The sequence below is a fragment of the Gymnodraco acuticeps genome, unplaced genomic scaffold, assembly GCF_902827175.1.
Source record: "Gymnodraco acuticeps unplaced genomic scaffold, fGymAcu1.1, whole genome shotgun sequence".
NCBI classification, from domain to species: Eukaryota; Metazoa; Chordata; class Actinopteri; order Perciformes; family Bathydraconidae; genus Gymnodraco; species Gymnodraco acuticeps.
The window spans coordinates 616,773-672,766 of NW_022990924.1; the positions used below are offsets into that span (position 1 = coordinate 616,773).

General features: G+C 40.4%; 3 protein-coding genes and 2 long non-coding RNA genes across 8 annotated transcripts; 2 read left to right on the forward strand and 3 right to left on the reverse strand.

The window, feature by feature from the left end:
* Positions 1-250: 250 nt before the first annotated feature.
* si:ch73-217b7.1 (ensconsin) lies at positions 251-21,710 on the forward strand. Its single transcript, XM_034234049.1, is given in 21 exon segments — positions 251-1,121; positions 1,124-1,240; positions 7,284-7,463; positions 7,556-7,633; positions 8,194-8,357; positions 9,563-9,680; positions 10,051-10,152; positions 10,585-10,695; positions 11,511-11,606; positions 12,779-12,898; positions 14,231-14,403; positions 15,718-15,857; positions 17,027-17,244; positions 17,346-17,496; positions 18,042-18,213; positions 18,299-18,403; positions 18,498-18,548; positions 18,646-18,679; positions 19,334-19,442; positions 19,909-20,093; positions 20,192-21,710. Coding segments are annotated over 21 exon segments (2,472 nt in total). The 5' UTR covers positions 251-1,084; the 3' UTR covers positions 20,203-21,710.
* A 130-nt stretch (positions 21,711-21,840) lies between these two features.
* Positions 21,841-24,567, reverse strand: armc1l (armadillo repeat containing 1, like). 2 transcript variants are annotated; one of them, XM_034234089.1, is made up of 7 exons: positions 24,293-24,567; positions 23,674-23,854; positions 23,467-23,558; positions 22,987-23,170; positions 22,793-22,909; positions 22,549-22,623; positions 21,841-22,420 (listed from the first exon to the last, which is right to left on the reverse strand). In XM_034234089.1, exons 2-7 carry the CDS (start codon positions 23,824-23,826, stop codon positions 22,226-22,228), a joined length of 816 nt encoding a protein of 271 aa, XP_034089980.1. In that variant the 5' UTR covers positions 23,827-23,854; positions 24,293-24,567; the 3' UTR covers positions 21,841-22,225. The 2 variants fall into 2 exon arrangements, with proteins under 2 accessions (XP_034089980.1, XP_034089979.1); XM_034234088.1 differs by having other exon boundaries at positions 23,674-23,860; positions 24,293-24,488.
* mtfr2 (mitochondrial fission regulator 2) lies at positions 24,397-31,641 on the forward strand. The gene is made up of 8 exons (XM_034234087.1): positions 24,397-24,585; positions 25,585-25,767; positions 25,945-26,049; positions 27,986-28,110; positions 28,836-29,038; positions 30,013-30,316; positions 30,832-31,015; positions 31,098-31,641. The coding sequence occupies exons 2-8, from the start codon at positions 25,696-25,698 to the stop codon at positions 31,140-31,142; spliced, it is 1,038 nt and encodes a 345-aa protein (XP_034089978.1). The 5' UTR covers positions 24,397-24,585; positions 25,585-25,695; the 3' UTR covers positions 31,143-31,641.
* Positions 31,642-32,975: 1,334 nt separating this feature from the next.
* LOC117558077 lies at positions 32,976-35,085 on the reverse strand. 3 transcript variants are annotated; one of them, XR_004570795.1, is made up of 5 exons: positions 35,052-35,085; positions 34,885-34,925; positions 33,780-34,099; positions 33,642-33,682; positions 32,976-33,335 (listed from the first exon to the last, which is right to left on the reverse strand). It is a non-coding gene; the product is annotated as an uncharacterized LOC117558077 (long non-coding RNA). The 3 variants fall into 3 exon arrangements; XR_004570796.1 differs by lacking the exon at positions 35,052-35,085 and having other exon boundaries at positions 33,780-33,854; positions 34,018-34,099; positions 34,885-35,042; XR_004570794.1 differs by lacking the exon at positions 35,052-35,085 and having other exon boundaries at positions 34,885-35,042.
* An 18-nt stretch (positions 35,086-35,103) lies between these two features.
* LOC117558078 lies at positions 35,104-39,067 on the reverse strand. Its single transcript, XR_004570797.1, has 5 exons — positions 38,698-39,067; positions 36,337-36,423; positions 36,170-36,210; positions 35,302-35,383; positions 35,104-35,138 (listed from the first exon to the last, which is right to left on the reverse strand). It is a non-coding gene; the product is annotated as an uncharacterized LOC117558078 (long non-coding RNA).
* Positions 39,068-55,994: the final 16,927 nt, after the last annotated feature.

Consider the following 55,994-nt stretch of genomic DNA (forward strand, 5'->3'; position numbering starts at 1 on the left):
AATAACTATGGATCTGAACACTGAAGTTCTGTGTCCTGTAAAGAGCCCGCAGGACATGAATAAAGAGATGTTCCATATTTGCTGCACTTCCCCCGGTATGCCTCTTTAAGTGGAGAACGGGGCAGGGACATATACCATGTGCTCTTAGGACACACCCCTTCCACACAGGCAGATCCAGCACTGCATATTTGCTTTGGTGTGTGCACAGGCGTGCTGCCCTGCTTTTGTGTGTGTGTGTGTGTGTGTGTGTGTGTGTGTGTGTGTGTCTGTCTGTCTGTCTGTCTGTCTGTGTCTCTTGCTTCCTCTCATCATCAGCCTGTTGCTGCTGTTGTCAGGGAAACCCTTTTACCGGTACCGGCTCACCTTGCACTGCTGGATTTTCACTAAATATTTGAACGTCCCTGCTGCCCTCCTACTAACTAGTGTATGTGTGGGGCAGTGTGTGTGAGTTTACTGTACAGCCAGTGCCTGTGTGATGTGATCCTTTTGACAAGTTTACAGAACAGGCCCAGCGAGGAGGGGAGAGGAGAGGGGGGGCTGCAGTAAGAGTGGTGACAGCAGCATCTCTTGAGGAGTGCAATCTTTCCAGCTTTCTTCCCCCGGCCAGTTTTTTGGATTAAATCTTATTTTCTAAGCCAGACTACGAGAGCTCATCCTCCAGACTGTCGCACTCTGTGTCTCACTCTGTGTCTCACTCCGTTGCTCCGCCTGGCACTGCCATCGTCAGCAGGGCACAGTGGGCAGCTCTGTGTGTCTCTTTCACACTTCATCTCTCTGTACTTGTTTCTTTTCTTACCGTCTCCTTTTTCTCTACACTTTCATTTCCTACATCTTCTCTTCCTCGTTGCTCTCTTCTTCCTGCTGTCTAAGAGACAGAGCAGCAATATGCAGCGAGAGGAATTGGCTTCAAGCATTACCTCATAGCTGTCTTCGCTGAGGAGAGGGCTTTTAGGGGTGACCCCACCACCCTCTGGCGTCCACCACTTACCTGCCCCCCCGCCGTCCCCACCCACCACTGCAGGGTGGGATGGGCAGGGGCTGGGCGAGTTAGCCAGGGGACCGAGGGATAGCAACAGGGCAGGCCATGCCAGAGAGTAAAAGACAAGGTGGAGGTGGGGGCTCGCGGGCCAGTGGAAGCTGAGGAAGGGAGGCAGCCGCTCGGGCCATCCGGCACTCTTCACCATCACTGAGGAAGAGGAAGGGCTGAGACGGAGAGATGCTCGCAAGAGGAAGAAAAGAGGTATGGAGGGAGAGGATGGAGGGAGAGGATGGAGGGAGAGCACAGCGGGATTGCATGCTCTGGTACTTCATGCTGTTTGAGCATCATTTAAACTTTAGATCTTCAATCTGGGACAGAGAGGGCAGAAAGAAGGGGCAGAAAGAAGTGTGACTAAGCTCTAGAGAGTCGTGTGTGTGCGTGGTGTGTGTGTGTGTGTGTGTGTGTGTGTGTGTGTGTGTGTGTGTGTGTGGTGTGTGTGTGTGTGTGTGTGTGTGTGTGTGTGTGTGTGTGTGTGTGTGTGTGTGTGTGTGTGGTGTGTGTGTGTGTGTGTGTGTGGTGTGTGGTGTGTGTGTGTGTGTGTGTGTGGTGTGTGTGTGTGTGTGTGTGTGTGTGTGTGTGTGTGTGTGTGTGTGTGTGTGTGTGTGTGTGTGTGTGTGTGTGTGTGTGTGTGTGTGTGTGTGTGTGTGTGTGTGTGTGTGTGTGTGTGTGTGTGTGTGTGTGTGTGTGTGTGTGTGTGTGTGTGTGTGTGTGTGTGTGTGTGTGTGTGTGTGTCCCTTCAGCTCAGCCATCTGGAAACAGGTGGCTGATGAGAAAGCAGTGTGTGTGTGGAAACACGCTGACAAGGCAAGATGGGCTCAACCCAAGGTCAGCAGATGAGAGTGCAACGAGCAACTGTTTGAATTATCACCAGTTATATATATTTCATATCCAATCATACAGGGGAAAGAGGAATTTGTATAACACAATTATGTAGTTTTTATAATTTACACTTGTATTCCCCTAACTTCAGTTATACAGTCTTACATGTCTAACATGACATCCTGTAAAAAAGTAGAACTATATGATGTAAAAAGAACAAGGAAACAAGTTATTTTTTAATTAACTGCATTTCCTTTTAGTGTAAGACATTCTCATACTAAAGGTTTGCAGTTTCCTCATGGGGCGAACATGTACGACTCACTTTACCTATACATAATGGAATAGACCAAGAGAGAGAGGATGAAGAGACAATTGTGAGCTCTTGCAGCGAGGATGATCACAACCTATCATGTAACTGCTCACTTGCTCCATAGTAACCTTTATTTTAAAACTAGTGAGCCCACTCCCCTTAGAACCCAACCTTCATGTTGAAGGTACATATATATGCAATAGCTTAGCACTATTCAGGATACATTTAAATGTAGACTGTATTAATTACCCATCTCCACTTTAAAAAGTTTATAGATGTGCTTGGAAGTTTAAAAGCATGTCTTGGTCTTCAGGGTAGATACATTAAGTAAATAGTTGTTTGAATCAACTGTGACCGAGATGAGATGCTGTTTTTGACATTGGTTAAGGAAAGCTTTTCTTTAGCAATCTTTATTTGGGGAATTTGTCTTCTAATATCAATTTGCATGTCATTTCTATACATATATCGATGACACGTTGCTAAACAAAGTTTCTATGATTGGTAGTATTACTATTTATTTAAGAGCATTTGTGATAGAGATGGCAACATTTCAAAAATAGACAACAGCTGTTTTTATTATTTATTGCCCTTGTACTTTTGTCAAAAATGTTAAAGAGTTATATGTTGACGACAGACATACATTACCTGAGCTGAAACTTGTACAGGCTCCCAAATGCAGCTGTACCCTCCTCCTTATCCCGGCCTGACTGCCTGTCCTGGGGCTAGAGAGGAGGACTCCTGCCCCCTTTGCCTCTCTGCTGGCTGGAGCTTACTGTTTAGCTTAGCATTAGCAGTGGGCTAATCCTCTCAGGTTGCAGGAGCCACACAGCATGCTCGCCTGCTACCCGCTGGCCCGGACGGCACAGCATTAATCGCTAACTCTGACCATTTAATCTGATTGAGGATTGGGGGTGGGGAACACGCTCCAGCAATAAGGGAGGGAGGGGCAGATTAAACAGTCACACTCTCCCTATGTCTCACTCTCTGTTACACACACACATGAATAAAAGGATGGGGGTTGGACAGTCACCACAACCTGTCCCATAGTCGGTCGGCTCTCAAAAACATTGACACCGACCGAAGCTGACCCCTCTCTCTCTTTCCTGTCCTGCTTTCCCCTTTACTCTGAAGTAAGGGGTGCGGTTTTTCAGAATTTCTTCATGTTTTGCTTTTCCCTTCGTCTCCCTCCTACGTCATGGACTTTGGATCTTAGCTTATCTGCCGCCGTGTAGGATGTTAGCAGGAAGTAGAAACGTTGATTCTGGCCCTCCAGTCTGACTAGTCGGAGTGGGACGCTAGCAAGGTGTTCAACAGGTCCCGTCCTGGCAGTGACACCCCTGGAATCATGCTCCAGACTCCAGGTAAAGACTTGAGATTTGATTCCAGGACTGTTGCATATTTCACTGATAAATTGGCACCGGTTCAACAAGGTGTAGGGTAGGGAAAGAAAACAAGTACATTGCAGGCTGTTGGTAACAGGTTAGTTTCATTTTGCCTCTGCACATTTCGTTGAGGTTGAAAAACTGATTTGAGTTGAATTTCTACATCCACTTCAAGTGAGATGAACAGTCTTCAAGGGCCTGAAGTGGTTTTGAAATTACTTGAAAATGTATTGGCTCTTTTGAAATATAGTGTGTTAAAACAAATCCCAAAATATTACAAAGGACATCCACTCCAAACTCTCCTTCTGGCATTAGAACAACGTGCAGTACCTCCATTATTTTCACACTTAGTGTTTCGATAACATTTGGAACAAGCCAAAGGTGGGTGGGGTTTTTGTAGATGTACTGGGAGCTAGCACGATGCTACATATAAAGTTGGTCTTTGGTGTGTTGACAGATGGATGTGATGCAGTGAGAGGAAACAGCCCTGCACTAGAAACAAGTCCACCACATTACACAGTTAAACCATTGCATGTGTATTAGAAAATAATGAACTAAACGTTTTTAATAAGTCCAGTGTGACCCACTTTGCACGGCAGCAGTCAAGTGGTCATAAATAAACAATTTTGCCTGTACAAATAATTCATAACACTGACTCCTTAGGGTCAAATTATACCAAACCTTACGCTGCCCTGATGTGCACACGGCCTCGTCTGCAACCTCTTGATATGCAGGATGAAACTAGTTGAGTTGCTTTCTAGTTTATACTGTCTTACTCGCTACAGTACAGGAAACATGGACTGGCTGTAGGTATATAAACACACAATACAAATTATACTAATACGTTTAAAGATTCATACAAATAACAATAATAAAACAAAAAATACTATCGGGTAGATTAAAGATGATTACGAGACAGTAATGGCCATCTGTTTTCATTGTTAATCCTCTTTGTCAGTCATTTGTATATTTTATATGTATCATGTAACTCCTTCCTGCTGTTGAGAATCCACAAGTATATATTATACATCCTTTTTTCTGTAGGAATAAGATTATATTGATCAATCATGAGTCATAGCAATACAAGATTCATGTTACTATTCCAATAATAGTTTGATGTGTTATTAATTGCTAATTATCTTCCATTATGTCAGCCTCTCTTGTTTGCTTCTTTCTTCCTGTCAGAAGGTTATTGTTTCCTGTTTGCGTGCTTCAGAGTGCTCCCAGCTCTTTTCAGTGAAGAGCTCCAGTCACATAGGAAAGTGGTTCTGCTCTTAGCCTGTCACCGCCGGCTTATTGTGACGTTCCCCACTCAGCTTGTCAGAAGGTCCACTCCATCAGCCACTAGACGTTAACTTCCAACAATGAAATACAGCGCCTTACAGTAAACCAGAATGTGTCCATGTGATGCAATTGTATAGTCACATGACCTATTTGCCTAAAAGCCGTTCACAAATGTGTTGTATTTGTCTGACCACATTATTCTCACCTCTGGGTGAGTTTATCATTTTTTCTAGAGGAAAATAACCTTAGGGGAAGGAAGACATTGAGCAGACATTATTGTAACCTGGCCCAGCCCTTCCTGTCACAACAAAAGCTTTTATAAAGCCAGATCCTCTGCAGGGTTACCAGAGGCAGGGTACACCTGCTGATACTTGTGTACACACCTCTGTTGATGTCCCATAGCCTGCGAAATGTAATACCTATGACCTCACGCCTTTGTCCTGCATGTCCATTGTGAAGTAACACAAAATGTCTCAATGAGTTAGGGTGGAGACAGCGTTTGCACACTAGACTTATAACATCATCTGCTACATTACAAATGAAGAAATAAGTTAAATGATTGTGGTTTTAGTGGTTTTAGTAAGTGTATCTGGGTAAATCTGTTGGATCTTTCTCTGAAGAATACTACAAATGTATGGTGTATCCAAAGCTGTCATCTATTGCTAAAGAAAAAAAGAGGTTTCTGGCATTGGAAAAGATAGTATAACTTATAACACCAGTGGCTCAGGGATGTGGTTCTCAGTCCGGTTTGCCTTTCTGCCCTTTAGCATCCTAGTTGCCACTCTTTGTAGCAAACATACTACATGGACTATTCTGATCCTACATCAAGGGTACTGAATAAGGCAAAACAAAAGAGGTAAGCAGTTGAAGTGCACTTGTTCATCTTAGCGTAGCAGCGACTATGTAACTTGTACTTTGTTCCTTTTCACCACCGGCATTACCCCACTGAGCTAACACGTCACTGAAGTGAGGCGATAAAGAAACCACGAGGAGACGAGCGGGAGAGGGAAATGTCAGATAGTGTGTGTGTGTGTGTAGTCTTAGGTAGGGTCTGTGAGTAGGAGCTTGTTTTAGTCTGGATCCTGATTTAACTTGCTTTTCAAACTTTCTGGGACAGACTAGCCTCTGTGGAGAATCTCTTCCCCACGCTTGAACACAAAGGAGGTGTTTGAACAGTTATTTTGCTCTGCCTCAGCACCTATGCATACACAGTGCATAATTATTCCAGTTAATCAGTTGCCACCGTAATACTGTTTGCCTCTTGATCCTTGACTAATTAAGCCAACGTTGTTATCACAAAGTGGTGTGCGTGTGTCGTTTGGGAACATTTGGGACAGGCTCATCTGTTTGTGCCCGAGGCCCCGATGTTAGGCTCGGTGTCTGTGTTCAGGAGGCTGACCTGAAAGTGCTGAGTCACCCCGAGCCCGATAGTACCATGAATCAATGGCCCAGCTCGGAGCTGAGAGGAAACACTGCAACACACAGGGGACGTTTGAGAACACGGAGAGCGCAGTATACGTTGTTTTACCTCAATTAGTTTCCTGTCAGGCTATACAGCAGAAACTGTAAATATATACAAAACTAGAGCTCTACTGTTTTTCTCCTTGTAGCTTGTTTTCACATAGCTATCCTAAGTTCAGACCTTACACCACTATGTGCATGATCAATGACCCATTAGAAGGCGTTACTACTGGAATCTCACCGGTCTAATTCACACAAGCCTGTATCGTAACCTCTTATAACATATGACAACCTTTTTAAAATGTGTACCTTAATGTGATATTGCATGTTATTTGTAAAGTTGATAACATGTAAATGACCAAACTCTGTATTATTCAGTATCCTTTTGGCGTCATTGTGGCAACAAGGCCGGCTTTTATCAAACAAATTTGCCCTTACTGTAATAACCAAATATAACCATATTTCTAAAATTCAGTGGCAAGCAAAAACGAAGACATGAGTTTTCAGAGGTGAATAGTATTCAATAAATACCATATTCATATTAAATAATGATGCATTAAAGTTTACTACAGGTATAAACTATTAGGCGTGTTTTTTGGTATTCCTACCATGTTGTTAAATACTTGACTGGAGAACAGTATTGACTTTGATGGTGTGGTTCTGTTGTATTGCCCTACGTGGCACTGTGTTAGTACAGAGGCTGGCTACACTTTGTGGGTGTATAGTTACCAAGTGGGGAAACTGTAGCCCCTCAGGGTTTCTACTGGAAGTGGATTTATGATGCGTTCAAGACTCTTGGCACACACTCTACCTATTCTTTATTTTACTTAGCCAGGTTGGACTATGGAGCTCCTGCTGAATAGATGCTCAATTGTAAAAACAAATCTAAAGTTACACATATCTACAGTTTTCTTTGTTCTATCTGTCTATTGTTTCTCCTTAGTGTCTATTTCTCTCCACATTTTGACACTTTTATCTTTCTTTCCAGCGTCTGACTCCCAGTATATATCGGAGGATGGCAGAAGGTCTACGTCCGCCACCCGCCCCAGCTCCTCGGGCTCGGGGCGCACCTACAGTCCCACCCTGACCCCCACCCCCAACACCACCCCTACACAGACTCACACCACCACCAGCAACAGCCCCAGTAACAATGCTGCCAACAGACCAGGTAAATAGCACTGGCAGAATGAGACGTATTACACGAATGATGTCGCTAGTACAGTAGTTAAATATAATGTTTAAAACGTGCTTTTGTTGCAGACTCATTGCTCTTCAACAAGATCGACGAAAGACAGAGGTTAGCCCGTGAGCGCCGGGATGAGTGTGAGAAACAGAACGGTGTGTATTCTATAACTGTGTGTGTGTGGACTGCATTAGTGTGCATGAGGCTGTAAATGCATCTCTTTCTTTTTTTGTTTTTCCTGCAACATATCTCTACTGAACTCGTCTGGTAGCTGTGGTGAATTGCCTGTTTCTCTGGCCGTTACATAAAGTCTAGGCTGAAGCCAGGCACCCCCCGTTGCCATGGCACCAATGTTACATAATGGGTCAGGCCATGGGACAGGGTTTAGAGAGGCCTGTGTTTGTACGAGTGTGTGAGCAGCATACCGCAACAGATTTTTAGTTTTGGGAAGTCAGTGCTTGTGTATGTATTTTTTTATTTCTTACTTAGTGTGTTTGTATTGTTGTACAGCGGTCATACCTCCGGCCCCAGCTGAGGGGCAGAGGGATTTGCTTTGTGTTTAAAGCTAAAGCCTAGTCACATGATCCACAGCTGACCCATCTCACTGCTGCTATAAGCCTGCGTGTGTCTGTACACATGTTTAATTTAGTTTGTTTTATGTAGCGTGCAAACCATAGTATATTAACTGTGTGTATATGTGTGCACTATGCCTCAGCCGTCAAGGAGACCCAGTGGCAGGCGCGTGAGGAACGAGCCCGGCAGCACTATGAGAAGCAGCTAGAGGAGAGGAAGAGGAGGCTGGAGGAGCAGAGGGTGAAGGAGGACAAGAGACGGGCTGCCGTGGAGGAGAAACGGCGGCAGAAACTGGAGGAAGACAAGGTCCGACACACAAGTGCAACACAACACTCAACGTCATCCTCCACAGGCTAATATATCAGTTTTTAGTGAACCATATACACACTCTATGCCCCTTCCCTTTTTAGTGAGTTGGAGTTTGAACTGCAAACTCACCCTAATGTTCCCTAATTCATGTCAATTTATTACTACTCACCATATCTTTCATAAACTGTTGGGAAACGTGGGTGTAGTTTGTTGCAATGCCACCCATAGATTGCTGACAGGAAGTTTTGTCTCTATATAATATAAATAAAATGTGTGGCTGTAGGTAAAGCAAGAAGAGCATGTGGAAACTGCATGGCTAAAGTTGATAAGCTCAGGCCCTCGCCATACAAACCTGTCTCACTGCTGCATTTTTTTATGTCAAAAAGTACCCTCAAAATATGGCGCCAAAGTTTAAGAAGAAAGTTATAATCTTGAAACTGTAGAGTCTAATGATATTTTAAATTTTAAATGTCAATTTTTTTTTATAAAGTTGTGCTAAGTCAGAGGTTTCAATATTGCAATCAATATCTCACATAAAACGTCTTATTAAAAGAGTTGCAGTTATTTTGTTTTGATGGTTAGTGAGTCCCTTGACATTGAGTTCAGGCTCTAATTAGTTTATTCATTTAATGAAAAGTGGGACACCTATTCTGACGCAGCACTGCTTAGCACTGCACCGTGTTATCACAATGTCTACCTCTCTCTACTGTCTGCCATTAAATTAAGTCAAGAAATTGACATAATGGACTTTTAAAACGTTTTTTTTTACAATATTCAAAACATTTAAGTATTTCTACATTGGGAAATTAAGTTTTGATATATACCTTTGCATTTCGTTTTTTTAAAGTTGTATTTCATCATGCAGTGCCCCCCCCCCCCAAACTAGTTTTAACCATTAATTCTGGGAATGCTTTAGGAAGGTAAACTGCCTATAAAATGTTGTCACTTCCTGAGTAAGGCAAGTTTAGCACAAATTCTCAGAACCAGTTTAAGACTGGTTCTGCTTTCATGTTTAGCCTGTTGCATAATTACAGTTTAGATTCTATCCAAGTACTTGAGATTCTTCGACAAACCATAACACACCGCATGTGTCCAATCAGAGCAAATCATTTATTTATCTTATCTTGCAGCAGTATTTGTATGTCAAGGCATTAACCTTTCTTAAACATACTGATAATGTATTATTGTTGCCGTGGCTGCAGATTCGTCACGAGGCGGTGATGCTTCGGACGTTGGAGAGGAGCCAGAGAGCCAGACAGAAGCCCAACCGGTGGTCTTGGGGAGGGCCGATGCACACAAACAATCCCACCACGCCAACCGGTACTTGAAAACATCACGCACCTACACACACTTCCTGCAGAAACTCACGCCATGAATGTGCTTTTTTAAAAATCTCATCTCCCTGATGTCCGCCAGTGTCTCTTGTGTAAATATGTCTGCCTGCCTCTGCGTGTCAGTATTGTTCTGCCATTTTTATGTTTGAACTTTGCAGATCCCCTGCCCTCTGTTGTTACTGCTGACTCACACCCTGCTCTGCCCCTCCCTCTCTCTCTCTCTCTCTCTTCCTCTCTTTCTCCCCCTTAATCTCAAACTCAACCTCTCTCTGGCTCACTTTCTCTCTCGTATCTCCCTCCATCTCTTCTCTCCGCTCTTTGTCTCTCCGCCATTGTCCCTTCCCCTCCTGGTCCAGGTTTTGTCGAGTCGGCTTTCCTCTATCCACTCGACCTTGCCGGACTGGAGCACATGCAGAGTGCTTTCAGTCTCTACCGCAGATACGGAGTGACCTCTCAATGTGAATATTAAATCACTGTGTCAGTGATAGACCTCTGGCTCTAGCACTGTAACCTTACAGCGACGTTATAGCACTGGCATTAGTGTCAATGTAGACCAATGTAAACGGCATGATTAGTGTTTGGTGTTTTTATTTGCATGTAGCAATCCAGTTTGTCACTTGAACTTAGTCCCAAGACACGGGATCATTCATTCAAACCATTTTAGCTCCATTTATAGATGACATGAGATCCATTTAGCACCAATTCATTTTCTCCTATTTAGAACACTTTGGTAGTCTTTTCACACGTAACGTTATTCAACCAGAATAGACTAGAGTAGAGACAAAGTGGGATTGCTGGCTCCAGCTCCTGCTCTCTTCCCCCGCTCTCTTTCTTCAAGACCAACTCTTCAGTCATCAGTAATTTTCTTTTTATCATGTTTCCTCTTCTAGATGCTGACAGGCGGTCAGTGTCCACAATGAATTTATCCAAACACACAGACCCTGTTATAACCAAGCGCCTCTCCTACTCCTCTGCCACACTCCTACACTCACCAGACCGAGGTATTATTCAATATTATTCAATACATTATCCACTAACTTTGGCTGTGTCTTGTGTCATCTGTGATGTAACTCTTGTGACCGTCTAAGTGCACATTTTTGTTGCTGATGATTAGGGAGATATTATATAGACAATTAACACAATAATACATTAAAGTTGGTTCAGCATTTTGCGATAAACACTACTAGATGAAAAAATCTGTACAGTAAATATGAAGCTACAGATAGCTTAGCATGACTAGACATAAAGACTGGAAATTAGGAAACTGCTAAAGACAGTTAGCTCTGTGCAAACACAAGAAATGCAATCTTTAAAGATTAATTAACACGTTATATCTTGTTGGTTTATCTGCACAAAAAAGTTGTTGTCATAAGGTTGCCAGGCAGCAGAGACTTTAGGAAGTCACTGCATCCAGACAAAAGAACTGGCAAATAAAACCCCATAAAACCGCTACTTTTTTTACACTTAGGCTTCTTTAAGGATGAAACAAACAAGATACTATGTTGTAATCAGTCATTTCAAAGACGGTTAAGCTTATAATATACCTCTTATTATATACCTTTGTGAAGAACCAGGCCAGCTTTTTTACACTTTCTATTTTATAGTCTTTATGCTAAGCTAACACGCTGCTACAGTAGCTGTATCCTTATATTTAAAGGGCAGCTATGGGAGAGGTATCTCCTCATCTAACTGTCAGACAGAAAGTTCTCAGAATGTCAACAGTTCTTTGAGTGTATATATATATATACATAAACTGTTAAGTTCTTGTGTAACCATTACATCATGTATTCTTTGATGTTGATATGTTTGCTGACAGGCTTACAGATGAGGACAGCTTCGTCTCCTGTCATTAGTAAAGCTCAGTCCAAATCCCGCCTTCACCAGGGAATGACAGCTCAGCACAAAAACACAGGTGTCTTCTGGGAACTTTTAACAGCTTGGTCCCCTATATTATAAGTGTAACACTGTTGCAACCAAAAAGATTATGGGCTGGAAACTGTTGAGGAACAAACAGAAAGTTGTTGTTGTTTGCTTACTCTCACAGAAGAAAATGGAAAATATTGCTTTTTTTCTTTAAATTGCATCATGGAAGCTTTTGGAAGTCCTACACTACTGTAATATATGAAATAAGAGGATCAAAACGCATTTACTATATACCTTATGTGCATGTGCTTCCACTGTTTCATCAGAATGATCAACATTTTGTGTCTCCCCCTCTGGCGTGACCCCTTTCTCTAATCCTCTGTCGGATAATCTTTTTGTTTTTGTGGGAACACTTGACATGAACGCCGATTTGATCCCAGCTGAAAAATCAACACCCACATTTCAACAATCAGACGTGCACATAATTATATACATATAATGTAATCACGTACCAAAACTAACTGCACACATTTTTTGAACTGAGTGTAACCCGACTCTGAAACCACTGTTTGAATACAAAGTGGTTTCGATTAGAGACTTAGGTTCCTTTGCACAGTTTCCAGCCCAGTTGTATCTTTGACCCTCACCTGCAACCTTATCCACTATCAGAGCGAGCAGTGCTGCATGTTTTGCCTGATAATCTGTCCTTTTGTCTTTTTTAAGTGTCAAATCAGTTCAAATGAAGATGTATGACTTATGCTTAATAAGCTACAAATGATGTACCTGCTCTGGTACTAAAGACTGCATGGCTAAATATTGAAATGTACTTGCATTAAAGCTTTCGGCACTTCTTTAACTATTTGCTAAATGAATGATGGATTTCTGTGTTTTTCCTGATCTGCACTGTTTACCTGAATGCTCTCCTCCCTGTGTTTGCTCTCGGTTTGCGCTCCACATGTTGTTTGCTTCCCTTCACATGAACAAAGTGGCGCATGCAGGTGTAGGTGTAACAGCCTGTGCATTGTTACGACTTCTCTTAAGCTCTCGCCTACACTGCAGTGTGGCGCGAGGGAAGGAATGAGTAGCAAATACAGTAATAACGCATTATTTATAATCTGCTTTGACTGACTGCTCCGGCTAATCAGTGGGCGGTAAATAGTTTGAGTTGTTAGAAAACCTTCAATGTGATAAGTGTGTGTGTGTGTGTGTGTGTACACTCAGGAATGCGCCATCTTCCCCTGACGCCATGGGAGAGCAACGTCGTCAACCGCCTGCAGCAGCCCACACACTCCTACCTGGCTCGGAGCCGCAGTGCCATGAGTCTGTCTGGAGATCAAACAGGTAACCCCCCCCCCGGCTCTTACAGGCAGTAGTGAGTGAACCATTGAAAAACAGGGGATCACTGCTCACGATGCACAAAGTATTAAGGCTGTTGATGTTTTGCCCTCTTGACCAGAACAGTTAGGGATGTTAATCAGATCTAGCCAGACTCAAAGAATTACACTGTCTGAAACCTCCCTCACCAGGCTGTATCAGGCACTCAACGCTCAAACACACGTAAACACACACGTCATCAACACACACACACAATACGATTGCTTTGGACAGTGTGTGTGTGTTTGCAATACTTCTTTTTGTAAAGCCATGTGCTATAATATGCCTGTACATTTAAGTAAATGTTTTGATCGGGGATGGAAAGATATTGGATTTTTATCGCGGATTGTGATGAAAAAACACAATGTGTTGATAGTGGCATATTCTAAATATAGTGACTGTTGTGAATATCCTCATGAGCGACTGGAAACGCTAACGTCTAGCTTTCTATTATGGTCAAATAACACCTGATGAAAAGGAATTATGACATAAGAAGGAACGGTCACGCAAAATGACGCACAATTATCCTTCATTTGGGGCGGGTTCTCTAAGTTACCTTTTTTAAATTGCCATGAATGATTGTTTTTTCTTCTTCTGACTTTTTTTTGTATTGTTGTGCATTGCTGTTTTTCCTTGTGTGTTTTTTGAAAAATCACACTTTGAACGCTTGCATACACACTTTTACAACATTCAACATTGTCTACAGTTAGTGGAGGTGCACCTCTTGTGATGTGTGTATTATTCTGCATGCTCCCTTCCTCTGTGTGGGGTCTAATGCATCAATAATAAATAGTTCATTATGACTGAATGGCTTTTCAAGTGAAAATGCTTCCAACACTGGGACTATTTATAATTTCCGATTGGTTTGACAAACCACTCATTTTAATAATTTAAAATAGCACAAAGTGAATGTGAAATTGTGGTTTGAATCAAATCTCTTTACTATCCAATCAGGCCAACTTAATCGTTCATTAAATTATAATATTAAACTATTTGAGATTCAGTTCCCAAGTGATGGTTGCATTACATTAATAGTTTTGCTTCTAGTCAGTAGCACTAACGGCTTCTTTCTCTTCTCTTTTTTCACCATACTTATATTTCTCTCAATCCTCTTCTTCTCCCCCAACCTCACTGCTTTTCCTTAATAATCATCGTACATCCTTCTCATTCCTTCCTCTCCTCCCTAATCTCTCGCTCCTTGCTCCTGTTAATCAAACTCTCGCTCCCCGACCCCCCGCCTTGCCCTGCTCCATACCCTCCTTTAAACACTCCAAACTCCCACCTCGTGCATCACCGTAGCCATACCTGTTTGTCCTCGCTCAGTGTCCTGCCACCCCATGGGCTCCATGTCCTTCAAAGCCCTGCAGGCCCAGCCGCTGCCTCACTGCCGCAGCCAGGAGAGGAGCCTCAGCCGGGGGACGGGGTCCTCTGCCCCCACCACTGCTCGCAGGAGGACCGCCGGCAGCACACAGGTGCGTCCTGTCCTCAACCTGCACCTGTGTTTGACCCAAGACATTTGCAAAATTGTATATAAACTGTGACAAATTCTGGTGCTTGTATGCTTATGTAATGGGAAGAAACCCCTCAATTCCTCCTCTTTTTAGCAGCATTGATCCCCAATGCCACGATGATGTATTCAGGTTGTCTATTCATGTCCTATTTTCTGGAACAGGTATTTCTTGAAAACATTCACTTGTACTCCATAAGGAACTGATTTGATTAGTGGTAGCAGGTCAAGGTTACTGTGACCTTACAATACATAGTATTGGCCATAAGTCAAGAAATGATGTGCTATTCATGACAATTGAATTCATTTAACATTAGGTTTAACATTGCCAGATGTGCATTTGTGGCACTGGAAACATGTACTTTAACGCCATCCTTAAGTTGGAACAACAACTTATAAACAGATTTCAGAGTGTAGCATCTTCTTTGTTAGTTGTTTTAACATTAAAGCTTAACCACACCAAAATCAAGAAAAACACTTCTATTTCGTGAAATGCAACCAGCCGACAAGCACATGAATGCACCATCTGCTTTGGCGGAGGTCTGATCTCATAGTGCCGTTCTAGTTCCGTTAAGGTTTGGTGTCTTACTATTCTCATGCACATAAATAATTCACTGCATTTTGCTCCTCTACATCTTTCATACGTTGTTATACCTATGATGCCCCAGATCAGTCGGACACAGTCCGTCAGAGTATCTGTGTGACTCTGCACGCACACACACGTGTCACTGTTCACACAGTCCATCTGTCTACTGCTGTGTCACAGCTTATACCATTAAGGTCTTAGAAGGAGGACGTCCTCTGTACTTTATATGCCACACAGACCCAGAGACACATGCATCAACCATACATGTGCACATTAATTATACAGCATAACAATGATACACCAGTCACTTTGTGTTTGGGACACAATGTCTATAAACTGTAAGTCATTGTTATTGTTCGTCTTTTGTTGTGCCTCCTCTTCAAACGTTTCAACTCACAGGGCATATTATCTGCTTATTGAGAGAAGGTGATTTTTAGTTGTGTCAATAGTTAAATTGTTTTAATCATTGGTGTCATGGCTTGATGCCAGAGGTTACACATGGCCAGTGGAAGGCTGTTTGAGTCTAATCCTGTTACTGATCATCTTTTGCTCCTGTCAGTAAGACACCACCATATTACTTTGCGTTTCTAAGGACATTTTTCTGAAGAACTATTTTCTGTGCCATGCTTCTCACTTGAAAAAGTAATAATATTTGTTCATATAATTATTTCCCTATATCTTCTGCACCAATAGCGTAAGGACCGGGACAATGTCAGGAAGTCATGGAGCAACCTGTCTCTCCCATTGGCTCCCATTCTGACTTTGCCCCCCAACAAGCGCTCCTCTTCTCCAGGCAAAAGGAACCGAAAAGTAACAGCGCCCCCTCCTGGCAGGTAGGAGAACTCACCCATGATCCTTGATCAATAGAGCCATATAAGCAGATTTGTGAGGAATGTGAGTAATGGATTATTGGGAGTTGGGTGGGCTGGGGATGGTGTAACAACTTTGAAGGTTGTGTGCAAAAATATAGCTTAAAGGTTAAAATGGTGTGACTCATTACTAGTAGAAACACATGTGTTCTCTACTTTATCAGTATGTAGTGTCTCTACTTTAAAGAGTCCTCTCCTGCTGATGTTCAGGTGTATATCAGTATGTAGTGTCTCTACTTTAAAGAGTCCTCTCTCCTGCTGATGTTCAGGTGTATATCAGTATAGAGTGTCTCTACTTTAAAGAGTCCTCTCTCCTGCTGATGTTCAGGTGTATATCAGTATAGAGTGTCTCTACTTTAAAGAGTCCTCTCCTGCTGATGTTCAGGTGTATATCAGTATGTGTCTCTACTTTAAAGAGTCCTCTCCTGCTGATGTTCAGCAGGTGTATATCAGTATGTAGTGTCTCTACTTTAAAGAGTCCTCTCCTGCTGATGTTCAGGTGTATATCAGTATGTAGTGTCTCTACTTTAAAGAGTCCTCTCCTGCTGATGTTCAGGTGTATATCAGTATGTAGTGTCTCTACTTTAAAGAGTCCTCTCCTGCTGATGTTCAGGTGTATATCAGTATGTAGTGTATCTACTTTAAAGAGTCCTCTCCTGCTGATGTTCAGGTGTATATCAGTATGTAGTGTCTCTACTTTAAAGAGTCCTCTCCTGCTGATGTTCAGGTGTATATCAGTATGTAGTGTCTCTACTTTAAAGAGTCCTCTCCTGCTGATGTTCAGGTGTATATCAGTATGTAGTGTCTCTACTTTAAAGAGTCCTCTCTCCTGCTGATGTTCAGGTGTATATCAGTATGTAGTGTATCTACTTTAAAGAGTCCTCTCCTGCTGATGTTCAGGTGTATATCAGTATGTAGTGTCTCTACTTTAAAGAGTCCTCTCCTGCTGATGTTCAGGTGTATATCAGTATGTAGTGTATCTACTTTAAAGAGTCCTCTCCTGCTGATGTTCAGGCGTATATCAGTATGTAGTGTCTCTACTTTTAAAGAGTCCTCTCCTGCTGATGTTCAGGCGTATATCAGTATGTAGTGTTAGTCAGTACTTTTTGTCAACTGCTGCTTCCTGCACACAGGCCTCCACAAAAGTCCCCAGGGCGCCCACCCACCCCAAAGCAGCTTAAGTCTCCGGGGGCAGAAGACCCTGGAAATCTTCGTCCTTTCAGGGTCCCACACGCGAGTCCCCAACCCACCAGAGCCCCAGGGGAGGAGGAGGAAGAGCAGGTCCTCAGTCCTCCTCAGCCTCGCCCCCAGCCGCTGGGTCAGAACAGGAGCGGCAGCGAGCAGACACCAGGTCAGTTACACACAGCGTCATGGAGTGTCTTTTTATTAGTGAGTTTTATAAGATACAATGGCCAATGGCCAAAATCTGAATTATGATGCCTTTTTTTTTAGAGAGTGCAAGCAGCCCTCCAGCCCACAAGACCTCAGCAGGCACGACAGATCCAGAGGAGGCGAGTCGTATCCTGGCTGAGAATCGCAGACTGGCCCGAGAGCAGAGGGAGAGAGAGGAGGAGGAGCGCAAGCAGCAGGAGGAGCAGCAGAGGTAAACTGTTGTGACCAAGAGTGGTGTCGTGGCTTCCTTCCTTATTTTTCTATCAAGCCACCAGACGCCTTAAACCGACCTTTCTGACTCGTTTGTCTTTCCTTTATATTTGTGTTACTTACAGTTGATGAGTTGCTTGGCCTCCGATGGTTTGGATGATATTATGCAATGGGTTTGCTCCAAATAAAATAACAAACTTTTACACATGCAACAAAGAAAAGAGGCCTTTACAAACAGGCAAAACTCAAATAAAATAACAAACAACTTAGGTATTCTTTCTTGCTTTCTTTCTTTGTCAAGGCTTCTATAACTTGATAACTTAAAGGGTAATTGAACGGTTAAAAACTGTTCCTCGACGGCGTCTTTCTAACAGGTTGCCCATCTCTGTCACCTTAGAGAAGGCGCCGTGGGAATTGTAGTCTTTTATACTCTGGTTGACGATAGAAGTCACGATTAGGTGGCCTTTCTTATGGAAACAAAATACTGGCTCTAACAAGGCGTGTGCCTCTGCATCCTCCACTGATTCGTTTCCCTTTTTTGTACAGGATAGCGCAGGAAGAGATGGCTCGCCGTAAGGCAGAGGAGCGAGTGAAGAGAGAGGAGGAGGCTCAGCGTCAGGGAGAGGAGACGAGGAAACAAAAGGAGGAGGAGGAGAGAAAGGGCGAGGAAGAGAGACTTCAGAAAGAGAAAGAGGAGGCGGAGAAACTCCAGAAACAGGTGAGAGGGAGTGTTCACTAGAGGCGCAACTTGGCTTGCCCTCGCACAGGAAGTGTAAACGCTTGATGTGTGTCCTGTGTGTTAGAAAGAGGAGGAAGAGTCGCGACAGAGGGAGGAGGCAGAGCGGCTGAGGAAGGAGAGAGAGAAACACTTCCAGAAAGAAGAGGCTGAACGCTTGGAAAGGAAAAAGGTGATGCACTTTCACACACACATACACACATTTAAGAATGAATGTTATTCCTCATGTGCAGTGCATGTAAAGACTCTTCTTTTGCCTTCACCAGCGTCTGGATGAGATCATGAAGAGAACAAGACGTTCAGACCCATCAGACAAGGTAAACCTGAAAGAGATATATATATATATATATAATATGAAGATTCTATGTTGTTTCTGAGTGTTCATTCTTTCTCTGTATTGTTTCCCTTCTTTAGAAAGTTGTTCCCAACAGAAACGGAGAAAATGCAGGTAACCAAATGTGTCTTCATACAATCAGACATATGGCAAGGTTATAGAATATAGAGCCATTGTAGGTGAAGAATAATAATAATACCCTGGTCATTTACATACATTATTTTACCATTTATAAAAATAGATATTGAATTCTGCAGGAATATAACTTCCCTGTGTCACCATTTGGTACAACAGGGAAGGGATTTGCTTTAGTATCTGGTGGTGCGAACATAAACAATCTAAATAAATAAGTTCTAAAGAAGGTGAGAAATAAAGAAATATATAAGGATACAAAAAACAAGTATTTTTAAGAAACAAGTATTTACACCAAATGTAAATGTAACTATACAAATAACCTTAAAATCTTAAAAAACAAAAACACTTAGGACAATGAGTATATATGGCAAACTACAGTGTTATATTTTAAAGTGGAGGATGTGCAAAAAGCAGTCTGAGAGTTGAGCATGAACATGGCTCACAGGATTAAAAAAAGACAGAAAACAACAAGATATTGTTCACATGATTAATGTGATGCATCATGTTTTTGGGTGGATCAAAAGTCAGTGTCAGTGTGGGTCCCGGGCCTTGTTGATGAGGCCGGTAGCAGAGGGGAAGCTGTCCCCCATGTAGCTGTTTCTGACTTCTGTGTGTGTTTCCTCTTACCATCAGAGACCCCTGCCACTCCCAGTCCATCTGCAGTAACCCCCTCACCGTCACTCAATAGCAACGGTGGTCAACCAGACCCTGAAACCTCAGCACTGAGCCATACTGACCAGAGGTAGAGTTATGAATTGAAAACATTTGAATTGGTATGTCTGCAAATGTTTCAGGAAACCCCAGGTCGCAGTTCATATTTACTGGAGTGTGACAACAATCTGTTTTGTACAAGAAAATAATGCTATAATAATATTGTATAGATGAATAAAACTGTAATGTTCATGTAAACAATACATCTTTTAAGAATACTATGGTTATTGAGATAAAAAAGTAATAGTTAAATAGTGAAATTGTATGTATTTTAAATTTGTTGCAACTCTGCCAGCTTTCAGTTGCGAAATCTGACTTTGAATACATTTTGTGACCAATATCTCAAATGTAATCATATTTAAATGGTAAGGGGAATTAAAAGGCCAATGTAAATTGAGGATATAAACATGTGTTTGGTATAGGCAATAGTTTCTGAGTAACTGAGTCTCACCTGTTGTCCGTCACATCAATAACCTCTCTGTCCTCTGTTCATCCAGGGAGAACGGGGAGTTTGAGGAGGTGATCGTACTGCCTTCACATTCCAGGCTGTCTCCTCCTGAGGGAGAGGAGCAGCAGCATGAGGAGGAAGAGGAGGGCAGAGTTCCTGTCATAGCCTTCAGGGAGAACGGCCTCCTAAAGCCTCTGAGCGGAGCAGAGGACATATCAGCCCAGCAGGGACCGGGTCAGTAGCCGTCCTCTTTATGAAATATGTTAGTCTATTGTTCTGCACTGAAACAATGTACCATTCCCTGTTTTCATTCTGTTGCTCTTGGTTTTTAGACGTTGCCTGATGCCCTGTTAGGCCGACGTGATTCCACACCCAGAGAGACAGGAAGTGAGACGGCCACAGAGCGGTAACATAGGGCTGTTATCAAAGCGAGACCCTTCCAGAGGACTACTTTCTCTCCCTCCCGCGACAGAAGAGAAACGCGGCCACTTCCCAAAGATGGAGTTTCCAAAGATCTGCCTAAAGCCTCTCCAGAAAGAAGTTACTCTCCCCCCGAACAAACTCTCTGAGGAACAGACACTCTCTCTGTCTCCCATCACTCTGTCATTACGTTCTGTGTACAGCCCCAAACCCCCCCGATTCTGAGGTGAATCTGAAATCACAGGAGCATCGAATGCCCCCTCGTGACTCTCTAAATGTGTGTGAATGAACGAGAGATTAATAATAATGTAAACTGAGATCAGCTGTAAAGTCTTCAGCCCTGATACTTGAAGAGATTTTTTGTTGTTGTTACTGTAGAACACACTGTGGCGTTATAACTGGAACTCGCACAACACGCTCCGAATGACACGGTTTCATTAACGCGTTTTATCTCTTTGACCCAACGTTTCTATTGAAATGTTACTGAAGAGATACAGGAAGGAAGTCGGTGCATGAAGTTGTATTATGACTACAGGAAAGTGTCATGTAATGTAATATATTTTTGCTGTGTTTAAGACTAGGAAGTTATTAATGTGGGCGTGGGAGGATCATGAAAATAATGATTTTTTTAGTTTTATTTAATTGCTGTACAGATGAAATGTGATTCTTTGTTTTGTCCTCCATACGGTTGTAAATGGAGCAGAAAAAATCTGCTTAGTCGTTAAACCCCTTTCCTTCATTTACCCTTTACATTTATCCCATCGCTGACTTTTGTTTTGGCCAAGCAAATACAAAGTGAATTAAACTAATATGGTGGTAATGTTAAAGTAATGTTTTGTTGATTGAGGAATTATAAGACGAAATGCTGCTAATTTAGTTCCTTTGCCTTACCGCATTATGGCAAGTATGATGTCACTTGTCTCTCTCAAGTGAAGATATGCATTCCCAGCGTGAGCTTTGACATTTTGGACACATGCCATAACTCTCCAGTGACTTCTGCTTGATGTATGTTAACGAATATCAAAGCCTGTGATGAAATGTCGTCATATAAAGGCTATAATGTCAAAGCTATCTGTCCTTTCTACTCTCTTAGCATTTGGTTCTCAAACCTCTGCACTTTCCTCTTAGTTATAATATTGCAGTACCACCAAAAATGGAAGGATACTCCAGAAAGATTCCTCATGTCTTGTTTATGTAGTGCTGGTTTCTGCCAGTGGTCAAAGCTTGAAAATAAACTGCTTGTAAATGACGTTATACATACATGTCCTATAAATTATGTTTAAAAGCTGATATATTTTACTAAGAACACAAGGCTTTGAAAACTGGAAAGCTTTTACTACGAAGAGGGGCTGTGGGAGATCTGTGAACCACTGTAAAACTGATCACTGTACAACTGCTGGCAAGTAAATAAAACGTTTTGAATTGACGATTCATTGGTATTGCAATGTTTTCTCTGCCGCTTTGGTCCAAAATACTGAATAATAAAAGTAGAAATGGTGCATTTAAAACATGTAGCAGATTCATTTTAGCATAAAGCAAAAATAACTAGCAACATACAGCATTTTTACAGAAAATACTTTTATTAGAGTCAAAGTAGAAAAAGTCTTTAAAGTTGTTTTTCTTACATGTAGAGACAGTTTGGAGAAAAAGAAAGATAAAGAAAATATTTACACTTAATGAAAATAGTGGATAGAAATCAGCATATACGCAGGTCCAGAGACAAAATATGCTTTCAAGTGTGTGATCCTCTATTCAACTAGTTAACCAGAAGTGCGTATGCACATCTGGGTCATTTCTAGTTATTCACAACAAATGATGACTGTTGGTGAAGTCCACACAAAGCCAGGATGTTAGCCCGAGGGGTGCTAACATCCAGTGATGTCCACTCTAGTTATATACACACAGCAGCTGTATTCCACAACTCTGGGATTTGAACTGCAGCAGTATCACCAGTAGAACGTTTTGGTGAGGAAACCGGCGGCGGCGTTGAGCCAGCTTCCACTGGAATCTTCTTTAGCTGTGGTGCGGGAAATCGCTCGGTCCACCTCCTTCTCGGGGCTCTCCTCTTCTTCTGGGAGGTAGTCTGGGATAGCTGTGTTCTTCTGGACGTCCACTCCAGATGCGTCGAGAGGGACCAAAACCTGTAGACACAAAAATGATTGAGATAAGTTAAGAACACATTTTTAAATCAAGCCAACAATTGAGGTGTATTGTATGGATACTCAAAAACGTTGCTAAACAAAATAAGGAATCTAGCACCACCACTCACCTCTTCTCCCGCCTCATTCTTCACCACCTGCTGGGCCGACAGCACCTGAGTGGCTGCAATGGCTGATGCCAGACTCTGAAAAACAATAGGCGGAGATCAGATATAAAGTGTTCATCCGCACCATAAGTTGCTTTGATAATGCAATAATACAAATGTTGACTACAACTACAGGAATACAACTCATTTTTGAACAGGCTGGTTTCTTCCTCAGCAGCCCCTGATAGTAAATGTGTTGGTGCGTTACCTCAGTGGGCAGGTCTGAACGGATGCGAACGGTGCATCTCTTGGTAGCCATCTGGAAGGTGAAGCTGATCACCCCTCTGACCTTCAGAAGAGCCTCCTCACACAAGCTTCGCTGGTCCTATAAGAGAAAAAGTACAAGTTGCAGAATTTGATAATAATAGTCACTGTCTTGCTTGGGTCAGTCAGTCTACTCACAGTGCTGTCCAGGCCCTTGATGTGCAGAGTGACAGACTTGGCCTTCTTTTGAGAGGAGTTGATAAAGAACTGGGGTTTCTTTCTCCTCTCCCTCTCAGGCGTGCGGGGGATGGGTATAGCAGGCGCAGTCAGAATATCATACACCTCCTGGGCCAATGACGTGATGTCAACAGACAGGCCCTGCCTAAATAAATAAATATCATATTTTATGTTACCTAGTTCCAAACCTCTGAATTGCCTCCCACAATTCTGAGTCAACATTTAGGGTGATAACTATTTGGCTTTCCCATTCACTTCTAATGTTTAAGTACATATTATTATATGCTTAAACTTAAGATAGTACAACAAAACAGCATTAGGAATCATTACAGTTGACAGCTCAAACTACTCTTACTGAAAATGTCAAGTACAATTACATGCCAAGAAAATACTCTTATCTCAAAAAACACCAGTGCACAGGAGTACAAAATAATCCCTCACCTTACAATTAGATTCTCCAAGCTCACCATCATACCCAGTTCATTCTTCATGGTGGGGATGTTGGGGGACAACTCAGCCAAGTAGCGCAAGGTCTGAGGACAAAGGCAGAACAGTATTAAGAAATGCACCACATTTAGAGAACATTGGTCCTTTAAAGAGGAGGACAGTACAACACGGATCAGCACCAGTCCAGCATCTTTCACCCACCTGAAGAGTTGCAAAAAGCACGTCTGTGTTCTGGTGGTCCAGGAAGAGAACCAGCCCGGGGAGACAGCCCTGATCCTGGACGATCACATCTCGGTTCTGCGGTTCAGATGCCAGGTCCCGCAGCTGAGTAACCACCGACAGAGCATCCATCATTGCTGTTAACTTCGGTTAACTACCAGATCTGAAACTGAGGATATCAAGTCAAATGTGTTTTACCGTTAGCCTGATACGGACAAACTGTTTTGTGTGTGGCGAACGTTGGACTTACGTTAGCCTAATTATAAAACAGAGAAAATATTACGGTCAAGTGGGATGACGTTACCGTTACTAGCGTATGATTTAAGGCTGGGTTCTCGAGGTACGAAGCTACTTTATAAACAGTGATTCAAGCTTGTCCTGTCGGGGTCAACGTGCTAGCTAACGTTGTGGCTAGCTAAATAAGCTAAAGTTAGCAACTTTTGAAACAGGAAGAAGCTGCAGAACTTAACAAAAGCCCCTTTTCATTTGTTTATGTACACCATTTGAACACACAAATATGCGATACTTCAACACATGATAATACGAGCGTCTAGGTAGTGAAATATAGATGGTAAAATGTAATTGTTGTGTTGTTTCTTACCAAGTAGAGGAAGACGCTCGTGCACAAAAATACAAATTTGATGTACTGCTTCACGATCGACCGCTCCTATTGGCTCCTCATACTAGTTCTGTATTTCTATCCAATCAGAGGAGCTTTTGCTACTGCGGCTTTATTTGACTTCACACAGACTCGCTGGCTTCTTGGACTCGTGAGCTAGGATAAATATGCACGTTCGAAGTGGTTATCTGCAGTTACAGTTGATATATTAGGTTAAAATCAAGATGTCGGACAAATGTAGCTCATAGTGCATGTTTTTTCAAGAAACCTCCACGGTAAGTAGATATATAGTTTCGTTTATACCGCATGTTTCCTGGTATAGCAGTTTACTTCGAGCCTCTTTACCTCTTTTCTGTGGGACACTGCGCTGCCTGTGAGGGGAACCTGCACTTCCCCCACACAGAACGGTTACTCTGTTGAGGTTAAAACAAAAATGTACTCTGAACCCGCTGTGCTGATCCAATTGTATTAAATTCATGGACTCACAGCCGAGTCAGACGTACAGAGGGACACTATGGTCAACCGGAGCATCAGTGTGTGATGTCAACAGAGACACAAACAGCTGCATTGATGATGGACTCCAGGGGCTACTGGAATTAAAGTTTGATAGCATAGAAATAGGTTTTTATTTTAATTAATCGCTGTGGAAATGAAACCATAATGTCTGTTTCCTGTGTGTGCATCTGTTTCCTTGTGAACCTAGTTAAAGGTGTATGGGGAGGTTTAAAGACTAATCTCACAATTTAATACACCATTCACTTCGATTTAAGACCTGTTTTGATTCACACATTCAGCTGCACATACAGTATCATTTTAAAACATAACAATACAATAGAAAACAGAAGCCAAAGTTGAAATATATATGTGATCAATGCAGAATCCAACAGGGCTCATCATTTATTTGACCACAGGAAGCCAGAGTACCTCTCAGAGCTGGACTGATGTAGCCTGCTTTATTGGTCTCTATGAAGACAAACGGCAGCATTCTGAGTCAGTTGCGGCTGTCTCCCCCCATTAAGGAAACACTACAGTAGCCAAACCTACTAAAGATAAAAACAAGTTATTTTGAATCAGACTGAGATGAAAACACACTCTTCAATTCTTGCATTTGAGTGGACGTTGTTTTGATTTTGTTATTGTTTTATTCATGTTAGAAGTTTGTCTTACCCTAACCCTAACTACAAAAACATTTTGTATCTCTTGATGGATTCTAGTACTGACTTTATTGTGTTTTGTTCAATAGCCTAAGTGCTGTATGTTTTGTTTTGTTTCAGGTGTGAAGTATGTGACTCAGTGGCATCCATTCTGTGTTGGCCTCTCACCAAGTTAGTCAGCAGAAAGAGGAGCTTTACAGTCATCAGCTGGTGCTTCAAAAAGTCCTAACAATGTCTTTAGTCGAGGATATTCTGGATTTGATGCATGCCGTCCTGGAGTATTTTGGCGTGCCTCCAGACATGGTGAGTGCACAAACGCTACTGTTACTACTATGGTCTTAGTATTTGTGTTTTTGGTGTCAGGTGTCACATTTATTGTTCGTTTGTTCTCTTAAAGCTACCAAGTGAGTCTTGGATCCTTGGAAGGATGGCACATTTGAACCAAGACTGTTTTGTGTCTGTGTGTCTTCTTTCTTGCAGCTGGTTCCAGTGTGGGACAGTGATCTGTGCGGTCAGTATCGCAGCATCGTGCGGATGATTGGGACAAACCTCCCTCTGACCCCTGCACCACGCATCCACTTTCAGGTACTGAACCACTCGTGTTTCCGAACATACGGAAGATTATCTAAAATTATACATAACCTCATCAAATTCAGCACAGCCAGGTGTAACTGTGGCCAAATGCTGAGCTTAAGTACTTGTTCTTCAGTGTATATTATTTTTAATTTGACACACAAATATTTACCTGTTCTGACCTTCCTTGGTTCTCCTTTTCAGTTTTTACACTCCTTCCTCTGCCATTGTTACCATGAGGCCTTGAAAACTTTTGTAGCTTGTGAATTTATCGAGGGAAAACAAGGCCTTGATTATTGACATACATCAGTGTTTCTCAAAGTGGGGGGCGCAGAGGCCTGACAGGGGGGGTGCAAGAGACCAGGAGGAAAAATGGCAATGACAAAAATAATATGCTACAATACAAGTACGTCTGGGTCTCTGTGTTTCATTCAAGCTCGGCTGTGTGTGTGTGGAACGAGCCATTTTGTGTGCGTGCATGAGCGAGAGAGAGAGAGAGAGAGAGAGCGCACCAGACCGGTACTGGAGATCGTTGTTGTTCTTCTGGTGCTAGCGAGCTACGCTAACGGGTATAAGGAGCTTTTTCAACAACAAGGTGGAGGAGAGTCCTAACTTTAGTCTAATTTATCTCAGTGGGTCTCAAACGGTTTGGTCACGATTTAATGTAAACAATTATTTCCGAGCCACACCTTCATATGATCATTATAGTTGTAAAAAAAAAAATAAATAAATAAAAAACAGGTAAGAAATACTATATGGCAGTAAAACAAGAATAAAGTTTAAAAGGGGAGTGATTTGTAAAATATCCATAAAGAAAAAGTAAATCTGTTTACAGTTCTGTTTCATATAGGTGTTGAGAGATGTATCCATAGATCTCTTCATGTTGCTCTCAAAGTGCACCAGATTGATGCTTTTAACTTCAATATTTTTTTTAAATCTTCCCGGGGGAGCATGCCCCCGGACCCCCCTAGAGGATGTTAGGTCCACACACCACCTATACAAATAGTACTTTACCCCTGCTTACACCTATATGCCGTGAGCTGATTATCGAGCCTTCATTGTAACTGTCGCGGGTACACTGTGTATTTGCGTGGGGAGTGTTGCAGTAGGAAATTAAACTGTAGCGCCCAGTACATTAATGGGAAACCCTAAATGTTTGAGCACCCTCTATGAAACGTCAAGCTACCCCACAGCACCCCCAAAATAAATCTCTGGTGCTGCCACTGAGCCTGCAACCCCGTTTTGAAGAAATGTGCAGTGCTTAACATTGCAGCCACTAATGCTGTGATAAGACACACTTTTTGGCCAAATATCAGCATTTTCTTTCTTTTCATTTTTTTGCACAGATTGCAACGTATTATAACTTATTGTTCTAGCAAAGGAATTGCACAATTGTATTTATCTTTTTGAGCACACATACTTATGGAGCATTGTTTTATTATCACTGTTCTAGCAAAGTGATCATTTTATTTTTTTTAAAGGAATGCTCACGTTCATATTGATGTATTTTAATAAATGTTAACTTGGCCCATTACGTGACTATTTGTGTTGGGGGCCCCCGACTTTTCTCCAAAGGGGCGGCCTGACAGAAAAAGCTTGAGAACCACTGACATACATAGACAGGGGTCATAGAGACTGCTTGAATTCATATACAGTATTTGGGCAAGAATAGAAATTGAAGTTCTTGAAATTATAACGTATAAGTTAATAAAAAGGCAATTTTCTGCGGTCTACAAATTCTGTGTTGAAACCGTTAATTATTTGTGTCTCAAGTTATGCCATGTTGGATCCTTGAATTTATACAAAAGTGGCCTGGAAAGTTGAAAGTCCTTGAAAAGTCATGAATTAGGTGATAAATTACACTGTGACCTTGACTGGAGAAAAAATATCAGAACAAACACTTGAGTTTGGTCAAAAAGTGAACACGATGTCCATATTTGGTCCCCAGGTCCCTCTGCTCTCCTATAAGCCGCACGGTTATGTGGACATGACTGTGGAGACGAAGTCCATCCCCTCGTTCGCTGATATCCTCTGGGTGTTTGAGGATGAGGGGGAGAGTTTCGCCAAGACCAGGTACGGACACAAATAGACACAGGACTAACTCAGACAAGGTCATGTTTCCCAGTGCAGAAAACCATATATAGAGAATAATTCAAAAGTTGTTCGGTGGTTTATTGCATTATTACACCCAACAAAGGTGTAACCCCCTAATCCCACCAGGAGCGTCTGCGCTGCGGCTGCGGCGTTTTTAGCGATCGCGGCCACTCTAGTCAATGGGTGCTATTCCACCAGACACTCTGCGCCGCGGCTCGAAGCGTCCCAGAAGCTCCTCGCCGCAAGGAATTTCTAAAATATAGGATGAATCCTATTTTTGACGCGGCGCAGCGCGGCGCAGGCAGGAAGTGGAATGTTCATCCAACAACTGCGAGGCTGCACACACGACGCTCCGCTTCCGCAACGTTTTGAAACGCGCCTGGTGGGTTAGGACGCAGGAGGAGGTCGCAGGAGGAGGTCGCAGCGCGGCGCAGCCGCAGCGCAGACGCTCCTGGTGCGAATAGGGGGTTACACTCAGCTAGTGAAATCAACTGCGCTGTTTTATCGTACTCAAAATAATTTGGTCACTACTTTCAGATGGCAACATTTTCCTTAATGTGTTTAGGGCATCTTGAAAACTGTTTACCTCTATTTTTGCCATAGAAATGTATCGATGTTTGTATTTTGCAGCTTTGAAAACACACATTTGGATTTGATTATTTTGAGTGGATGTTAAATATTACACTGATGCATTATCTCCATAGGAACCATTTACTTCCGAAGAAGCAAAGTACTCTAAATCGGGAAGTGTTGAGGTACCCGCCCCAGAGTAAAGCCCAGAGAGGAGGCGGTCCTGTGAGGCAGACCACCGAGCCGGACGCCCTGCAGAAGATCACAGCGCTGGAAAGTCAGCTGCTCAAACTCCAAGCTCAGATAGCCATGATCGTTACCGCCGCTCCAGCCTCAGGTACGCACTCTTTGTACCTCTACTTTTCAAAAAACACACAAACACATGGGGCATGATGTCGTGGTAATAGTACTAAGATCGTTTACTTAAGTAAAAGTAATAATAGGAGAGTCTAGTGGACTCCTATCTCCGGGTGCTAGTGGAGCCTCGCAGATGGGGGTGCTGCAGCCCCCTCAGCACCCCCCTTCCCGCGTCCATTCGCGATATCTCGCAGACCCCACGCAGCAAGCGGGAAATGAACCCAGCTCACACGGTCCGCTCCTTGCAGCAGCGAGCCACGAGCCGCGCAACGTCCCGCCAACACGGCACCCAGACCGCACGCAGCATTCGCATCTGTTTGTCATTACTGGTGTCATTTTCTGGTTGCTAACGCCATTGTAACACATAATCACTTATGTTCCGCTGTAACGGTGGTAGACTCATCAGAACAGAGTGGGCGAGCTGACCAATCGGAGCACAATGGGCTCATGGGGAGGGGGGGGCAGGAGCTCCAACAAGCCGTTTAGGACAGAGCATGTGAATGTATACTATACAGAGATGCTGTATGAGAAACCAATGTGAGTTTGGAAAATTGCCCAATATAAATCTATTCTAGTAGACCTCAACAATGGAATTATGATCAGTAGAAATGGCCATGACATGGGACCTTTTTAAAGTATCGAATATAAATACTCATTATGCAGAATGGCTCTTGAAGTTTTTGTTGTGTGTGTATATATATATATATATACACATATACACAGTATCATATAAACACATCATGTTATTATTTTTTTAAGTAACTGCAAATATAAAAAATAATTGGTTAAAAAAGGAGTAGAAGTATAAAGTGGCAACAAATGTTAATAATAAAGAAGAGTGAAAGTACTTAAATTGTACTCAAGCACTTGAGTAAATGTACGTGGTTACATTCCACCACTGTTGGCATGTTATACGCGTGAATAACATACTTGTGTTATTTCAATGTGTTTAAGGTCTGTCTGAGACCCAGAGTACCCCGGGCACTCCTCTGATGTCTCCGCCCCCCCTCACCTCCACGCCTCGCTGCTCTGCTCCTCCTCCCCCTCCTCCTCCTCCACCCCTACCTCCCCCTCCCTCGTGCCCTGGCTCCACCGCTGAGTCCTCGTCTGTCGTAGAGCTGATCCGCCGGCGGAGGGACAACGACAAAAACCTCGACAAGGGTCCACTCAAACCCCAGGACTCAGACGTTAAAGGGACGCCGTCCATGCTGGATGTCCTCAAGGACTTAACTCAAGTCAAACTGCGCTCGGTCAACAGGTGAGCAACCGAAGCCTTAAAAACTGTGAAATCTACCTCTAAAATCCAAGGTATATGCTGTAAAAAACATGTTTTGAATTGAAGTACAACATGCACATTTTTCTTTTTTATATTTTTATTCTATTTTATAATTTAGTTAGACATACTTTTAACTTCTTAGGTTTATATAATTATGTTTTTTTTCATTTAAAAAAAAATCTTTTTATAGCACATTCTTACTTCTGATGTTTATATTAACATTTGTATTCAATTAAATATAAACAAATATGTATATTTTATTTAATTTCATTCTAAAATGGAGCAACTGCAATTTAATTTCCCCCGGGATAAATACAATATTTGGTTTCTGATTGTTGATTGATTCTGAATATGGGTGTCCCATATTATAACAATATCCTACAATATGATAGTTTATGTCCCAATGTGGCAGAATGTTCTGTAAGTACCCATCGTTTGTCTTATTTTAGATTTCTTTTTTCTGTGTCTCTAAAACGTTCCTCCTCTGTCCTTCTTAGATCCCCGGGGGGCACTCCGGTCAGAAGGCGGCGCAGTAAGGGAGGCCCCGCTCTGCTCAGTGACCCAGCGGCTCTTATCGCTGAAGCGCTGAAGAGAAAGTTCGCTCAGCATCGCCACAACGACTCCTCCGACAAAGAGAACTCACTGGAACTCTCGCCGTTCGGCAGCCCAGAAATACCCAAGGTTAGATTCCCATAGACGCACTCCTCACACTCCCACACACACCTCTGTCAGCAGCTGTAATAATCCATTGCCTCTGTTTCAGATTCCGGTCCATATCAGACGCAGCCAGGGCCGCCTCCACCTCTGATCCTGCTGATCGGACCCCAGAACGTCTGACACCCACTCCTCTGATTTTAGCTCCCACAGATGTACCTCTCCAACAGATTGCAGCTACTGACTTATTTTCGTTTTTATTTTCTGTTTGTCTAATATATTGTTCTTGTAAGAGACTTTATCTCACAATGAACTTGTTTCTGTTACGTTTGTCTTTGCTGGGAAGCTTGAATGTATATTTGTGTTATAGCGATCGCTGTCAAGGGATTTGGTACAGTTTTGCAAAAGTACAGTGGAATGTTATGTTTTCAGTGTTGTTCATACAGTATTTGTATGATATATTTTTAAAACAAAATAATGTGTCTGGGCAGGAATGCACCGCTGCTTTTAATGTCTCTAAAGTCCCATTGTAAGGCCTTTTATAGTTCCTGATTTAAACAAGTGAAATTAATAACGGGTCATTGAGATTCACCAGCTCTATTCTATGCAACTGCTCTTTCATTTTTATAATAAAGTTTTTAAGTGCACTGATACATTTTGGTTCTTCTTTTCATGTTTTCAAATATATCGGTTTGTACATTTTAAAGGTGGGGTAGGTAAGTTTGAGAAACCGGCTCGAGATACACTTGTTGTTATATTCCATGGAATGCTCTTAACATCCCGATAGCAATGAATATATTAAGTGCTTTGACAAAAAATCCATAAAAAATGTCATCTGTGGAAGCCGTAGTACTGTAAAAAGCACGACCAATCATTTTAGCCGGCCCGGCTAAAGTAACTGGATGGCCTACCTGCCTGTCAGCCTTCCATCTGTGCACAAACTTACCTCGTGCCCTCATTGGTCATGTGCGCGTTCGTGTGTGTTGGAGGAGGGGCTCTGTAAGGAAGTGGCAGATTTGTACCGGCTGTGTATTTTCAAATTCTAGCGCACTCGAGCTGGTTTCTCCAAAATTACCTACCCTACCTTTAAATCCAGTTTTAGTTGAAATGTATAACTTTTTTAACAGTTTGCTTTAAATCAAACTGCAACAAAGATCAGTCATTCTCGTGCAGGTGATGTCATTTTACATTGTTATTATTGTTACATTATTAATGGATACTTCAGCTTTTTAACTACTGTGTTAATAACACTGTTTTTCTTAGTTACGTTTATTTTATTTTTAAGTTATTTATTTATATGTACCATTTCTTATTGGTACAGAGCAGTACATTGTTTTCCATGTTTCTAGTGTAGCATCTGAAACATTATTAAATCACGTGCCCTTTTTCTTTAATGTAGCATTTACTTTAATTATACTATTCATACTTCAGCTCTTTTGTTTAGGCTGTAATTATAGCAATTGCCAGTAGGGGGCAGAGTAAGCTATTTGTGGCACGTTACTGCAAGTGAGTCTGCAGAAGAAGACCAGTGTGAGCGCATTGGTTGCTGTCTGATAAATGTAAGTATAAACTGTAGCTATAGATTAAGCTATATTATAGTGACACTTCTGATCAGAGCTGTTCAAAACCTCTATAAAATATAGTTTAGTGTATCAATTGTTTTTTACTGACATCTTACCTTCTCATTTAAGGTTTTTTCGTTCCACACCACAGTGAGTATACTGATTAATAAACAAAGTTATAGCCTGCCCTAAATTAAGAAAGTCATGTATGTTAGTGTAAACCTGTTTTTTTAATTTTTTTTTAATTGGATCATTTATCTCATAACAATTGTTTTTTCTGCTCTCAATTTACACTGACCCCGGATCTGTTGCTGTTCACTGATGATGACAAGGTGAGGATTGAATAACTTTGAATCTACATTGTTTATTTAAGCTAGTACATCATGGTATCACAAAAAAACAAAGAACCAACAATTATGTACATCTTCATTATTTTTCAGTTTATCTATGTGTAGTAGCTACACTTCTCACACACATCTTTGTTGTTGTTTGTCCTCACAACAGGGGACTGTTTCCAGCAGCATACATACTAAAATTATTTAACACATTTAAAATAACTTAAAGGTTTTGGATAAAAAACTTAAATAGAAAAAACACCTGTCAGAAGTGCAGAGATGGCTAAAGTAGACACATCCTTTACTCAAATAGAAGTACAGAAGCTCATTGAAGCTGCCATTCAAACACTGTTGAGTACCTTGGGGTACTTGTACTACTAGTACTCGTCTACATTCTGTCCAACCCGGCACTCGAACCAGCAGCGTCCAGATTGGAAAGGTCGCACAGTACTACAGAGAGAGAGGAAAAAAAATCTGGTTATTTATTTGTTATTTCTTTGGTAATATCAGATATTAATGATATATTAATGATATATATGATATTAATATCTAAAGACACACATTGATTGAACAAATGTGGCAGAGGCCTCTATCAGAAACATGGGTGGTTACATAGAGAATTAAAAAAGGCAGTACAAACTCATACAAGGTCAAAAGTTTGGTTACAGAATTGGATTTACTATATTTCAAAAAATACTGTGTCTGAATGATCAGCTTCTTAACAGCATCTGTACCAAACTATACATCGCTGCCCACCTGTAGGGGCCTTCTCCAGCAGCATGCTGCGGCACCGCATCCTGGCCATGCAAGAAAAAGAGAAACAAAACCCTTAACATGCGCTCCATAGAAAAGTTCAAATGAAAGCACTTGTATTTAAATAGATTTTGACCCTACACTTTCGAATGTTTCATCACCGTAGACGACCACTGGAGGAAATCCATCCGCATTGTCCACACACCGGATGGGAAGCTGCAGAATCATCAAAAAAGGATTTTGATGATGAAATGTGTCATATACTTCTAGCTTTAACAATGTAAACACAAATTGCTTTAACTAATTATCAACTCATGTACACGCTATCAATGCTAAAACTTTGTAAACTCCAAAACTTGTACTACTAGCACTCGTGTACATTCTGTTCTTCGTCCAACCCGGCACTCAAACCAGCAGCGTCCTCATTCTCATAACGGTCAGGTCGGAAAGGTCGCACAGAACTACAGAGAGAGAGGAAAATAATGTGTTTTTTTGTTATTTCTTTGGTAATATCAGATATTAATGAGAATATAACTAAAGACACACATTGATTGAAGAAAATACAAGTAGATCACATTAAGTTGTAGCAGATGCCTCTATCACAGGGGTGTGCCATTTTGAATCGGCCCTCACTCAGCAAATTAAAAAAGTATAATGACTTAAGTATAATAAACTTCTGCTTGTCTTATATTGTACTTCTTAAATATATATGTTCAAATATATTACACAGTATTCATGTGTTAATAAGCCCACTTTTCAAATAAATCAGTAAATAAAGTTGAAAACATGTTCTAACTAATCTAAGTTGATAAGAAAAAAGCCCAATAACAAATTTAGATAACAAGCTTGAAATATACCCTTCATATGTCCTCTTCTTATAAGCAATCTGAGGCTCCTGTTTTAAGGGAAAACATGTATAACAGAACTTATGAGGTAATAAACCTCACCTTTAGTGAGTGGCCCAGCCCTTCTTATATTTTTCTGTATGTGGCCCTCAGTGAAAAAAGTTTGGACACCCCTGCTCTATCAGAAACATGGGCAGGTACCTTTACAGTCTATGGTAGGTACATACAAAATAAACAAAGGCAGTAAAAATACATACAAGGTCAAAAGTTTGATTATAACCAGTTACAGAATTGTGTTACATTTGATTTACTATATTTAAATAAACCAATATAGAAATGTGTTATATCTAAATGATCAGCTTCTTAACAGCATCTGTACCAAACTATCCATCGCTGCCCACCTGTAGGAGCCTTCTTCAGAAGCATGCTGCGGCACCGCATCCTGGCCATGCAAGAAAAAGACAAACAAAACCTATAACAAGCGCTCCATCGAAAAGTTAAAATTAAAGCACTTGTATTTAAATAGATTTTGAGCCTACACTTTAAACTAAATGGCGAAAAAACATACTTGTTGATAATAAAAGTCGAATGTTTCATCACCGTAGACGACAACAGGAGAAAATCCATCCGCATTGTCCACACACCGGATGGGAAGCTGCAGAATCATCAAAAAAGAATTTTGATGATGAAATGTGTCATATACTTCTAGCTTTAACAATGTAAACACAAATTGCTTTAACTAATTATCAACTCATGTCCACGCTATCAATGCTAAAACTTTGTAAACTCCAAAACTTGTACTACTAGCACTCGTGTACATTCTGTTCTTCGTCCAACCCGGCACTCAAACCAGCAGCGTCCTCATTCTCATAACGGTCAGGTCGGAAAGGTCGCACAGAACTACAGAGAGAGAGGAAAATAATGTGTTTTTTTGTTATTTCTTTGGTAATATCAGATATTAATGAGAATATAACTAAAGACACACATTGATTGAAGAAAATACAAGTAGATCACATTAAGTTGTAGCAGATGCCTCTATCACAGGGGTGTGCCATTTTGAATCGGCCCTCACTCAGCAAATTAAAAAAGTATAATGACTTAAGTATAATAAACTTCTGCTTGTCTTATATTGTACTTCTTAAATATATATGTTCAAATATATTACACAGTATTCATGTGTTAATAGGCCCAATTTTCAAATAAATTCAGTAAATAAAGTTGAAAACATGTTCTAACTAATCTAAGTTGATAAGAAAAAAGCCCAATAACAAATTTAGATAACAAGCTTGAAATATACCCTTCATATGTCCTCTTCTTATAAGCAATCTGAGGCTCCTGTTTTAAGGGAAAACATGTATAACAGAACTTATGAGGTAATAAACCTCACCTTTAGTGAGTGGCCCAGCCCTTCTTATATTTTTCTGTATGTGGCCCTCAGTGAAAAAAGTTTGGACACCCCTGCTCTATCAGAAACATGGGCAGGTACCTTTACAGTCTATGGTAGGTACATACAAAATAAACAAAGGCAGTAAAAATACATACAAGGTCAAAAGTTTGATTATAACCAGTTACAGAATTGTGTTACATTTGATTTACTATATTTAAATAAACCAATATAGAAATGTGTTATATCTAAATGATCAGCTTCTTAACAGCATCTGTACCAAACTATCCATCGCTGCCCACCTGTAGGAGCCTTCTTCAGAAGCATGCTGCGGCACCGCATCCTGGCCATGCAAGAAAAAGACAAACAAAACCTATAACAAGCGCTCCATCGAAAAGTTAAAATTAAAGCACTTGTATTTAAATAGATTTTGAGCCTACACTTTAAACTAAATGGCGAAAAAACATACTTGTTGATAATAAAAGTCGAATGTTTCATCACCGTAGACGACCACAGGAGAAAATCCATCCGCATTGTCCACACACTGGATGGGATGCTGCAGAATCATCAAAAAAGTATTTTGATGATGAAATGTATCACATACAGTGGGGCAAAAAAGTATTTAGTCAGCCACCATTTGTGCAAGTTCTCCCACTTAAAAAGATGAGAGAAGCCTGTAATTTTCATCCTAGGTATACCTCAACTATGAGAGACAAAATGAGAAGAAAAAAAAAATCCAGAAAATCACATTGTCTGATTTTTAAAGAATTTATTTGCAAATTATGGCGGAAAATAAGTATTTGGTCAATAACAAAAGTTCATCTCAATACTTTGTTATATACCCTTTGTTGGCAAGGATTTGCAGGATTTGAGTCCCTGGCGGTGTAGTGTGTTACTGATGGTAGCCTTTGTTACTTTGGTCCCAGCTCTCTGCAGGTCATTGACTAGGTCCCCCTGTGTGGTTCTGGGATTTTTGCTCACCGTTCTTGTGATCATTTTGACCCCACGGGGTGAGATCTTGCGTGGAGCCCCAGATCGAGGGAGATTATCAGTGGTCTTGTATGTCTTCCATTTTCTAATAATTTCTCCCACAGTTGATTTCTTCACACCAAGCTGCTTACCTATTGCAGATTCAGTCTTCCCAGCCTGGTGCAGGTCTACAATTTTGTTTCTGGTGTCCTTTGACAGCTCTTTGGTCTTGGCCATAGTGGAGTTTGGAGTGTGACAGTTTGAGGTTGTGGACAGGTGTCTTTTATAACGAGTTCAAACAGGTGCCATTAATACAGTTAACGAGTGGAGGACAGAGGAGGCTCTTAAAGAAGAAGTTACAGGTCTGTGAGAGCCAGAAATCTTGTTTGTTTGTAGGTGACCAAATACTTATTTTACCGAGGAATTTACCAATTAATTCATTAAAAATCCTACAATGTGATTTCCTGGATTATTTCCCCCCATTCTGTCTCTCATAGTTGAAGTGTACCTAGGATGAAAATTACAGGCCTCTCATCTTTTTAAGTGGGACAACTTGCACAATTGGTGGCTGACTAAATACTTTTTTGCCCCACTGTAAATGATACAGAGGCGTAACGTCACTACCTGTCTAAAAAGACCTTAATGCAAGCACCATTGAATAAACAGTAAACAAATCCAGAACTTATCTAAATAAGATGTCCACTTTCTATCAACTCCAATTTAATCCCAAAAAGTCATATTTGTATTTGTGCACTTTTAATTGTCCTAAAATGAACTGCTTTGAACTCAGATTAACTTAACATTTATTGGAGACTGAAAACAATCTCTTCCTGTTGTCCTTATATATATATATATATATATATATATATATATAAATATCCCAAACAAACCCAAAGGCTTTCCTGTGGCGGTGATAACCAGGCATCAATAAACACCAACAAAATGAGGTGATTGTAAGACCTGTGTGTTCCTCTTCGCATGCAAATCATAGAGGATGTACTGTTACAAGCATTGCATTTTTCCATGGAAATATTCCCTTGAGAAAAAGTGTACCTAGGATGAAAATTACAGGCCTCTCATCTTTTTAATTGGGAGAACTTGCACAATTGGTGGCTGACTAAATACTTTTTTGCCCCACTGTACTTCCCATATTTCCAAACTAAGCTTAACAATGTAAACGCCAATTGCTTTAACTAATTATCAACTCGTGTACATGTTAGCAATGCTAACGCTTTATACGGTACAGAATGAAACAATACACCAAGTGAATCCCCATCCAAATACAAACAGTAACTACTCAAACTGAACAACTTCCACATACTTTACCAACTACTTTGCAAATGTATGATTATTTAATCCTACAATCTTTTAACTTACGTGAAGCGACACCATTATAGCTCCTTGTTGTGTTCGGGCTTTCGGAACGTGATTTGTTGCACCACGCGAGACTTGCGAGACTTGCGAGACTTGCGAGAGTTGTATCCGATGTTATATAAATTATTGTACAGCAGTGTTGAAACCTCCAAAATGTTATTTATTATAAAAAGAGGAATATTTAGATTTATCCAACAAACATGAGACATAAGCCATTTATAATTTTTAAAACAACCCTCATTGGACAAGAGAACCTCTCCCTCTATTAGAAATACCAAAACTACTTGATGTTGACTGCACTTTTACGCAGTACTTCTATCAAATACAAAATGTGTTAATTTGAATTTCTCCTCCTAAAGTTTTCCAACTGTGAGTTAGACCTCTCGGGGGTCTAATTGATCCCAAACATTTGTAACATTACCATGTAACATAGCATACTATACATTTATTTGTACATACAATCCTTTTTGCCAAAAACATAGCATACCTTTTTCTTGATATCCTTGAACAAATCGACGATTAGACAATCCCTTCATTCGTGTTGGTCTTCTTCAGTCTAATGATCCAATTGAGAGAAATGACCGATAAGTCATTTTCCGGGATGTTGAAAATCACTACTTCAGCAAATACGTTCGTACTTCTCCAGAGCAATTCAAAGATGAGCAAATTCATCAGTTTCAGTTCTGTATTTGAACTTCCCAATGGCGATCATGACATCCAACTCTCTGCATCTAAACACAAGCACATTGAGAAAACAGTTTGACTACAAGAGGAAACACATTTGCCTTTATGGAAATCTCTTCTATGTGGACATAATTAGATGTCCTCTGTTGAAGTCAAACTTCCTGTCCAGCCAGTTTTTGTGTAAGATACAACATTTGGAGAAAACACACCCTGTTGTTTTTACACACATAGGGAGGGTATACATGCACACACATGCAGATAGGAGAGGTGGCAGAGCAGTTTCGAGGTTTGGTGCCTTGCTCTACCAGCTCACTCCATATTTTTTTGGTCCGATCGGGACGTGAACCCGCGACCCTTCAGTTCCAAGACCAAGTCCCTACAGACTGAGCTCACAACTATAAGCAAAAGCTTTGTATCCAAACTAGTAAAAGTGAATGTTACTAAACGCTCGTAATAATTGAGCAAAAAGCATCAATGATGCAATACAAAGTTCTCAATGTGTTTTGCCAATCCATGGAGAATTTCACAATATGATTCTGTTGTTTTAACTGTTGTCCCTGTGACAAAAACATGTGGTTTATATTGAAAGGCCAGCAACATTTTGTGTTATTGTTAGAGGTGTAACAATGTGTAGTAGAAAGCCCCTTGCTCTAAAACTACATTACTGAAACTCTGACAGCTGGTGAAATAACACTGCTAATTTGTAATCTTCAAGTGTGGCATTGGCATTTATTTTGCCATGACTTGTCTTATCTGGATACGGAGGGTGTTTCTCAATCTCGAGTAAAGCTGCTCCAGAGCCACTATTTCAAGCATACTACGTCATCGAGTGCCGCCGAAGGACTGTTCCAATGTCCAGCATACTTGGAATTCTACCGAGCCCGGCGTACTTCGTTTGGAGAAATTTCGAGGCTGCACATGTGTAGACTCCGCGGTCTTAAAATCCCCACAATGCTTTGCGCACGGACCAATTTCCCCAAATCTGTGGCGGAAAATGTAATGTGGGGCCTCTCATATGATGCACACCTGCACACTTGCTCGCCTGTTCCACTCTTCGTTTTCCGAATGCCAGGAAGTGTTCTTGCCTCTCTTCTGAAGCAAGACGCTCGGAAGACATGTGCTACCAAGCAAGCATACTCGACATTGAGAAACACCCGGAGTCTTAGTCAGCTGCCACATCAACTCAAATCTCGACAGCCCAAGTCCCAGTGCCCCCTAGCCTCATTTTCCCACCAATTAGCAACCGCCGTTTTTATGAAACATAGAAGCTTCAGACATTCATAAGTGGGGTATTTACTGCCATATTTTGCTCGGCACGCTTAAAGAGAGCTCCGTGCTATAATGGAAATGCGCCATTACACTACAAGACAGGCCGGGGCTTGTCATGCTAACATGCTATTTTCCATACCAGTCTCTTTAAAAATCTGTTGATCTTGTTGATTTATTTTTCTATGTTATAAAGTTCTAGAAACATCGCACCTTTAGTTATGTTCATTTCTGCCTAAAATGTTTAGACTTAGCCTACATGTCCAGTGGCGTTTTATATGTACAAAAATGGTGGGGCACGAACAATTTAGATGTTTATATATAAGCTTCTGGTGCTTTTTTAAACACGTAAACATATAGCTGTAGGCTATCCATGGTAGAGAGAGTGGGGGGGAGCAACGCTGTCAGCGCATTCATTTACGTACACAGCGTGGGGATGTCATATTGTAATGCACCTTAATACATGCAGTAAAGGGCACCATCAAAAAGCAATACTTAACAATAACAACAACCGTAATGCCTCAGCATTAAAACACCATAGACTGTAAATATGAGGAAAACACAGACACTCATCACCGAGGTCACAATATCAATCGATCCAGCAGAGCAATAGCCTATAGGCAAAACCCAGAAGATCAACAAAATATTTGTCATAAAATGAACTTACCAAAGCTGAAGTAGATGGTCAACTTCATTCATTCACTTTCCGTTTTACTGATGTTAATCGCTATAAACTGCTCTCTCTCGTCTCCTCTACACTTTTCGCGGCACACGTACTTACAGCCAATCAGCTCTGAATTATGAGATGACGTTTTGGTGGGGTTGCCAGCACTTTGCCCCACTTGTGATTTTTTTTTGCCGCACACATTGAATACAAAAAGACTGAGCATGCGCAGTGTAGTTTTTACAGCACAGGTTCATTTCTACAGCGAGAGAGAGGGGCAGCCCGGGGCTTGCCCCACATCGCTCAACGCGGCTCAATAGGCACACTGTGGACACTAATCAGAAGAATGCAGTACGAAGCAGCAATGTAGAGACCGCTAAACATGATCTTAAAATATATTTTAACATTTATTTTATACATATTTTTGGAATCATTATTTGTATTAATTTCTGCAGCCCCACCTGCTGTCAGCAGAAATTGACGAGTCGCCACAGTACATGTCCTTGTAACAGATGTTAGCATTACATTTTCTTTTTATATATACATCGGTTTTTTTAAAGTCATCATGTTATTTGAAACATTACATGAAACCCTTTTCTTGTGGGTATTTAATCTCTGATTACTTAATGTGTATTAGACTTTGTTGTAATTATTACAGATAATCTCAAAATAATGTCTCATACAATTATTATACTATTTATTTTTAAGACAATACTACCTGGAAAAAATAAAAGTATGTATCTTACTCTTTCAACAATTATCAAAAATCATTGTTGAGAGCACTTTTTACCCACCACTACTCTAAAATGATTCTATTTGATTTTACCTCACTGAATAATTTTCTAAAAGCCAGTTGTCAAATGTCTTTAAGGTCTAATTTACCTAAAATGATAATAAAACTATTGCCTACATGATTGTCTGTAAATTACTTTACCCCAAAAGATTGGCCTACCTTTTGCATAAGATCCGTACAAAATGTTGATTAGACTTTCCCGTTCATGTTGGTCTTCTTTTGTCAAGTGTCTCAACTGAGAAAAATTCCAGATCAGTAACGTGGTTATGATTCATACCATCTAAACTCATACACACCCTAAATAGAGGATAAGTAATAGTCTGGAATAAAAATAATGTTGTGTACTTCCTCAAATACTTTTACACAGACTGTTAAGGGTCAGCCAAATCCGTTGTTCTTAACCCTCAAATTGTTAGGCAAACAAGATTCAAGAACGTACAATTTGATAATTATTTCGTAGGAAATGTTGATAGTGTATAGCAGGGGTCAGCATCCTTTTTGATATGAAGTGCCATTTTTTATCAGCGTGCCGACGATCGTGAATTATCAACGGGGGGTGGGGAATGAGGAGCTTGACGCTCGTGAACTGTCAACAGGAGGGCGGGGAAGCATTGTATGGACCTGTCAGCGCAACTTACATGATGCCGAATTTAACAAACAAATTTAAATAATTGGTTTAAACGGCATAATAATAAGGACGATCGTCCGTTCTGTGATTCTCCAGAACGCAGATGGCCAGTCCGCCCCTTTGTAGCATATTATTTAGATGAGAGATGAGCAGATCGCCACTGGGCTTTCAACTAAAGACACAGCCACGCAAAAACTGCGGCATTTGTACAGCATGGCTTCCTTCTGCAGGCCCCTGGCACGCTGCCAATGGTGGCACGCGTGCCAGGGGTTGCAATGCCGACCCCTGGTGTATAGGTAGTAGGGATGTGCATCTCAATCACTGAGGCCGATGTGATGCGTATCTCGATACGTTTCCACGATACGATACATTAACAATTAGGGATGTAACGATACCAAAAGCTCACGGTACGATAATATCGCGATAACAAGTCCACGGTACGGTATTTATCGCGATATTGAATAATAAAGGGGAAAAAAAAAAATATTTACTCAGAAAATGTTTCTTTATTAAATAATAAATCTGATTTGTACAGCATTTTAGTAGGATAGCAGTATTTTAAAGTGTCAAAAACAAAGTGACAGTAACAGACTGGAACAAGAAAACCAGTGTTTTTGTACCTATAGTAGGCCTACTACCAAACAAAGTAGGCATTTTCTTTGTGCCACTGCATCTCACAAATAAACAAGGACATTTAATAATCAGACCCTGCAATAAAATAAATCAAGTTTCACTTTAGTTTTTCAAGTAACTCAACTCAAACTCACTAGTCACTCACTCAGCATCATCAGACAGGTTTTTAGGAATATGAGAATGTCCACATTTCCAGGTATTTATAAGCTGGGATGTTTGGGCATTTACAATATCCCCTGCTCTGGAAAAAACTCTCTCGCTTGGTACTGATGCTGCTGGGACAGCAGTGGTCGCATTAATCAAATCCTGGGGCCTCTTCTCTTTAACATCTACATGCTACCACTGGCTCAGATAATGAAAAACGACAAAATAAGTTACCATAGCTATGCGGATGACACACACATTTACGTAACAATTTCACCAGGAGACAATGCTCCAATTTAAACACTGAGTAAGAGCATTGAACAAATCAATGACTGGATGTGTCAGAACTTTCTCCAATAAAACAAAGATAAAACTGAGGTAATGATTTTTGGAGCCAAGTCAGAACGTAAGTAAAAAAAAAGTTAGCGCTGAGCTTCAGTGTGCAATGTTCAAAACAACAGATAAAGCCAGAAATCTAGGTGTAGTCATGGACTCTGACCTGAGTTTCAACAGTCACATTAAAACAGTTACTAAATCAGCCTACTATCACCTAAAGAATATATCTAGGATTAAAAGACTAATGTCACAGCAGGATTTGGAAAAACTTGTCCATGCTTTTATCTTCAGTAGACTTGACTACTGCAATGGTGTCTTCACAGGTCTCACTAAAAAATATATTAGAAAGCTGCAGCTAATTCAGAACGCTGCTGCTCGAGTCCTCACTAACACTAAGAAAGTGGATCACATCACTCCTGTTCTGAAGTCTTTACACTGGCTTCCTGTGTGTCAAAGAATAGATTTCAAAATACTGCTGCTGGTTTATAAAGCACTGAATGGTTTAGGCCCAAAATACATTTCTGACCTCGAGGCTCCTGCTAAATTATGAACCATCCAGATCTCTCAGGTCTTCAGGGACTGGTCAGCTTTCTGTCTCCAGAGTCAGAACTAAACATGGTAAAGCAGCGTTCAGTTATTATGCTCCAAATATCTGGAACAAACTCCCAGAAACCTGCAGGTCCGCTGCAACTCTGACTACTTTAAAATCCAGGCTGAAGGCTTATATTTTTGCCGCTGCTTTTAATTGAACTATTCACATCTTAAACAGCACTGTAACTTTTATCCATGTATTTTTTCTTTTAATGTTTATTTTATTATCTTTTCTTTTTAATGACTGATTTTAAATGCCATTTTCTTAATGTCTTTCATTTTTTGTAAAGCACTTTGAATTGCCTTGTGTTGAAAGGTGCTATATAAATAAACTTGCCTTGCCTTGAGGCCTAAACAATATATATATATATATATATATATATATACACAATATGTATGTATACATTCTATGTACATTTAACTTGTTTGCTTAAATAGAACAATTTAGCTGATATGTTTTAATTTGTAACATAAGTGGCATACTTTAAATGAACAATAATTTTAAAATATAAAAAATAAAAAATCAGGTCAAGTAATTTTTCTCGACGCAAATTCATAAATTTGCGTCCAACGGATTTACAATCTCTGCAGCATACCGCACTTGATAGAAATGTAATTTGAATTTGTTGAATATGACAAAGGGCTGAAAAATCACACCTAGCTTAAGTTTAGATATCTGACTGACGACCTTCATATAATGCTAGTTTGAAAACACTCCCACTGTTGTGATATGAGAAAGGGGGATTCAGATCATGTTTTGGTGTAATAACAACTGATTTCAGAATGCATAAAGTTTAGTCTTCACTAAATGTTATTCATTGATTTTCAAATCAATGCATAAAGTTTAGTGAAGTATTCTACTTTTCACTGCAGGAAGTCTTTACATAAATAAAAAAAATCATGTAGCTGTTGGTTCAACGTGACAGAGGTGCATGGGTGGTCGCTGAGGTTATGGTCATGCTATGTGAAAGATTTGCTAGAGCTTTCTAACAACTACAACCAAAAGCCAAACACTATGTTTAAAGTGGACCTATCATGCTATATTTGAATAATATATTGTAGGGCCATACCTATATAAAACATGTCTGTGAAGTTTTTTTTTCAAAATACCAAACAGATCATGCATTTTAGCCATGCCTCATTTCGCTCTATTTGCTCTATTCCAGCCCTGTCTTCATAAGGGCTGATTCTGTGGCAAATGAGCTGCAGCTGACCACGCCGCCCTGCAAAGGAGGGGGGCGAGGCACGAGCGTCATGTTACCATGCTGTTACCATGCTGTTACCATGCTGTTACCATGCCACGGCAACCTCTCATTCCCCTGATAGGTGGAGCGTTGCCCATGTAGGTGGAGCGTCATCGTCCACTATTCCGGGTTGACGTCGGGTCGGATGGAATCTGTATCCGCTCGTTGTAGCCCCATTTAAAAAAGATTTGGGTACGGAGGAAAAGAGAGAGGGTTGTATTTTCTGACACTTGGTGAGTTCCCTGGAACACTGGGGACACATATTCATGTATAAAAGACGTACAAAAGTGCATTTTGCATGATAGGTCCACTTTAAATGACATTAAAAAGTCTTAAACAAGTTTAACTCTTATAAGGATAACACCTTTTTAGTTTTTAAACAGATGTTTTTTTCTTAATATGTTACCATTTGAATTATTGTTCCAAAGTTAGCTTGATCATTAAGTATTATAAAGAATCGAAAAAAGAAACGTGTGCAGAATTGTACTTGTTCTGCTTTATATAGGTTATATGTGGTATAGAATAGAGGAAATGAAGAAAAGGAATTGGATCACACTTTTATACACAATATACTTGTGTCCTTCATTATTCACTCACTAAATTCCATAGGAGTTTACCCAGCAGCTTAAGTATTTTAGAGATTTAGTTTGGTGAAATGAGTTTCCTAATGTATGCAGTATGTGCTACTTGTACTGTACATACTGTAGTAACCTGGCTTAATGTCTTTCCTGCAGGTGTCAATACTGGATTATTTTAGACCATACGTTTTCGTCTATTGTAAAAATGATTGCTCATCATTTAAATCATAGTTTTTTCTTAGTGTTAGTACTTTCTCTAAGTAAAACCATCCTTTGTGGCGAATGCACTCTAAAACACATGCAAACTGCATGTGGTGGCTTAGTGGGTTGATTTTTTGCAGTGGAAGAACATTTAGTAATAATTAAATTAAGCATTATTTGGAATTAATGACTGTTTGTATCAATTTACACATGGCATCTATTGCACGTCTGTCCGTCCTGGGAGAGGGATCCCTCCTCTGTTGCTCTCCCTGAGGTTTCTCCCATTTTTCCCTTTAAACTGTGGGTTTTCTCAGGAAGTTTTTCCTTGTACGATGTGAGGGTCTAAGGACAGAGGGTGTCGTATTGTCATACTGATATTCTGTACAAACTGTGAAGTCCACTGAGACAAATGTAACATTTGTGATATTGGCTGGGCTATATACATAAACATTGATTGATTGATTGACTGTTTGCTATCCACATAGCTAATACAACTGTAGCATTAGCCTGAGTGTTTGCCAAGTGGATTAGATGTTTTTCTGTCTTTTAAATTAGATCAATGTTGCTGTTGTAGTGGAAGTGTTATGGAACATGAGGTACATTTCCACAGAAAAACTCTGAAAGTAAATCAACCAGACATATCAGATATTATTGTCAGGCTTTTCACCCTTACATGTTAATGTAATATGAATGAGCATGTTGCTGGTCTCTAATGTAGCCTATGGCCCACACTGGATTTTGTTGATTTGAACAAACATTTTATATTCCTGTTTGTAAAGTGTCCACAGATTTAAGAGACCCTAGTCTACAGTTAAGTAGATGGACACTTTCTATTGAACCTGTCTTTTTTTTCTGTCCCAAACATAATATACATATCTCAACTCATCTTCAGGTTGTGACTCTGATTGTGATTTGTCTTGAAATAGGGCGATAAGGAAATGCGACCTTACAGTATGTTTACACATTTTTGTATTCTTGTCTGTTTTTTCTAATGTTATGTAAATACGGGGAATGTTGTCAAAGTGACATGACATTGTTAAGTTGGCCATTTGGTCTATTTTAGAATACAGCTAATGTCTGTCTTTCCTGGGAAGAAAAAGGGTTTCTTCTATCTCCCCAAAAACAGTAGGTTTTTTGGGGAAATCAGTCTTTGCACACTCTAAGGCTAAGCACTATTTAATTGAGGACCACCAATTGTAAACAAGTCAGTGATTTATCCAGCGGTGATTGGTCCACTCCTTACAAGTCCCGCCCATGCTACAACCAGCCCCTCCCCTATCCGCGCTATGCGGCTCATAAACGTGGGGAAACAACAAGCAGTAACTTCACCTCCCCTCATTAAAAACAGCTTACACTGTCTCTACTCTGCAAGTTAAGGTCACAACCGAAGAGAGGAGTTTAAAACTGTTTCTTAAACAGGTGTCAGCAGTGCACAGTCATCTTTCCTCCTGCTGTATGCGGCTGTCTCGTGCGCTTCCGTGACATGAAAACAGTCCCGCACGCGCCTGATTCCGTCGCCATCACTTGCCTTCCACGAGCAGCCACGATGGTTAAATGTCCTGTTTAATGGTCGAGGTACGTAAACTGTGACTTTACATTGACAAGTGCCAGCAAAAATAGACACAGGCATTTTTGTTTTGCTGTATTCCTGGTAACAAACACATTCCTACTGTGGTCATGGAAAGAGTTAAAAAGTGTCATTACTGTACTGTAGTGAATGTTGTGTATGCTACGTGCTGCTATGGCACTAGTAGCCTGTGACATATTAGAAAATATAGTTTTTCACAGGTTTCCACTTCTAAAAGCTGCAGTGCTGGGCAACAGTAGACCTTATGTATTATTGCAATATGTCAGGTTTATGTATTGACAGTTTTACAGCAGTCAACCTGCAGACCACATGAAGGTGTTCAGTGAAGGCAGCTATGATACATTATAAGTTCTGTGTATTGAATAGTTTATTTGCTTAAAAGATCTGAATACTTGATAAAATATTTCCCAATATTCACAGGTAGTATGGATAAAGCTGTCCTAGTGAAACTTATTTTCATATTTGAGCATATAGTCAATTCTGGACCCCAGTAGTTTGTAAGATTTATTTTAAAATACTGTTAACTGTCTTTCTCCACACTGAGTTTTGAGACACAAAGTCCATTCAATTCAACAAGGGCCACTTTATATATATCTTTAGAGCTTTATATCATATCTCGTGGTTTCCTTTATCTGATGGAGTTTACTGGGTTGTCATGGAGATTGTTTAGCTGTCATGGCCTGCATAATGGGTAGAATGCAGTGTTTATTACTTGTTGATTCTTGGAGACTGTGTTCACCAACTTTCTTACAGAACGGTTTATTACATTTCCCAAATAATATTGTTGCGAGTTCTTGTGAACATGCGAGTATAGAAATGGAGGTCATGGAAAAACATTTGACAAGGCGATCTTTAAACATGCGACAACCACGTGGGCTGGATGAAACGTTATCACTTCTGCTTTTTCTCCATCCATCCATTTCCTTTGTGCTTGAAAACAACAGTGTGCTCATTTTCTACATCCGCCTACTTAAGATACACTTTTATAACAATTTCCTTCAGAGTGGAGACATTATACAAAAGTAATGAGAGATAATAGAGCACTTGTTATGTCTCCACCAGGTCAGCTGGGGTACCTGGTTTCTATCAAATATGAGGGCTGCTCGATTATGGCAAAAATAATAATTTCGATTATTTGGGTCAATAATTGATATCGCGATTATTAAAAACGATTATTAACGATATTATTTACTTTGAAAACATCCATTTATTGAAAAAAAAATGTGAGCAGTATGTTTTTAACAGTGAACTTTAAGTATAATTCAACTGAAAAACCAATAAAAAAAATATTTACATTCTTTAAAAAAACAAACAATTCGATTATGTTGTTTTCATAATCGTTGCAAGCCAAAATCGTAATTGCGATTAAAATACGATTTAATTGAGCAGTCCTATCAAATATGTACATGTTTCTCTAAAGCGATACTTCTTAGTGATTTCAATCAACTCTCTCTTGTTTACTTTGCACACAGATGCTGAGCCATCATAACTATTACAGGCTTTACTAGTTATTAGAAATAGATGAGCTCATTTGGGAAATGTACTAAGCTAAGTCTGCTTGAAATTCAGCAGGATATGTATTGTGACACGGCTTAGAAACTGACCTCAGATAAGGGTTAAATGGCAGATGACCACACCGTTGATGTGCCTTATCAGCTTAAACTCATCAGAAAGAGATAGTCAAGGTTCTGTTTGTTTTTCATCTAGAGATTGATGAAGAGATTTGTCTGTCAACACGCATTACTTGAACAACAAGACAGCATAAGTCTTGATCAGGCAAGACTCAGAAATTGATGGGATAATCAATTTGTAAGACAATATGATTCGTTAAAAAACAAACCCATCCAGTACTATTTCAAGCTTTGGTTCTCTACCCTAGGCCTATTGGACTGTTGTTTGTCAAATGATCTTACGCTTGAATCAGGTCTGTTCTGCGCTAATTTCCAGATTATTATTATTTAATTTTTTTAAAGTGGACCTGTTATATAACCTTATAAAATGACGTTTTTTCCGATGCTTGCAACATTTGGCAGTAGATGGCGCATGTTTGAGATTGTGTCATAAACATCTCTGAAAAAAATGATGAGAGAGACCACTGAAGCATTTTCAGTTTCTCTGGTTTTACTATTTATTGGTATGTGTTTGAGTAAAATGAACATTTATTTTTGTATTCTATAAGCTACTGACAACATGTTGGAATGGAATGGCTGCCATACATGTAGAGATTTCGATTTAAGACATTTGGAGTATTCTCATTTTTTACAGAGCTGTATCTGTCACAGCAATTAATGTCACTGTAGCTGTACATCTCTTAGAATATTTAATGATTCAATATTACAGATAAAATGCAGTTTATTATCTAGGCTTGTGCCCAAAACTGCTCTCATGTTTGAGCTTAGGTTGGACCTGATTTTTTTTTTATCATAGTTCTAGCTGCTTATATAAGAATGTGCTGCTGTTGTTTGCTTAATAATGGTTGACTGAATATTTTTGAGCAAAGGAAAGCACATTTAAGACGACACATTGGGCTCTAAAGGGTTTGTTCTAAACATATTTAAGTTGTTTCTTTAAATCATAATGAAAATCACCTTAACTCTAATTGGGTCCTTAAGTAATTTCAACACCATGCCATTATTTTGGTGAATACGTCGTTAAAGTATGAACACTAACGGCCCATAAGATTGGGTCATGATGGAAACATAAACAAAAACTTGTGAGTTGATCTTGACACAAAAACCCCTTTTTTAATAAAAAAAAGACGACTTAAGAACCCTGAGCCTAACATGAAGGTCAGAAACTCTCACACGTCGCCACAACAGCTGGTGAGTTGTCACAAAAGTTAAATAAATAAGTCAAACTGATTATCATGTTATGGCCTCAAGATTCAGTTATTTGCATTCTTTTATCACAATCACTCAGAATTAGCATCATCATTTATGTTTTTTTTTTTCGATTTGGCTCGCATGAGAAAGAATCGTAAAGGTGAGATTTGGTGTGGAAACCAACTTCTCACACAGTTTCTATTTCCTTAGCGAGGTTAATTGATGCTCCTAGATAGCAGTGTGTATTTCGGGGTGTTGTAATAGTAATCCTGCTGCTCTCTCTTTCTCTCCCCCTCTCTCTCTGCCACAGAGGTGTGGAGCAGTCGCACTTAAAAGGTCGGAGCAGGATGCCATACAAGTTTGCATGCTGGGTAAGTAAGCGCTAACTGACCTGAACACCGCAGTGCAGAAGATTGTTATTATATATAATGTCCCCGTATCATTGTCTGTCAACACTGAGGTATGTTTCTGCTGTCTATGCAGACGCTCTACTGTCGGGTTGAATGGGTTTTGTTGGATAACAGTGTTGTTCGATACAGTAAGAGTAAATGTTTAGTTTGACTCATGCCATGTTTTTTCAAGTAGTGTCTGGACTGGAGGCCATACAGGGTAGCTGTCTATCATAACTGCAGTCTAAGACCTTGTAATGTCGCTACATCTTCATTATGTCAAGCTTGTTTAAATGTTCCCTGAAATATAAACAGATACAAACACTTGCCAATGTTTTCTTTAGACATGACACTGACCCACTTTTTTCTGCCAGGAAAAATGTGTCAAGTAGCATCATTAGGGAGAATCAAAAATAAGGGTTTGTTTTGGAGCCGGCAGCCGTTCAGGGCCGCTCTGTGCCATCCATATTTTTCTCATTTCATTTCTTTTCACACAGCTAGGTTTGTTTCCTGCACTTATTTTGTTCCAACCTAAGTCCCATGTTCTCATCTATAAATGTCACACAGATGGCTATTTTCACCGGGGGCAACAAGAAAACAATAGTTTCCTTTGTCATCGACACTGTTGCGATACTTTGTACTGATGAAAGGCTGTTTTTACCCTTTCATGGTTGTAGGGCTGTTTAGAGTCGTCATGGCTTTATGTACCAAGTTGGAATTAGTGTAGTTGCTGCTGATACAAACAGCGGGTGGTGTGATTAAATACACTGGTGATACTGTTGCTGCCTGTCATTCATTCGGTCTGTGTAATAGTAAAGGGCAACAGCTGTTTCATTTTTGCACAGACACAAGTTAGATGTCTCTTGTGATCTCTTAGCTCTTTGTAGTACTAAAACATTTAAAGATGTATTTGTTTATTCCACACATGGCAGTAATATTAAAACAAAACATGTACACTTTACAAAACATGTACACTTTACAAAACATGTACACTTTACAAAACATGTACACTTATAATGGTTGTTTTTTGTTTGTTTCTTATAGCGCATGTTGGAAAGGAGCAGGGCGAAGACAATCGTATTTGACCTTCCTTAAAAGAAAAAAAGAATTGAAATAACCATAAAAAAGTAAAACAAAAGCAATATTCTTTCAGTCACAATTGCTTACAAAAACTGAAACATAAAACCAGAACACAATCAAAAGTGAACTTCAAACTGTCTAATTAAGCTTTCTTACATTTTCTTAAACATAAACATTTTCTTACAGCCCTTTAAATCATTCGGCAAATAATTCCACTTCTTTACGCCGACTACAGACACACATCTGCTTTAAAGTAGTACGAGCAAACTGATGCTTACAATGTCATTGCCTCCGATGATGCTCATCCTCTGAACAAATAAATAAATGTATATTTTGTGGCAGTATTCTGTTTTTTGCTTTATGCATAACTAGAAGGAAAAAAAGAATGTGTGGAAATATTCTTACATCATTTTACTTTAAACTGTAAACCTTCAAATCCAAATGTCGGTTCTTCACCAAACTAACCCTAGCTTAATGGCCTTGTTAATACATTTAAAAAACACTTCATTCAAACTTCACATAAACAGAATAAAAACGTTTTGGTTACCTATTCCGCTTTTCTATCAATCACCCGCTCTTAGTTCAAATGAACCCCTCAATTCATCCAGTTAGCCGCACGCTGAGCGGAGACCCTCACTCTTTCTTTGGAGACAGAGCGATAAGTTACTAAGATAAAACTACGAAAAACTAAACCGGCGATGTACTCAGACAATTGCTATATTATTCGTCCAATTGTCCAACCCTATTGTCTAATGATGTGACTTGTAATTTACCTGTCATCAAACGTAGCCTATAGTCTGTATATAACAACCCCACAGGAAATGCACCAACAAATGTTCATAGTGGCAAAATAGTTGTAATACGACAACGTGTCGGTGTAGGTTTGAATTGAATTGATTTAATTTATAACAAGGGACAGTGTACATTAATCAACATATTAAAAACATGTAAAAGTACTCGAATTAGCCAAAAGGCTAGTTTTCATCGATAGTCCCTTTGCCAGATGGTGATAGACATCCTGAAAGCAATAATAAAAATACCACAACATTGTTATACCAATGTACATATTTACAATAGATGACATCACTGAATACAGATAAGAGCAAGTCATGATAATAAATAAATAAATAAAACATTTACAATACACACTCATACACACACACACATCAGTGCTGACACTGTTGGTTTTCAATGAGCCACTTTTTAAGACTGTGCTTGAATGTGTAGTAGGATGAGGATCCTCTTATTGGTTGAATGTGTAGTAGGATGAGGATCCTCTTATTGGTTGAATGTGTAGTAGGATGAGGATCCTCTTATTGGTTGAATGTGTAGTAGGATGAGGATCCTCTTATTGGTTGAATGTGTAGTAGGATGAGGATCCTCTTATTGGTTGTGGTATTGAATTCCATTGATGGGATGCGTGGAATGAAAAGACAGCCTGGCTGAATGCGCCTTTCCTAAATGGGATGGTGCCGTCTCCCCTAGCCGCACCTCTAGTAACCCTGGTTTAAATGATCCTAAAGTACCTTCAAAGTTTAAAGGAAGAAATTGGAATCAATCATGTCGGCCGTGTCCGATAAATCAATTTGTTGCTGTTTGTCATTTGAGATACCGTGTTTTAGATATGATATATAACGCATTGCATCACTACATAGACTATAATAGAATATGTTACTGTACAGCCTTATCTGCTGAGGCGTCAAAGCTACCACAAGACCAGAGTTCATTGAGTACACAGCCATGACTCTCCACTGAATAACCGTGCTGTACATGCTTCTCACGCTTTCTCCCGGAATGTATCTTTTATCCAAACGCTCGTTGTCTCATGATTTCTTGCAATCAACTCCTTGTGTCTGATATCTGACGTTCAAGGTTACGTGTCTGTCTGCGCCTGTGTGTGTGTCTGTGGGGGTGTCAGTGATTTAGTCTTCATGTGACTTTTTCTCAAGGGAATATTTCCATGGAAAAATGCAATGCTTGTAACAGTACATCCTCTATGATTTGCATGCGAAGAGGAACACACAGGTCTTACAATCACCTCATTTTGTTGGTGTTTATTGATGCCTGGTTATCACCGCCACAGGAAAGCCTTTGGGTTTGTTTGGGATATTTATTTATATAAGGACAACAGGAAGAGATTGTTTTCAGTCTCCAATAAATGTTAAGTTAATCTGAGTTCAAAGCAGTTCATTTTAGGACTATTAAAAGTGCACAAATACAAATATGACTTTTTGGGATTAAATTGGAGTTGATAGAAAGTGGACATCTTATTTAGATAAGTTCTGGATTTGTTTACTGTTTATTCAATGGTGCTTGCATTAAGGTCTTTTTAGACAGGTAGTGACGTTACGCCTCTGTATCATATAAGTATTTAGTCAGCCACCAATTGTGCAAGTTCTCCCACTTAAAAAGATGAGAGGCCTGTAATTTTCATCCTAGGTACACTTCAACTATGAGAGACAGAATGGGGGGAAAGAATCCAGGAAATCACATTGTAGGACTTTTAATGAATTAATTAGTAAATTCCTCGGTAAAATAAGTATTTGGTCACCTACAAACAAACAAGATTTCTGGCTCTCACAGACCTGTAACTTCTTCTTTAAGAGCCTCCTCTGTCCTCCACTTGTTAACTGTATTAATGGCACCTGTTTGAACTCGTTATCAGTATAAAAGACACCTGTCCACAACCTCAAACAGTCACACTCCAAACTCCACTATGGCCAAGACCAAAGAGCTGTCAAAGGACACCAGAAACACAATTGTAGACCTGCACCAGGCTGGGAAGACTGAATCTGCAATAGGTAAGCAGCTTGGTGTGAAGAAATCAACTGTGGGAGCAATTATTAGAAAATGGAAGACATACAAGACCACTGATAATCTCCCTCGATCTGGGGCTCCACGCAAGATCTCACCCCGTGGGGTCAAAATGATCACAAGAACGGTGAGCAAAAATCCCAGAACCACACGGGGGACCTAGTCAATGACCTGCAGAGAGCTGGGTCCAAAGTAACAAAGGCTACCATCAGTAACACACTACGCCGCCAGGGACTCAAATCCTGCAGTGCCAGACGTGTCCCCCTGCTTAAGCCAGTACATGTCCAGGCCCGTCTGAAGTTTGCTAGAGAGCATTTAGATGATCCAGAAGAGGATTGGGAGAATGTCATATGGTCAGATGAAACCAAAATAGAACTTTTTGGTAAAAACTCAACTAGACGTGTTTGGAGGAGAAAGAATGCTGAGTTGCATCCAAAGAACACCATACCTACTGTGAAACATGGGGGTGGAAACATCATGCTTTGGGGCTGTTTTTCTGCAAAGGGACCAGGACGACTGATCCGTGTAAAGGAAAGAATGAATGGGGCCATGTATCGTGAGATTTTGAGTGACAACCTCCTTCCATCAGCAAGGGCATTGAAGATGAAACGTGGCTGGGTCTTTCAGCATGACAATGATCCCAAACACACCACCCGGGCAACGAAGGAGTGGCTTCGTAAGAAGCATTTCAAGGTCCTGGAGTGGCCTAGCCAGTCTCCAGATCTCAACCCCATAGAAAATCTTTGGAGGGAGTTGAAAGTCTGTGTTGCCCAGCGACAGACCCAAAACATCCCTGCTCTAGAGGAGATCTGCATGGAGGAATGGGCCAAAATACCAGCAACAGTGTGTGAAAACCTTGTGAAGACTTACAGAAAACATTTGACCTCTGTCATTGCCAACAAAGGGTATATAACAAAGTATTGAGATGAACTTTTGTTATTGACCAAATACTTGTTTTCCATCATAATTTGCAAATAAATTCTTTAAAAATGTGATTTTCTGGATTTTTTTTCCCTCTCATTCTGTCTCTCATAGTTGAGGTATACCTAGGATAAAAATGACAGGCCTCTCATCTTTTTAAGTGGGAGAACTTGCACAATTGGTGGCTGACTAAATACTTTTTTGCCCCACTGTATGTGTCAATTCTGGCTAACAAAAAACTCAGGGCTTCAAGATGGTAGTTTAAAACCAGGGGACACAGTACACTTTTTATATATAGTATATGAACATTCAACATTCTTTTACTGATTCAGTGTACCTGGAAATCAATGTGTAAAGGAGCTTGTACGCTCAAGGATAACAAAAAAAAAAAAAAGGTACGCACACTAC

Excerpts from the sequence above, each read along its gene's own strand:
- armc1l (XM_034234089.1), bottom strand. The coding sequence starts at position 23,826 with ATGATGGATGCTCTGTCGGTGGTTACTCAGCTGCGGGACCTGGCATCT. Across the intron at positions 22,910-22,986 it reads TCAAGGGCCTGGACAGCACT|GACCAGCGAAGCTTGTGTGA; the intron begins GTGAGTAGACTG and ends TTTCTCTTATAG. Across the intron at positions 22,421-22,548 it reads AGAATGAGGCGGGAGAAGAG|GTTTTGGTCCCTCTCGACGC; the intron begins GTGAGTGGTGGT and ends TTGTGTCTACAG.
- mtfr2 (XM_034234087.1), top strand. The coding sequence starts at position 25,696 with ATGTCTTTAGTCGAGGATATTCTGGATTTGATGCATGCCGTCCTGGAG. Across the intron at positions 26,050-27,985 it reads CACCACGCATCCACTTTCAG|GTCCCTCTGCTCTCCTATAA; the intron begins GTACTGAACCAC and ends TTTGGTCCCCAG. Across the intron at positions 31,016-31,097 it reads GCAGCCCAGAAATACCCAAG|ATTCCGGTCCATATCAGACG; the intron begins GTTAGATTCCCA and ends CCTCTGTTTCAG.